Below are 72,089 nucleotides of genomic sequence, written 5' to 3'. Positions count from 1 at the left end.
GCTGTGATGTCAACGTGCTCTCGCAGACGCGGACGTAACGGGACGAGAGTGCAATGCTATGACACGCGTGAGTTTTGCGCACTCTGAGTGCATGTTTTTGGTGTCTGTGCGTGCGTACGAGTTGGTGTGTACGTTTGTATGAGTTTGCACACTGTTGAGTTTTGTGCCTGCGGTGTGTGTAATGAGCATGTATGAGTATGTGTCTGGGATTGTGCATTCGATGAGTGCAAGTATGAGTTTGCACACTGTGAGTGTGTATATCTGTGCCGGTGATCGTGAGTATGAGTTTGTGAGTGCATCTGTGGTGTACCTGTGAGTGTGTACGTGTGAGTTTGTGTCGGTGAGTATGTATCTCTGTGCGCGTATTCGTTTGTTGTATGCGTGAGTTTTCGTGGTGCTAGCCACCCACCCCATCGTGTGTCGTGACGGCCTTCATAGGTGCTCGCTAACCGCACTTGCCCAAAAAAAAGTCTGGTCCAGGCTATATGGCGGATATTTGTCTTTGTATGGGATTGCACCTGGGGAGACAAAAGCGGCCGGGCGTGGTGTTGGCTACCCACCCCCTCGTGTGCCGTGCCTGCCTTCATAGGTGTGTGTGTGTATGTACCGCATTGGGTTAGGGCACTCCGCTATGAACCCGGCTACAGCTGAGTTCGAATCCGGGCTACGGCTCACGTCGAGCATCTAACCCTGCTGCTGGTCCTCCCCTAGGTCGACTCGGCCTTAAATGAGTACCTGGCGCGGTGTGCACGCATCAGCACTGGGGAAACAGCGGCGACCGGGCGTGTTGCTGGTCACACCACCCGCCTTATGCGCCGTGCAGAATTGATAGGTGCTCGCGAACTGCACTTGTCCCAACAACCTGTGGAGGCTACACGGGGGGGGAGTCTTTGCCTTTGCATATGTCCGAGTATCTGAGGTTGCATATACGAACGTGTGTATATGAGTGAGTTTATGTTATATATATACGCACACGTGTGTGTGTCAGTTAAATAGCTGCACGTGTGTTTGGTACAGGCCGCGGGGCTGCTATGGTTTCATTGTTGAAGCGCTGTTAGGAATTCCTGTACATGGCGTTCGTTTGTTCGTGATGGCTAGGGAGAAATGTTTAAATCTTCGTGCTGGGTGAACGCTCAGAGGGTTCGGGCTTTGCTAAACGTTTTAGATCAGCATGGAACGTTCTTCCACGAGATATCAGGGATATCTGAGTCTGTGGATATAAAATGCGTTTTTAAAACCTATTTATACGTTAAAACTTTAAGTTAATTTAGTAAATGTATTTTTTATGTATTTATAATTTTATTATTTTCATGCTGAGTGTCTGTTGCTGCTGTGTCCTGTTAAGCGCTTTGAGATCCTTGATGAAAGGCGCTATATGAATGGAATTATTATATTATTGTGATGCCCAACGTGCAATGTGTCTGTCTATATAGTCGATCGTGTATATACAATGTGGAGAGCGGTAGTGTAGTAGTGTTTTGGTTAGCGCGATGCGCTACGAACGATTCCTGATCACGGCCAACACCAGTGACGAATTATCTGAACCGATCCGTGGTCGCCTCAGCCTCAAATGAGTGTCTGGTGCGATGTGTAAATATGAGCACTGGGGAGACAAAGGTGGCCGGGCGTGGTGTGGGCCCTCTTGTGCCGCGTCGAATTTCGTTGGTGCTCGCTAACAGCACTTTCCGCAGCAGTCTGTTAATTGGCTATACGGGGGATCTTTGTCTGTATATACAGGGTGTTTCAAAAAGATGGACCCAATTTCAGAGATAAAGCGATTTCAAATCGGGTCCATTAGTTTGAAATACCCTGATATACATATAAATAATCGTGCCTGACGGAGATTCCCAGGCGCTAGCTGGATTATGAACATCGCAGGATCGCTTGGGGAGGCCTTGATCCAGCAGTGGATTGACCGTGGCCGGCTGACTGATGTACAATTTTGTTGAAACAAAAACATTACACATCAATGTGAAATGTGTTCATTGTGCATCAACGTCAGACGGCCCACACACGATATGTATTCGTCACTGCAAGGATGTTAGCCGCACTAAATGGACACGGGAGGGGGACAGATGTTGAGCCTTAATTACATTTTGCGGTGTATTATTACAGAATGCTAAGGCGTGCGTTAATCTACGTGTTCCCCGATTTTAAAAGGTTGTTCACCCCTGATTTCGAGTACAGTATACATATATGTTCGAGTTAGACCGTTTGAGTGATTGGTTTACTGTAAGGCTTGGGAGTTAATCTAAGAGGCTCGCACTGAGGTCAGACAGAGAGGGCTCTGCACAATCAGGAAAAGACTGTGAGTCCAAAATCGCGCCAGCCCATCATCATCATCACCCCTTCAACCAGGGTGGGAAAGTTAAATACTACTTTGTGGAAGTCAACTCTGCACAATCAGGAGGAGACTGTGAGTCCAAAATCGCGCCAGCCCATCATCATCACCCCTCCAACCAGGGTGGGGAAAGTTATATACTACTTTGTGGAAGTCAACTGTGCACAATCAGGAGTAGACTGTGAGTCCAAAATCGCGCCAGCCCATCATTATCATCACCCCTCCACCAGGGTGGGGAAAGTTAAATACTACTTTGTGGAAGTCAACGGTATGTACGGTGTTAATATACTGGCCCCGTCATGGGAATCAGGAATTTTCACCATCTGGTTCAAGGGCTTGAAATTAACTGTAGCGATGTCGGTTAAACGCTGGGATCAGTGTAATGAGTTAGACCCAATGACTCCAGTGTAAATACACAGCCGCTTTTTCAATCCACTGCTGGTTGAGGGCTCGTGGGAGGGGGTTGACTATACTTCACCATCCTTGGCCAGTGCGGGTTGGTGAAGGTAGGGGATCACAGAAGTGCGGTACAACAATTGATTGAGCTGCACTGCCCTCTGCTGCCCCGCACGTGGCAGCCGATTGATTAGTGATCACCCATCAAAGCACTGCTCAGGCTCAAATCCTGCTTAGCTTCCGAGATTTGGCGAGATCGGGGGCGCATTGCGGGCGATTTCGCCACAAACCTTTGTTGCCGTGGTTGTCAGTCATGAGTTTAAGGTTGGCATCAGAATGAATTACAGTACACCGATTAACGTAATCTCCAGATTATAAGACGCACTTTCCGCTCCCACTGCACTTTTAAGAGAACGTTCGGGGCAGGTTGCGCGTTATAATCCGGTCGCTGTGAGAGAGAGAGACGAGAGTTGATCAGACCAGAGTTGTCTAACTTTATTTGCCACCGGGGCACACGTTTTGGGTGCGTCTTACTTTCGGGAGCGCTCTTATAATCCAGAGAATACGGTCGTCGTTATGCGTTGGTGTCAGTTCTGTGGTTATAGTTTAGACTGTTTTGGCATTGAAGAGTTGAGGTTAGGCTACATGAAAATTTGGGACATCTTGCAGCCATTAACCAATTCAACGCAACTCTGGGTTTCATTAACAGAACTGCTGTAAATTAAAATATACAACTGCAGGTCATATTACTGTAATTGAATTCATGTTTACATTCTTAATACAAGTACTGCACATGTCGATTCATTACGCATGGCTCCTGAAACTATTCATCAAACCCCATTCTTACCGTTGATGAACTCCGGTATTCAATTCATTGATATAACCACCGATTCTATTCGTGCATTCTCCAGATTATAAGACGCTCCGGAAAGTAAGACGAACCCTAAATGTTCTTGGATCTTCCGGTAAAGTCACGTAGAAGGGAAAAAATATAATAATAAAAATAAAACATAATAAAATTCTCACGACGTTTCGGCCACAACACAAATCAGCCGTCCTCCGACAGCTATGTTCTTCACCTGAGGACGCCTGCTTGTGTTGTGGCCGAAACGTCGTGATAATTGTATTATGTTTTATTTTTATTATTTTATTATTTCCCTTCTACGTGACTTTACGGAAAGATCCAAGAATATGAATCCCTGCAGTCACGAAAGCTTTAAATCGGAACCCTAAATTATTGTGCTCGGTGTCAATAAAGTAATATATTCATACACAGATACATACACACCTATCGGATTATAAGACGCCGCGGTGGTGAGATGTTAACTCCCTCGCCTGATATGGAGGAGGTCGTGGGTTCGATCACGACCCTGACGCCTGCTGCAGTACATTTGGAGTTTGCACGTTTCTCTCTCCCTGTTGTCACGTGGAATTTTCTCCTGGTCCTCCGGTTTTTCCCTCCACATTTATAATGATCAACGCGCGTTTAGAGCAATGGGCCATTTTCACGTGAGCTATCATTTGTGATAAGTCGCTTCTGAAAAAGAGCGATATAGCTCATTGGGCCTTACCTGGTAAACATTATAAACTAGTTTATAGTGATAATAGTTGAGTTATACTTTTAATTTTAAATACTGTACGAGAAAAAAATGCATCATGTCATACGGAGAACATGGTGCACAGCAATCATACCAACTCAAATCTCCTTTGGTAGAAACTCATTGAATAACAATCGGAGTTCTACTGACTCGATTGGCTCATTAAGCAATTCAGACCACCTCTTAATGCAACCCAAGCAAGTCAGATCTCGGAAGCTAAGCCTGGATAGTGTGTTGGATGACACCGTGCGTGCATCGACAGGTGCTGTAGGTTGTTCTTGCTGCTGTGGGGCTGCGTGCTTGGGCAGTAGAGGGCCGGCCGTGCAGCAAAAAGCCATATTGCTCTCCCCATGGTTGCCAACCGTCCCGGATTGGCCGGGAGTCTACTGGAATTGGTATTGATCGGTTACGATGGAAAGCAATCCGGGAGATGTTAATTGTGAGATGTTTAAAAAAAAAGTTAATAAAATCATTAATAGTTGGAAATCCTAATTCTCCCCATCGACCTAGTACACGACGTTGGGGAAGGGAGGCCCTTATCCAGCAGTGGAATTGATGGACAACTGGATGTATACATGTATGCCTGCGAGCACTTGTGTCAGTGGATGTTCAACAAACAGCACGTGAACAGTTGTATGTATATACAGTATCTACACATACCAAGTAAATAATGAAAAAAACCTTAAAACACCGAGGAATTTAACCCTAATTTCAACCAGGTGCTCGGCGTTTGTCCTCCAGCAGCTGGGAAGCTCGGTTGCAGGGGCGTGAGAATGATTTAGACTTATTTTTTGGGGGGGGGGGCAAGTAGCCGGGGATAAGGGGGGGGGGGGGGCTATGTCATATCGAGTCTTCACGGGAGGGGGGGGGGCTATAATGGATATTATCTGTGGGGGTGGGGGGGGGCACAGCATATGGCTTGCTTGCTTTGCTCCTCTCCCGTACAAAATTTGCGGAGGAGCCGTTCCTCTCTCATGCCATGCGCAGGTTGAGCTGTGCACACGCGGCGTGTGTACGGGCACGTGGCTGTTGTCGCGCGAATAGGACGTATAAGCCAGTAGGGTGCATATGTGTGTGTGTATGCTCTGACGATTATCCGAACCAGTCCCGGGCCTCCCCTAGGTCGACTCAGCCTCAAATGGGTACCTGGTGCGGTGTGTAAACATCACCGCTAGGGAGACAAAGGCGGCCGGGCGTGGTCCTGGCCACCTACGCCATCGTAAGCCCTGCCGGCCTTGATTGGCGCTCATCAACAACACGTCTGTTAAGGCTAAACGGGCGGTCTTTGTCTTTTGTGCTGAGTGAGAGTTGTATACCTGGAACACGTTTGGAGTGCGTCTTATTTTCCGGATAGTCGTATACTCCGGAGAATACGGTGGTTGGTGTTTGCGTCATCGCTGGCAGAGGCGATAGCAAGGAATGAGCGACTCACGGGTGTCTGGCTAACCCATGCAGCTGTCATGTCGATAACAACTTTGGACAATTTATAAGCCATTAAAATAAAACTCCAACCAGGCCATACACACCTATTCCCATACCTTATGGTTCTGTTGTCAATGACTTATTAGGGACACCCTGACCCCTCCCTCCATAGGCACATGTGCCTGTTTGGCATTTCTTCACTCGTGATTTCATCTCCGCCCCCACGGGACCCTCTATGAAAATTCCCATCAGTGCCTTTCAGCCTCCTCCTGCAAATTGAACCACTGAAAAACTCCAGATCTTCCCACTTTAGAACATGAGGCACGAGGAGTAATTGAACATTGTGGGAGTCTCTCTCACACGGGGTTCGCTGGATGCCATGAGGATGGTGTGGGTCCGACTTGCTAATTCGTCGTTGGCTTGATCATCTTACCCCCTCAAGTCACTCCCGATATTTAATGTTCCCATTCTCTCTTTCACTATTTCTCCCTCTTCCTCTCTCTTTCCTCTGCACCTCTTCTCTGCTCTAAATCACAGCCAGGGTTTGGAAATGAATCCGTCTTAAACTGATGTGGCGACCCCTTGTATCCTGGTTCCGTGTTCATGCTCGTTTTGTTCAGAATCAGAATATGTATTTATACTGGAGGAATCCGATGAGCTATCAGGCTCTTTTCACATATTTTTTCACAGATGTAGAAAATGTAATTATAATAAAATAAGAGTAAAATTATACCTTCCCACAAGGCAATTTTTTCCTATGTGCGTTTATAATGCAGTAAATGAAGTTAATATTTTATGGAAATCCAGTGCATTTGACAACGTATTGACACAAAAGGACATTGGTCACCAGATTTGCCAGATGGGAGAAACAAATCCCAACTGAAGATTAGGAGGTGTTTACCGTAGTAAGTTTGAAAAATAAGAATAGGTTTTACACTTTCTGGCAATAGAACAGGTGTTAAGATGTTCAAACACCAAATAGGTACCTTTTGCAAGGCATCAAGTCTGCATTAACCACACACAGTACGTATGGTGAACATGCAAACAAACATGCTCTGGTAATATATACATTGTCTTTGAAACTGATTGGCCTACACCAGAGACAGCCTTCTTTATGGCCTAGTCTCACCCAGTGTCAGACCATAGAATGGCAAAAGACGAACAGTACACCGACAATGCACGTATCAGATCATTTCTAGCTGGGGTGAGCAGCGATAACATGGGACTTTTTTGCCAGTATCAAAGTACAGGGTATTTAAAAAGGATAGACCCGATTTGAAATCGCTATATCTCTGCAACCACGAACCGCCCATGAATGAAACACTTACCACTAGAAAGGGCGGGGCATAGAGAAGGCGGGGCATGGAGAGGGCGGGGCATGGAGAGGGCGGGGCATAGAGAGGGCGGGGCATAGAGTTTCAAATGATTACCGGTAGATGCCTCTCCCAGCGCACAAACAGCCCCTAGCCTCAGTTATTCGCAAGACGGTGACCCCACAACACACAAGGGGCGTTTTGCGTTCTGCAGTTCAGCAAGACTAAATCCGTAATTGCGGTGCAGCGTGCATTTCAACGGCGTTTTGGCATTGATCCGCCAATGTCAAAGAGCATTCGTCGTTGGTACCGACAATTTGAGGAATCAGGCTGTTTATGTAAGGGGAAGAGCACAGGGCGACCACGCACCCCAGAGGAAAACGTGAGAAGAGAGGCGTTTGGGATAAATTCAACTATCGTCTCGATGTTGTCCGTACAGCAGGTGGAGGGCACATAGAGCATTTATAAAATGGTTAGTAAAACTTGATAACTCATTAAACCATTTGTAACTTTTTGTGTAATTTTAACATGTTGCCATACTGCTTTGAAAGTGGGTCCACCTTTTAAAAACACCCTGGTATGAAACATAAAACGTAGGTTTTACCCTTACTGGCAATAAAACAGGTGTTAAGATGTTCAAACACAAAATAGATATATGTTGCAAGGAATTAAGTCTGCATTAACCACACACAGCATTTGTGTGAAAATATGCAAACATACTCTGATAATACATATATTTGGTGTTTGAACATCTGAACGCCTGTTTGATTGCCAGACAGGGTAAAACCCACACTTACTTTTGTTAAACTTTGATACCGTCAAAAATATCCCATACGCTTTAATTGCTTTAGTGTTTACCAAACTTTCCCCCCATTTGATCCCACTTATTGCAATCGGTGTCATGCCATGAAGACGAAGTTACCATTCGGATTTTTCACACAGCAGTGCCATCCTTCGTGTTAGAGAATGGCCCGCAGAAGCGGATGCCACAGAGCTACCTCTGAGATCCAATCAAGCTCTGTTCCACGCAGCAGGAGGCAACACATTCTCCACCTGCTCTCGTATCACTGCCAAGCTGATCGTGTAATTCTTCGAGCTGGAATTTTTGCCAAATGAAATGAAGGAGAAAATGTAAATTTATAAGATTTTTTTGCGTGCAGTCATCGGTGATTGAGCTAAGCCTATCAACTCTGCTATACTTGAGAAGATCCACTTTAAAATAACTCTCTTCGGTTATTTCAAACATCCACTTAATTTTCTGAAAGAAAACAAAACCCGTCCACGCGTCAAAGGAATGATCAAACCAAGCAAACAACGACGGACGCAAAACCCAACCGGTCAGCAAAACAAGAAATCGGCCGCAGCAGTTCCCTCCAGATGGTTTTTAAAAAATAAATCAGAACCCCCCCCTCCCCTCTCCACCCCTCCCCATATAGAACTAATTCCAAGAACACAATCTCTAGGTATAGGGGTAAAACCTCCCATCTGGCAATGCTGCTAGCCATGCACGTGGGGCACGATGGGGAGTGGGAGGAGAGGAGCTCTAAGCTGCTCTCCCCTCTCTCTCGTCGTGACAAGGGACGGGTCCAGCGATGAGCTTCAGTCCCTGTCACACGTGCTTGTCAGCTCCACGTGAAGGCCAGAGAGGCTGCCATGGAACGATCACTTTCAGTTGTAACAACAGTTCTATTTATCACGTTGCTCGGAAGTCTACGACGTAGACATCGTAATGGCTATGTCATAATAGCTGTAATAATATATTGTTGTATTGTATTACTATGACTGTCTGTATTAACCACGCTCATAACCCAAGTGTGTCCTTAATGTATATTTATTTAAATGGTGCGTCTCCTTGGAGATGCGGTGATGACCGTGGGTCACCATGCGGATAATCATTGATGGTCTATCTCCATGGAGACGTGCGTCTCCATAGAGACACATCACTGAATATGCTGCTATGGGGACAAGACAAGTGTGTTTCCATGGAGATACGTTACTGAGTATGTTTCTATGGAGACAGGCTACTTTGTCTCCGTGGTGATGCAGCACTAACCTGTGCGTGTCTGGTTTGTGCACGTGGTTGCAGGTACTGGGTGGACACACGCTCATCCGCAAGCCCACGTGCCTCTCCCCGGCCAGAAAATTCGCGCGTGATACTACACCCGCGTGAACACACGACAATACTAACAGAACAGTCATCGTCGTCATCATCCTCAGCCTCCCCCTCCTCACCCTGAGCCTCCTCGTCATCATCCTTAGCCACCTGGGCCCTCCCCATTCTCATCCTTCGTGCCTTCATCACCTGAAGTCTTTATCCTGCTCCTCATTCTACATTAATATCTTAGTTCTTCTCCTACTCCTGTGTTTTTTTTGCCCTCCTAATATTTATCCCACTTTTATTTCGACTGTCCTCCTCGTATTTGACCGACTTCCTCCACGCCCTCCTTGCCCTACATTATACACCCGCGACGATGGCCATACCTCGGCTCTGAATGGAACGGGCAAGTGGCCCGAGTTTGACTGCGACTCCGTTGGGACTTCGTGTGACCGCGTGACGCTCACGCCAAGTCGCCACGTGCAGCTTGGATTTCTGATCGCTGCGGCCCAACAAAACTTTGATCGACGAAAGCCCCCCGGGCCACGGCACCCTCCACTTGTCTCTCATTGGACTAGAAGGCAGTGTGCCCGGCAGGCGTTATGATCGATCATTAATCTCAGCCAAGATCATCATCCTCCATTCTCTGGTGTCGGACTCGTTTTCATCGTCAATGTACATTGGCTTCTATAGCCTGAAACGTCTACAACATTTACATCTGCTATATCACAATTAGTGCTGGGCATTTGGGGTCATAGCCTTTCAGGCCTGTACTCGGCAAACCTTTGAAAAGTGTCCCGAGTGCTTTAAAACCCGAGTTTGTCCATCTCAATCCAAGGCCTCCAGCAACTCTTGGACGGTGTCTTACTCCCAACCATCATAACATTTCGTCCCAGACGTAGAACGACCAGATCTTGCAGATTCTTCCAAACGTCTTCTCTACCAAGCCATCTCTTCTATTAAATTGAAACACGTTTTTCCTATATTTCATAAACTAACTTAACGTCAGTATAAATTTGAGACCTGCAGCAGGCCTTAGCTGGACTGCACACGGCCAGCAGCGTCTGTACGAGGGCAGAATTGACGCCCAATAAAATAATATTGACTCAGCCCTGAAGGGAAACTAAAAGGGTTACAGCTAACTCAGACTTCTGAGGATACAAGTTGGCGGGACACAGCGTGGATGCGCCTCAAACAATATTGTTCACAGCAAATTAAAAGTGAGAACATTTAAAAGCGTTGGATACAACGGGGACTTTTATTTCTTGGTTTAAAGTTCATTCGTGAATTCAAAAAGAATCCGCAAACACTCAATTCATTGTCAAGAATAAAGTTTGATGCGTGTTGGTTGGGCATTAAAATTGGAAATCTTCAAATAAAGTTAATTCCATGTTTAATGACCTGATTGTGAATCACACGCAGTTCCAGCAAATCCATACAATTTTCTACCCATATCCGAACCCAACAGAATCAAACGAAATCCAAACAGAATCTGCTCCTTCAACCACCACTTAAGAATCCAGTGACAGCTACTCACGAATATTCTGGTTTTCATTAACAAACAAGACAACTTCCAACACAAGTGGATTTCTTCAGATGAGAACAATTTGTTCATCGGCAAGCAGTCAAGTTTCACCCGCCAACCTTCGTGCGAACAAGACATCTGCATCGCCGGCGTCATTTTGTCCTAAACACAAAACCTCGTCGCTCACCTCTGCATGTTCACAACAATGCCGGCCATCGCAGAGATAACCTCAGCCCTGCAAGCCCTCGCGGCCGCCACCAACGGAATCCCGGCCAACGTAATGACATCTCTACCCAGCGAGCCACTGGGCGCACTCTTACAAAGCATGCAGGGCAACCACCATCAACATCCAGTGAGCCACCACCACCACCAGAGCGCCGGTCTCCACCACAGCGCCGGCCTCCAGCAGCAGAGCGGCCACCTCGCCGACGTGATGTCCCTGAGCGAGCACATGGGCCGCGGCGGAGCGGATGGGGGCGGCGGCGGCGTCGTTGGCGGCGCTGGCGCCGGAATGGGCATCTTGGGAGCAGCCGGAGGAGGGGGCCTGCTCCACATGAAGGGCGTCATGCGGCGCCGGCAGCTCTACTGCCGCACGGGATTCCACGTCACCCTGCTGCCCAACGGCACGGTGCACGGCACGCGCCGGGACCACAGCCGATTCGGTAAATGGTTACCGGAGGCAAATCGTTTTTTTTGCGAGCGGTCAGCATTTGGTGACCGCACTCGACTGACGAGCCCCAATAGTGATGATGACACCACCGTGTCTCCAGTTGGCTCGTGTCTTTCTCGCTGCTGCCTGTCAGTTGGTAGGTCAACATTTTTGCTCCAATTTATTTTCATGGTGACAATACACAAAGGCTCTGAAACGCTTTTTGTACACCCTTCTGTATGCGTTTTGAAACGGGGAGAAGGGTTGCCGGGCAGTGGACAGGGGAGCAGCCACTGTGGGGGTCGTGCGTGCGAGCGGCACCAGAGCCTCAGAGGCTGCGTGCCTGCAGGCAAGGGAGTCCAATGATCCTTAACATCCACGGTTAACAAAAATCCCCGAAGCGTGCCTTCTCATTTTCAATTGAACACGAAACGGCACGTTCACAGCACTCTCCTGTGGTAATCTTGGGACAATATGAGCATTGGAGAATAAGAGGTCAGGTATTCTGCCCGCTACTCTGCCTGCGAACTCCGTAGTGTGCGTTAAAGCAGAGAAAACGATGGGTATCATCTTCCTTGACTGCTAAAACCCTCATGCATTACAGGTGTTTTACAGGGGAATTTTTTTTTCGTTTTAAAAACTTTGTTGCGTTGTTATATATTTTTTTGAGTCCATGCCTGGTGGATTTTTTTTCCCCTTCAAGTTTTATTAGACTGTGCCAGACGTGGTTAAGAAACACTCAGAAAATCTTGGATAAAGCTCACGGTAATTTTGGAAGCCTGCTTTTTTCTCCGTTCACTTAAAGCTTCCGATGCCTGACAGTGTTTGTCTTTAATCAGCGATAATAACGGCAGGGCCCATGCGGGGCACACAGGAAGCGGTAACATCTGTAGGCCGCGACGAGACGGACAAGGGCCAGGATGTCGAAGTGGGTCGTTTTAGTGCGCGGCGTATGGGTCTACAAACTTGGGGCAACGCTTTGATCAATTTGACTGGGGTTTTTTTTTTAATGGCAACGCAACCTTAAACTGGCGTTTCGTTCATACCGGATCATCTTTACGAGAGTTATCGTGCCCCCTTCTCCGTTTCAGACAGATGGACAAAGCTGATGCATTGACGCTGTCAACTCAAGTTGGAAAGAGTTAAAAAGAATAGATTCTTAAATTTATTGAATCGCTGCGAGGGTTTAGGCCGTAGTGGGCGGGGGGGGGTGTATTGCCGCATGCTTCGTCTAGGACCTCTCGTTGCTGCTGCTGCTACCGCCACTGTATAAAACGTTGCAAAGATGACAGTGCTGGGTGAAGGAGTATATGATGATGATCTGTGGGATCACAAGGACCATATCAAGATAACTGTGAACCTCACATTGAACCTCTTTGGATCAGGGAGGGAGGGAGGGGGTTCAAGCCCCGGGTTGGGTTTTTTACATCGCTCGGGGGCGTTTGTAATGGCCATGATGTGACACCGAGCCAAATTCTTTGAGTTCCTCAGCTCGTGCCCTGGGGTTGGGTGTCCCTCGCGGGGGCTAGTGCCCATGCCAGGAGACTCTGCAGACTTTGAATTTAAGTGCTGCGGGTAAAAAAAAAAATGTTTCCCAATAACTGTGATATAGGTGAAACCATGTGCTCGACGTCGTCTGGGTCTAGAGTGATCGTGCACGCGACTGAACGTGTTGTTCCATGTCATATTTTTAAATCCTTTATATTAAGTTCGCGTGCTTGCTTGCTTGCGTGCTTGCTTGCTTAGGACCGTGCAAATCCTTTGGTCGTTTTTTAACCCACTTCCCGTGATCCAATCGAGCTGACATTTTCCACACAGACTCGTTGTGCCAGACAATTATTGTTCGTGAAAAAAAATTCCCAAAATTTTACACTTTTTAGGCAAAAAAAAAATATTTTACATATCAAATAGAACGCATTCATGGCTTTGGCTGAACGTCAGAGTGTAAGAGCCCAGAGCGTAACCCCTCTACAGGCCGTGGTGGAGTAGCGCAGTTGGTAGCGCCCTCGCTTCCCATGCCAAAGGTCGCGGGATCGATCCCCGCGTCCTCCACAGGCGAATATATTTTTAAATCCTTTATATTAAGTTCGCTGCCACGCATATAAAGGATTTATAGTGGAAAACTTTGTTTTTACGGGTTATACTTATTGGAATTCCGGTCAACGAATACATGACAATCGTCACCTCATCACGATAACTTATTTTGTGTGTATATTTCTACTGGGAACTACAATTTCCAAATGAGTCTTTTCTCATCACGATGTCATGTATTAGTTTTGAAAAATCAGAATTCATATCTTGGAAGAGGTGCGAGGCGGCAAAATAAAACAGGTGTCATAGGCTGATGCTGCATTGTGGTCAGCAGAGAGCAGTGCAGTAAAATCAATTGTTGCATTAAACTATGGCTCCATGTCGATGCTCATTTCCCGTCACCAACACGCACTGACGAGCGTAGTGAAGTACGGCCGAGTAACCTGCACAACGACCCACGCGGAATCAGGAGGCCCTCGTCCAGCAGTTGATTGGCAAAAGGGATGTGTGTGCACGTGCATCATGGGTACACCAGTGCCACCTTGGGACTGTGAACTGCTGTGCCCTGCTCATGATAACAAACCTACTGCCAGCCAATTGCTGTTTCCACCGACCACTGTGCACTCGCTGAAGTGACCGTTGCTCACAGATGTGGCCCCGTCTCTGCTGCAGGGATCCTCGAGTTCATCAGCGTGGCCGTGGGGCTGGTGAGCATCCGCGGGGCGCACACGGGCATGTACCTCGCCATGAACCAGCGCGGAGAGCTGTATGCAACAGTGAGTCCACGCACGCACAAACGCAAACGCAAACAAAATGGCTCCCCAATTAACCTACCTCTCACAGACTTTTGGAGCAAGTGCTGTTAGCCAAGCACCCATTGATACATTTCATATCCAAACAGGGCACGATGGCAAGGTGTGGTCTGCACCACACCTCGCAGTGTGAACTCGCAACTTTCTGATTGTGAGATGCTCACTCTGCCATTGATCCTACACACCGGCTACTGTACCACGTTGTGGTGCAGTCAACAGTGGTCGCCCTATGAATAGACTTACCGTATACTCACTATAGGATTGTGGATTTTATGCCACTGGCTCCCCAGTAAACATGGAATTTTGGGCTAAACGTTGGTCCAGCATTTCCAACGATAATGTCCACGTTGGGCCGACATTGACATATTTACTGTTTACTGGATGAAGCTGGGGAGGGGGGGGCTGGCTGTAAACGGTAGATGAGCATCGCCCCAGCGCTCAACATTGAGCGGAAGACGACTTCGACTCGACGGACCTTTCATTTTGTGGTCGTGGTGTGTCTCGCATACGTGGCCCCAGGCCGCAATGTCGTCGGACACCATCTTCCGCGAGCAGTTCGAGGAGAACTGGTACAACACGTACGCCAGCGCAGCCCACCGCCACGCGCTCTCCTCCCGCCGCCTGTACGTGGCGCTCAACCGCGACGGCTCACCCCGCGACGGCACGCGGACTCGCCGGCACCATAAGAACGCGCACTTCTTGCCGCGTCCTGTCAGCGACGGCGGGCCGGGCGGCCGGCTGGGGGAGACCGAAGCCTCGGAGCGCGAGCAGGCGGCGCTCGTGCGGTCGCTCGGCAAGCAGCGCAGCTGATGGCACAAAACGAACGTTTAGTAACATTTTCCAGGTCAAGGGTCGGCAACCGTCGCGCCAGTTGTTGGCGATTGACTTCAACACCTTAAAGTGCACGCGTTCGTTTTCCAGATTGTTGTTATTATTTGTTAGCCCAAATCATTATTTATTCAGTGTGTATTAGGTTGATCAGAATTCAGTGTTGTTGCTGTTTAAGTTAAGTGAACCTCGCATTGATGGCGGAAAGGAAATAGTTAATTTAAGGTGGCTGGGTGGCTCTTGGGCGCTCGTCATCCTGAGGCAGGACTGAGAAGAAGCTGGGTGTGATCTGCGTCAACTCCTGTTGCCCCACCTGGTCCTTCCTTCTGTTCAGTGCAAGTTCGATCCGTTCAGCAGCAAAGTCGCCGACGAAGCACAAAATAAAACCTCACCACTGGTTTTGCACTTCATTCGGTGGAGACCAGGCCGGAGGCTGAGCCAGAAGGGTGCATTGTGTGAACAATTAATTCACCTTCACGACTAAGTAAAAAATGTCGAGTAGTTAGAGCACTTTCTGCGAGATAGACTTCTGCGGAAGCCTGGTATGTCACTTCTCAGTTGTTGCTAGATGATGCGTCTCATCGGTGTGAAGAAGTGCATACGAATTTCGAATATTCACATTGGGGAGGTGGGGGGTGGAAAGCGTAAAAACATGAAAAACATGACACTAAAATATTTAAAAAAAACCCTAAACTAAAAATATTCTTGGACCAAAAACAGTTCGACATGCTAACTGATGTTACACGATAATTTTAACACGAGTCAATTTCTCTGGCTGTGTCGACTGACCCTGGGATCTGTTGGTTCCTAGCTCCTGTGGTTCCTTGCCTCGCAAGCTATGTGCTGTCTCGCAAATCACACCATCACACCGGTCAATCACATCAATGGACATCACACATTTGGTGCCGGGCGACATATACCGGCATCTACCCAGTAAACATGCAACATTGGGCCATCATTGGCATGTGGTTGGAACCGGTGGACCGACGTTGGCCCAATATCGGCCCGACATTCTACTGGGCAGTATGTATGTCCTGTATTTGAACTTCTTTCGCACCGTACGTAGCCAACCATGCTAATCGAGGACAACAAATTCAACACAAAAAGCAGTTCTAAACATATTAGTTTTCAATCTAGATTTAACAGTACATAAGCTCCAGTGGCTTCCTAATATTGGAAGGAAGAGCATTCCAGATGGCCGCAGAATCGCATCTGAAAACGCGCGATGCAGTGACCATCTTTGTTCGATGGTTCGCCAAAAGCCACTGCGAGGATGACCGCAGTTTGTGTGATGGTCTATGCCCCTTTGCGAGATCAGCAAGGTATTGTGGTTTATTTGTGGCGAGCACTTTGTGTGTAAGAGGTCGTATATATAGAGTGAATGTGAAGGTGCGATGACCTCATCCGATTCTGACCACTGCCTCGGGACAAAGAGCGGCCCTGGCGTCGTATGAGTGGGTAGTTGAGGTTAGGGTCGTTTCTGCAGGTTGTGCAAGGTGATATCAACGTTTAAAATTACCTTGGCCCATATCACCCAGGTCGGGTGAAAGTGCACGGTGGAATAAATGTAATTAAAATAAAAATTCAGATAAAACAGAAACAATGAAAATACCACTAAATATAAAACTTTATTTAAACTTAAATACCACAGATGTAATTTATAGGACTGTGGCCTTTGACCACCCAGCAACAATGGGCACTGTCCTGCCCTAAATGTTGTGGCAGAGCCAAGACATCTGCTTCAAGAAGAATTACCATCGAATAATCACCGAGATAGCGTGTACTATTGTTCTCTTCATACGCGTAACTGAATTAGCGTAGTTCTAACTCTGACTTCTGCTGGCGCCCAATCCTCCCAGGACAGCGATCCTCAAAAGGCGTTCTGCACTCGGACGAGGCTCTGATCCCAACTAGGCCGCAACAATCTAAAACGCTATAATCTCCGTTATTTATTACCGCATTGATATTTTAGAAGGCATAATTTAAGCAATATTAACATATTATCATCACTATGCCGTTCCTGTATGTTTGATAACTGCCTTAAATGATCGGTTCTGTCGTCAGTGTAATCAATAACCGGTATTTAATGTAATCTCAATATCACTAGCTTTCTGATGCAGATATGGCTGTAACCAATCACACATAATTACTTAGTTTGAAATTACAGATATCTATGCATATTTAAGGTACGTTGTAGTATACGTAACGTATTATTAATATATACAGAGAGATTACTATACTGTAATTAAGGTTTTATACATGACTAATAATAAAGTGGCTCTGCTGGACTAGAATTAGCGAACGCAATAGCCTGAGAGGTTATTAAAGCTGGGTTCTAACTCAGAATGTGGTTCTGATCCCTTTGGTATGGGCTTGGGGGATGCCTCACCATTGCGGGATTGGATTCAAACTCAAGGTTAACGTGCCACTCATGTCGGGATGATCATGAGAGTGGCACGAGCATGTGAATCGCGTGTGTGTGTTTTTGGGTTCCGTTTATTCCAGCATTGGATCCAGACTCGGAGCAGTGTGGCATTTGGACCCGGGCAGCGGTGCACACTGTGTGCACATCAGTCATGCACACTGTGTGCACATCAGCGGTGCACACTGTGTGCACATCAGCGGTGCACACTGTGTGCACATGAGCGGTGCACACTGTGTGCACATCAGCGGTGCACACTGTGTGCACATCAGCGGTGCACACTGTGTGCACATCAGCGGTGCACACTGTGTGCACATCACACACTGTGTACACCGCTGATGTTACCAGCAGTGCAGAAGCGCCCTATTTGCCCGACGTGATGACAACCGTGTACCGGTGTCACCTTTATTATTATCTTCAGTGCAGAGTGGCTCTGCTGCTTGATTTGAGGGCTGTATTATTACTGGTTTTATCGTTTTTAAGTAGCATAAACATTTCCGTGTATGTCCCATACCGTTCTTTTCAAATGCGTAACCCTTTTCAGTCTTCGATGTGACACGTGAGCAGTAGAGCCCTGCTGCCCGACACAACAAGTGTGTTAAGTGGTTTCAGCCCTATTAGGGATCATCGGTGGTGTGTCCCCCAACAACGATGCTGCCACACGCCTTGAAATAACACCGCGTGGGGCAACTAAACTCATCCTCGCCCCTGTACACCTGGCAGTGTGAATAGGTACAAACCGACGGTCGATCGACAGGATGCAGTACGGTGGGGTAAAGTGTGGGCACCTCCACCTCTTCCAAGACGTTAAAGCCAGTGTGGAAATGTAGGCAAAATTGGGGGGGGGGGGGGGGCTGTCGAGAGGTCCTTTAAGTGGAGGCCCTTCTGCCAGCGAGTGGCCTGGGCAAGTAATTGCAGGGCTACGCCTTTACCATTAACCACCTTTGTGTGCCATTCGGGGAGGCACTCGGGTTACTACAATAATGTCGACGGGGATTTTGAACACTGATTAGATGAACAGAGTTAGATCCATTCCCAAATTCTGTGAATGTACAGTAGTCCTGCAACTAATTTACAAAAAGCTATTTACAAACCCTGCAACTAATTTACAAACTTCAGGCCAGAATTTTTAAGCACAGTTGTTTTGTTTTTCGCTTTGTTTTACCTGAAGTGCCAATGGTAAAAGAAGCAAGTGGTAGTTAGCCGACAGAATGGGTTTCATTAGAAAGATTTTGACGATATGGGGATTTGACCAATTAAGTCGATTTCATGTTTTAAACAACACAGCATCTTCCTCCTCCAGCAAATTGCCAACCACAAACGTTTGCAAATGAATGCAAAAGCTAAAACACGCGTTCTTATTATTTTTAATGCAAAGAACTTTATCGACACTGAAAGTAAAAAGACCTTTTAGCGGTTTTAAAATAGACCGTAATAAAATTGGAATGTTAAGTAAACTCACCCGGGGTTTTATTTTTTTATTAAAGTTTTAAGTGACTGCAGAAACATGCCTAATTAGCAAAAAAAACACATGTAAAATGCGTTTAAGGTTCTATATTACGTTACGTTTAAAAGCTTGCTTAATTTAATCAGATAATTTAATAATTATTATATTTATTTAATGTTTGATTACTGTTATAATGAGTGCACTGAGCAACAGCGACAAGGTCACGCAGGGCCTCGCAGACCCTTCCCCCTTGCCTGAATCAACTGAAGCAGATATAGAACATCGGAGACGCGATGCCACTCTTTACACTGCTTTCACAACTGAAGAATTGTACATAAAACAAAAAAGGTTCCTTACCTGGCAGAGTACCAATTGAGGATCGAGCCACCCCTTTCAGTCGGGTCCAAGTTTAACTTGTTTGGCCAATTCACAATTGAGCATTTTGGAATGTGGGAGGCATCCGGAGCATTGTATGCACTGTAATGGGATTATTCTCAAATATCCACACAGGTCAACGATCTACATGCTATGCCATGTTCCGCATACCATCTTCCAGTGAACATGTCACGTAGGACCAGGATTGGCCCAGTATCAACCAATGGTGGTTCAACGTTGCATCTTACCGGGCTCCTCTTCTTCCCAATGGGTATCTCACGCAACAATTTTGCGGGGATGACCCATAAACCTATTACAGGTGTCCTCAGCCAGGCTTGGCCTATGCTTTCGGACAGTGGCCCATCTTTGGAGCAGAGAGAGACAGAGGGGAAGCGTGTCGAAAGTTGCGAATCATAGCCGAAGATGTCATTTCACATTGCGATTATTTGAAACCCTTTAAACATCGCACAATGAATTGGCGTACGAACAGTTTGCACGAGTAAATACCGAGTACCGAAAAACTCACTCTCGATGATGCGGCCGTAAGGGTTTAATTTTAGGCACATGAAGCAAATAAAATGTGCAATGTGGCATTGGGGCAAACAAATCGTGAGGATGGACGATTGACCAACGTGCGTACATTCGGGGGGGGGGCCCAAAATTATCTTTATTGTCACGACGTCTGCCAGTTTCTTGTGGCTAAATCACGTCCAGCATCAGTTGCAAATGTCACGCAGTTTTACTCCCCCCGATTCTTTCCATTGTAAACTGTTGCATGATGACAGGTTGTAATAACTGCTGCACGAGTACCGATTGATCAATCGATAGCATGGGCGAGATTAACTCTGGTCCGAGACGCCTGGAGTGTTTATGGCCCGGGGTGAATTTGTAAAAGCCAAGTTTTATCTCCCCGGATGCCCTTTAAAAAACAAATTGTGTTGTCTAGTGGATAAGCGCCCTTTAAGACCGTATTGGGGGTAATGCTGTACTATCACGCATAAGCTTTGGAGGTTGATTCGCCATGCAATTACTGCCTAAGGCTTCGTAGGAGAAACCCGCACCATCTGCTGGTGTGAATGTGCACAGCAGCCCGATTGTCAGCCACCAGGATTAAATAAAACACTTAATCTAATGTTCTAAAAGTTAATGCCAGGAAAGGGCAGTACGGGGACTGTTTATTACGTTCATTTTTATTCGTCATCAGTGCGTAACAAGCGCGTACTGGTTTAATTCGTGTAGACCTATTTGCCCTACGTTATGATAGCTGTGTACTGGTTTCACCTTTATTATCATCAGTGCAGTGTGGCTCTTCTGCTTGACTTGAGCGCTGTATTATTGCTGGTTTTACCGTTATTAAGTACCATCAGCATTGCCGTGTATGTCCCATACCGTAAATTTGAAATGCGTACCCGTTTCACTCTTTGATGCGACACATGAGCAGCACGGGCCCTGCTGCCCGACATAACAAGTGTCTTCCGTGGTTTCACCCCTGTTAAGGCTCATCAGTGGTGTGTCCCCCAACTACGATGCTGCCACACACATTTGACAAACAGGGTTACTGGGGAAGGGGCGGGGTGGTGTGCGGGCCGGTGATATTTATTGAATACGTTTCTACAATGATCGCAAAATTGTGCCAATAATGAAATAAATCGTATCTGATGTTTTAAAAAAAAAAACGCGCGTGCACTCTTTTGTTCGCTGTGTTATTAGCAAGAGGGCAGGTGTGTTCCCTCTCCGCAGCACGGACTTAATTAAAGCAATATGACTGCAAAGGTCCTGCAATATTTGTCTTGAACACTGTGCGTGCGTAGTATGTGTACACACCACACTGGATATGGATCCTCTGAAAGAATACAACGTAACCTTAAGGCTAACAACACCTTAAAGGTCAACGTTTTCCAAGAACAAGCTACAGTTGTACACACAGTTTCCGTTGTAACAACCATGCCTGGGAGATATAGAAAAGAAGACAACACAAGCCCCTTTGGGGTCAACTTTGAACCCGAACATGTCTTTGTTGCGTCTGAGAAATGGTATAAAAAATTGATTGATTATAGCCTTTAATGTGTGTTATCGTAATTTTTGGCTTCTTTCGGAGGTGGTAGAAGCAAATATTCAGAGCAGGTGCTGATATCTATCCATGGGGGTTTTTGTAATTGTGTTGAATGGTAACGCCAAAACAATTGATATCGCATCATACCGCGAATAATTATATCGCAGCAAACCCGCATGCTAAGTACAGCACGCATCTTTCTTATCCCATCAGCAATCCATTTGACAACGGAATTTAATATTCCCATAACGAGCAAATCAACCGTTTTCAGTAAAAAAAATATCTACGGTTTACTCCACGGTGCAATATACGGACAGAAACTGCACGCGTAAAAATATTTGCACGTATTATCTAATCAGTGGCCACTGCCCAAAAATAAGGTATGGATTATAGGGGAGCGGCGATAAAAAAAATGAAAATCGTGAAGAATGTGCGTTTGGGCCGAAAATAAAATATTAAAAATAAAATAAGTCTTAAAACGTGGAGATTAAAGAGAGCGCGTGCCGCGCGCCCCTGGGATTCAGGTATTTCCGCTGCTGGACGCCTGGATCTTATTAGACACAGCCTGGGATCCCATAACACAGAGCCTGGGATCCCATAGGACACAGCCCAGAATCCCATAGGACACGGGTAAACAATCCCAAAGGACATAACCCAGGCTCTCTCTAAGACACGGTTCCACGTTTGCATTTCACAATATGTGAGGCTCTCAAGCAAGGCTTCCATACAACAAAACCCAGGTTCCATCACTGGTTTACGTTTTAGGCTCTCCCAGAAGACTCGCTGAATAGTCCCCTAGCCCAGACTCGCAGCCCAACCTTCTTGAGCAGGTGCCCATTAGACTCAGCCCAGACGCCCATCAAAGGCTCCCTAACCAGATATGTCTGGTGTGTGTTTATTATGTGTTTACGATGTGTATGAGGTATGTTTATGCTGCATGGTATGAATGGTGTATCACTATGTTATGTGTAGCATCTGCCACAGTATGTGCTTGTTGCAAATATGTATAGCATGCATTGTGGTGTCACTGGTGTATGTACGGTATATTAGCGTGTATATTATGACAGGTTTGTTTATGGAGTGTATATAAAATGCATAGTCGTGCTTTATTCTATGGTCATGGCAGGGAGATTCCTGCAGGTATCGTATCAGATTCCTACGGTTCCTCCCTGGATGATTCCGGAAAGAATCAGAGGTTTTCTATGGGTGATTCCCACGTAAAAAATCTCCATGAACGTGAATGGGATTCAAGCAGGCCCTTGTACAATATAATGGCATTCTGTGATTATATTTGCGAATTCTTCTTCGCCAAGCTGTGAGTTATAATGAGCTAAGCTAAGCCAATTCCAGCCGGCCAGAATAGAAATTCAAGCTTATTCTAGGCAGCCATAATCACAATCGAAACGAATGGCTGGTGCCGAGTGCTCTATGTGTCCAAGTGGAGCGGTGGCATATCAGTTAGCGCGACGCTGCGCTACAAACCTGGCGACCTGGATTCGATTCCCGCTCGTGTCCAACACCAGGTGCCAAATATCTGAACCGGTCCTGGGCCTCCCCTAGGTTGACTCAGCCTCAAACGAGTACGATGTGCGGTGTGTAAACATCGCCACTAGGGAGACAAACGCGGCCAGGTGTGGTGCTGGCCACCTACTGCGTTGTGTGCCTTGCCGGTCTTCATAGGTGCTCGCTAGCAGTACTTGCTCCTAAAGTCTGTTAAGCTCAGAGGTAGATATCGCAGCAAGTAATGGGTTCTCATTTACTTTGCCAGCACTTAATCTAAAAGGTGTAAATTCCACATTCGTATGGCACTGATACATTTTTCCAAAGCAGAAACATTGTTGACTTCCCACGATATGTCTGTCATTTATTTATATACACCATAGATCTGATATTGATGATAATTATATGATTATGATTTTGACCTGTGCCATTGCAATACAAAACTGGGTAAGCAAGGTCAGCCCCCCCCCCCCGCATCCCCCCTCCCCACCTATCCACCCCCTGCCCGTTTCACTTCCCCGCCAATGTTACCGTATTATGCGAACTATGGCGAAATGTTAACTACCTTGCCTGGTATACAGGAGGTCGTGGATTCCATCCCGGGTCCTCCGGGTTTTTCCCCTCCACATTTAGAAACACGCGTTTCCAGTGTTTGGCTGCTATACATTTCCACGTGATAAGTCCGTTCGTTGAGCTAACTTTTGTGGCCAGATCGCTTCTGAAAAAGAGATACAAAGCCTTACTTGGTAAAATAAAAAAAAATAGTTTAAAATAAACAGGACGCACTTTCGGCCCCTGTATCTGAAAGCAAACGTTGGGGATGGTTTCTTACACAGTAATCCGGTTAGGTCTACAAGTGCACGAGGCCAGATCTGTTTAACTTGATCGACACCGGGCACACGTTTTTGTTTGGGTGCGTCTTACTTTCCGGAGCGTGCGTCTTATAATCCAGCAGAGCAGGGCAACAAACAGTTCAACAGGCGTGCACTTATAAACTTGTGTCGCTGTGGTAACGGCCATTCACATTTCGTAGAACAGACGGGGCCGCTGCAACCTTCGAAAATGGCAGCATACATCAGCGGCGACCAAATTGCACGAGGTCGTCTTGGGTGAACCCCCCTTAAGATTGTCCTTCAAGGCAATTCGGTTTGTTTGAAGTGCTTTTAATTGCAACACAAATTGTATGCAACGCTGGCGTTCATGCGTACGTGATGACTTCACGGACACTTGTAATGAGATCATATGTCCTGTCCTCTTGACCGAAATACTGCAATGATTTACCCCAATTATGTATAATGGTTTCTCGAATGTAATTTTACTATGGATGGTTCAAAGAGTTTTTTGTCCAAGTCATCGTATGTTACAGAAGATTGTGTTGATTCAATACTGATATATGGACTGCACAGTATTGCATCATTGTACAATGCGGTAGTTTTGTTCTGATTTCGCTTTATTTACCTGAATGTGTGTTTTTTTGTTTGACATTTTTTTAGTAATTTTAATAACCCAGGTTATTCTGGCAAATGAGGATTCTCTGGTCTCTTTTGCATTTGTCTGACGTGGTTAAATTAAATTAACTATTAATTATACGAAGCGATGTTATTGCCTCATTTAATGCTGACAATTCAAATAATTGTGGGAGTTAGGTGGAACAACCTTCCTCGTAAAACACCTTGATTTCCTTATGCTGCTTCAAATATATAGCCTCATATAGTTTATTTTGTGTATTCTGTGAATTGCTATGATCCAGAGTCTTAACTGTATTTTTTACATTTTATATAGTGCATGCTGTATCTAGTTCCAACAGCCCATCCCCACTTCTTTGATGATGCCCACAAATATTCATTTTTGTCCAAGAGCGTTCCCCTTTTAATACTTTCCAAGTCAAGTAAATTTTATTTTTGCTTACACATATGGCGCTTTTCTGGCACACATCTGCCACCCAAAGCACCATCTCAACTCAGGTTGAAAGCAGTTATGCATTAGCTCTGACCTGTCTAAAACGGTGGGGGTGGACAGTTAATCTTATAGCGACGATCCAATATAACGTTTCTTGGACAAAGGTTTGCCAAAAACTTGGGAAATAAAAAACAGCGCTAAAATTATTTGCCTGCGCGTTAGTGTTGTCATATGGAGGAAATCGCCCCAGCCACATGAATGTGGAATTTCCACCATTGTCTCAGGATTTTAAACAGGAAATGAAAACCACCCTCAATGCTCTTTTGAGCAGGAAATCACCGAAGTAATATATTTAAAACATTTTAAAATAATCAATTTAACCACTGAACGTGCTCCATATATTTTATTTGGGGTAGGCCACGTAATCATTTTACGCCAAAATTATTGTCATTAATCGCACACGCGACTTTTGAGTTCATTATCTCATGACGCTCAGGGAAGTTTCAGCGAAATCTTCGTATGTTCATACTGAATGCGATCTTTGCAAGGTTTTAACCCAGTAAACATGGAATGTTGGGCCAATATTAATTCAACGGTTCTAACCACATGCCAACGTTGGCCCAACGTCTGGTATGTTTACTGGGAAGCCACGGGTGAGGAACTTTATTGGTCGGAATTCGATCAATACATAAGCCAGGTTTTTGGGGTTAAATCGTGTAAATATATAAATGTGTCGTTAAACCCGACACCACCCCACACAGCCATTTAGGAATGATTGTCGCGTAAACAGAATATTCCAATTCATTACTAGTACAGCACACTGATGTGTTGGACAGCAAAGCCACATTTCCAATCTGAGTATGATGTTGCGCGCCAGTAATTACAACTAGCTTCATCAGGAAACAGCCAGATTTGTGGAGGAATCCTCCTGCTTCGTTCGTTAAATAGAGGGAGAGATGTGATGTCACTTGTGTGCCCTTCGAGCGCGAAGTAATCAATACAAATCACCTATTTGTAAACGTGACAATATTGTCGGGCGGTGGAGGGTTTATGACAACTGCGGCATAAAACGACCACCTTGTGGCCTAACCCAAAAACAAATATGGATCATTGTAGCTCAATCAACTCTCCAGGAGTGTGCGACTGTGATCATCCATAACAGACGGTACAACATGTAACAACGCAATGCCCCGATCCATAAATATAAAGGAGACAGCACCTCAATGTGAAATTGTAGTTGTTGCTCTGAATCTACATCAGTAGCCATACGAAAGAAGCTAAAGCCTCCCATAAATCTCATGACTTTTGTATGGCCATCCCCACTCTGAATCCCTCCCGTCTCCCCGCCCCTTGTGAAAACAGACGCTGCTCCATGTAGCAGCAGAGGCCCTGCAATAGCCTCTTCCTCCCTATGCCTCATCTTTCCTGACTCTTTGTTCCCGTTTTCCGTTCCCTTTTCATCCTTCTCTAAATTAACAATCATCAATTCGACTTGTAACCCGCGCAATTATCAAGAGAGACCGCTACTCAACAGGAGCGAGGAACCGCAGACCAGCGGTAAAGGCCACCACGTGATGAGCCTGCGCCAAATCACCCTCCAAGCTCTGTAGTCCTCGATATATTAAATTATCACACAATTAAGAAGTGTATACACGTGGGAGACAATCCACGCGAACTATGGGGCAACATTCTATCCAAGAACTAAAGCGATATTTTGTTCGTCAACATTTGCCGTATTGTCTTCTCCTGGTAAGCCAGGCCGCCACGGTAGGAGGACACCTCCTCGAAGCGCCCACAGGAGTTTCACAACATTCGCGTGATCCACCAACCTTCACCTCCACAGTTCTGGATGACAGGCCACGTGCGTAGCCACCACCGCCCATTCTTTCTCTTCTCTCGTCCCTTTTCCTTTTTCCCCATTATATTATATCATCGACTCTACTGCTGCCCTATACCGTTGTGTGTGCCACGGGTAAAAACGAAATATATAAAATTGCTAGTTGGCAATCAAACACCACCTTATGTTGTAATCCATGAGAATGTGGAATTTCCAGCACCCTATCTTGTCGTATGTGCCACGTGTAAAAAAAAATTGCTAGCTGGCAATCAAAACACCACCCCACGCTTTAAGCCATAAGAACGTGGAATTTCCAGCATCATATCCCGTCGTGCGTGCCACGGGTAAAAAAAGAATAATTTCTAGCTGCCAATCAAAACACCACCCCGCGCTGTAAGCCATAAGAACGTGGAATTTCCACCACCGGCATCGGGTCGACAACGAGTTTCGGACACGTGCCACGGTTCGACAAGCTTGCCAGGGCGACCCGCGTGCACGTGACGTCACGCCACGTGCGCGCGCGGCGTCGCTTCCGGCGCGGCGGTCGCCACGGCAACGCAAATCACGTCCACGCCGGCACTCGACGAGTTGACGAGGCGGCTGGCGGCTGTCTGAAGAAGCCACTCTGAGTCGGTCCGCCGTGAAATCGATACGCGGCAAAGTGGGACGCCCTGCGGCAGTGACAGCAAGGGAAACGTCGAGCGGCGGCAGCTGGATGCTGTTAGTGCCCCCCCTGTTCGATCAGGAACAGCGGTGACAGCGACGATATAGCGAAAGCGGACGGCAAAGTGTCCGCTGTTGACAAGGCCAGCGGCGAGCGCGAAAAGAGACTTGGATGCAGCAGTAACAGCAGCAGTGTTGAGATATCTGTAGCTGCGCCAGCCGTAGTGAGAGACTGTAGTAGCTGCATCAGCAGCAGCTGTATCTGCAGCAGCAGCTGTATCAGCCGCAGCTGTATCAGCAGCAGCAGCAGCAATAGCTGCATCAGCGAGATTAATGGGCAGCGGTCACTGTGCCACAAAGCACTGAGACCCCAGTAATTGTGACAGCAGAGAGAGACGTCAGGAGGTGTATTAATAGCAGCAGCATTATCTGTATCAGCAGCAACATCATTATCTGTATCAGCATTAGCAGGAGGATCCAGTAGAGGCGGCTTGAGCTGTGCCAGTGAAACAGCAGTCGCAAGAGGCGATATTATCACTTGCAGCAGGAGCTCTACCAGCAGCGTTAAGCTGTAGCAGCAGTGGAATACAGCCGCAGCATTTGCATCAACAGCAGCCGTAGCGGTAGACGCAGCAGCTGTAGCAAGCAATCACAGACAACAACAACATCAACAGCAGCATCAGCAGCACCAAGGCAGCAGTAGAGGAGACAGCAGGGAGGCAGCAGTAGCAAGCAATCACAGACAACAACAACAGCAGAAGCACCAAGGCAGCAGTAGAGAAGACAGCAGGGAGGCAGCAGCTGCAAGCAATCACAGACAACAACAACAGCAGCATCAGCAGCACCAAGGCAGCAGTAGAGAAGACAGCAGGGAGGCAGCAGCTGCAAGCAATCACAGACAACAACAACATCAACAACATCAGCAGCAGCTGCAAGCAATCACAGACAACAACAACATCATCAGCAGCAGCTGCATCGCTATGGAGAGCGACAGCAGCCTGCGTGGGGACGTGGATCACGCGTTCTTCAGCAGCGACTCGGAGGCGGGGGGCAGGGGGCCTGGGACCAAGGAGCCGGAGACTCCAAGGGACCAACCAGGGACTGGGACCCCGAGGGCTGAGAACCACGTTGGAGGCCACACGCCTGTGCCGGTGAGTTGCCCCCGCACGGTTCGACGTCGTCGGTGCGTGTCCAGCTGTGTGGTTGTCTGTGTGTGCCAACGCCAGTGACGATGATCTGAACCGGACCTCCTCTAGGTTGACTCAGCCTCAAATGATTACTTGGTGCGGTGTGTAAACATTAGTGCATGGGGAGACAAAGGCGACCGGGCGTGGTGCTGGTCACCCCCCCCCCTCTCCGCCCCTGTGTGTGTGTGTGTTACACATGTTATAATTGCTGAGGTCAAAAGTGGGCGTCTCATTGTATTTGTGTAAATTACGATGCAAATTGTCTGTGAAGCAAATCACCCCGAATGTGCACCGATCTCGTCAGATCTTGGAAGCTAAGCAGGTTTGAGCCCGGATAATGCGAGGATGATTAAAGGAGACCAAACATGCACCAACAGATTTTTGACTTCAAACTTTCGTGACTTCAGGATTTCATATTCTTTGGTTCTTTCGGTAAAGCCACGTAGATATAAAAAAATAAAAGTTAATAAAAAATTACGACGTTTCGAAACGTCGTTATTTTTTTTAATTTACTTTTATTCGAAAAATTACGACGTTTCTAAACGTCATTTTTTTATTTACTTTGATTTTTTTCTATCTACGTGACTTTACCAAAAGAACCAAAGAATATGCACCAACAGGTTGTTTGTTCGGAGGCTGCTGCTTGGCTTCAGGGTGGTCAGCAGAGGGCAGTGTAGCCAAATACGTTTTCTGTACTGGGCGTCTTTCGTCTGGAGATGTTTCTCACCTTCATCAAAGCCAGCCAGCACTGGCCAGCTTAGTGAAGTACCTGCGTTCCTAAGTCGAGGACCTGCTTGATATCTATTGTAAAAGCCCGGCGTTCCGTTTGTCCGTCAAATAAATAAAAATAACATTTCAGAAGGCCTGAATCAAAAAGTTATAGAAATTGGGGGGGTCCACAAAAATTGTCGACCCCCCTTCCAATTTTTTCACTCCCCCCTCCAAAATAAATGCCTACACACCCTACATACAATAGAGTCAGTAGAATTTACACACATTGGGCGGGGGGGGGGGGTGAGAAAAGCCCTCCGCAAGAGTTAAAATAAGGCGGTCATAGGCCGCCGAAATTATCGTAGTCAAAATAACCACGACCCGCAACAAAGTGTGGTTGAGTCCCTCATCCAGCAGTGGATTGACATCGTTGTTCATCTGTGTACACATACGATCTGAACTCTTTGCACGGAGGGCCAGACTGCTTCGCACGTTATAATATCCACGAACTATACACGTAGACAATTGTTGGCTTGTTTGACTGGGTCAAGAGTCCATTGAGACAGGAGGTATCTTCCATGGTTGCATAGAGACGACGTGGCATCAAGCTATGCATTATACGCTGCAGTGTTATTCACCCTCTCTCTGTGTGCCGTTGCGGTTGAGACAGCGTGTATGTGGCTGTGTTGTTTTTCTGCTGCTGTTTATTTAACATATTTCTGTCGGGCATTTTTTAAATTCTTATTTTTGGCTGTATATGCTGTTTGGGTTCATATGTTGCCATCTCTGGTATCCTCAGATAATTTTTCGTAGTGTTGAGACACTATAGATATTCAAGTAACCACCTTTAAGATTCATCATTGGGGTTTATAACCAAAGGCATGCCTTACTGTTCATATGGATCTGTGGCAGTGTTAATCGTCAAGACTTGGAGAGCCAGACTGATTTATAAAGGATTATTAGGATGTATTATTAATACCTAAGGCCCTGTTTCATGTTTGGTAAATTTGATAAATAATTTTGCATTTAGGGGCCGTCCATAAATGACGTCACGCACCTGGGGGGGGGGGGGGTTCAGACATTGTGACAATGTGTGACGGGGGGGGGGGTGAGAAATGTGACGTCACATCAAAATGCGCAACTTTAAATAAATATAGACAACACGTTCTACTTAATTAAATATACTTTTAAATACATGTTTTCTCCTACAACATCAGAGTGCAGCGCCACATTAAATACGCACTACAATGACAATAGTTTAAAGCGATTTGAAGCATGTTTTATTTTTTTGGGGGGGGCAGAGCTTTGTGACGTCATATTTGAAGGGGGGTCTGACTTTTTGTGACGCCGTGTGACAAAGGAGGGGGGGGTCAAAAATCGTCCAAAATCACGTTACGTCATTTATGGATGGCCCCTTATCCATCTACACATAACTGGCCTTGTATAGTATTTAGTGTTATTTGATTATTTCAGGATGAAAGTCCGCATTTATGATTCTAAAATTCACCAATAATCAAATTCAGTAATCACTACATCACTACTGTAGTTGTGAATTAAGCTCAGGGGAATTTATCCAGACCAGACATATGTCTCATGGCTCCATACCTATGGCCCCTGGTTACGATTCTGTTATGATGGGTTTCATCATCATTTACAGATTTGACCCGGATAAAGCCAACATCTGTAAATGCAGTGTAGAGACTGAGAGGCAGCTTAATTAACTGGACACTCATTACCTCCCTCCAGGTGAGACAAGTGACTTTTGGCGACAAGAGTGACAGCGATAGCGTGAATGAGGATGCGGAAGGTGGGGCGTCCCCAAGGGTACGGGCTGGGGAGCCAGCAAAGGATGCGAAACTCGATACTGCTAGTGGAGAGGACACCTCGGCAACCAGGGGCCACAAGGAGGAGGGTGACGACATTGAGACGACTCCACGCGCGGAAGCGGAGAGCCACGAGAGCAACAGGAGCAGAGGAAGCAGCACGAGCAGCAGCAGCAGCAGTGACGAGGACAGTTCCACGGATGACAGAAAATCGATAGATGGCAGAACGGCTCAAAATAGTGCCAAAATTGAAGATGATGTGAAATCAGAAAAGAAAATGGAAGATGACGCCAAGTCGGAAAGCGATGGAAAATTGGAAGATGAAACCAAATCAGAACGTGGAGCTCAATCGCCGTTTCGTACGCAGTCAGCGGACCACGGGAAGCCTCCGGATCATGCGAATTCACCAAATGGCGCAAGGTCAAGGGGGCGTAGCAGTTCCCAGGGCAGTGCCAGATCCTACAGAGATTCGTCAAGCGACACCGTCAAGTCCAGAAGCAGCACCGCGTCCAAGAAGAGCATCGCGTCACGGACCAGCGCGAAATCCAAAAAGAGCACAGGGTCTAGAGCTCGAAGCCAGGCCTCGCAGAGTCGTGAAGAGCATGGAACCAGGGCTGGTGCCAGCGTCAAGAACGACAGTTCTAGCTCCGACGAGGAGGACCACACGGTGCCACCGGCGAAGGCACAGGGTCTCAGGAAGCCGAGCCCAGTCATGAAGTCGACATCCGACAGCCTAGATGGTGGCCCACGATCGCCGCGGCAGGCGAAGGCGTCAAAGAAACAAGACAGGAAGGCAGACATTTGGCAGGCTCCTGCAATCTGCTCTACGGTAAAAAAAAAACACCACACTCTTCGCTGCCCCTCCGACCATCCAGACACATGACACGGTGCGGTGTTCATCTCTGTAGGGTGTCGTCAGGGATTGGTTGGTTAAGCATTACCCTTTGGCAGAAAAAAATCTAGGGCTTGTTTTAAAATTCATGTTCGGATAATTAATGAGTAAGCATAAGTTCAGAGCCCCGTGACTGATAAAATAGTGCACGCTGTTGTAAAAAAAATTCTCGGCTGCCCAGAATTATGTATGTATGTTGAAATTATTTGGCGCCGTACATAGCCAACCGTGCTAATCGGAGGCGCAAATATTATGGGAGAGACCCATAATGACTTTCAAGCCTAGCAGAGGTATTTATGTATAATATGTGCGTCACAGCTCCTTTCTTCAGCACCAGACTTAAAAAGCTGAAAATGTTGCCTTTGCAGAGACATTGCGGTAGTAAAGGAAGTAGGCAATTAGTTTAACTCTCATAATGTAGCACATTGTAGTACAGCTGTGCTACCATACATTACATCCATATTACAGTTTTACCCTTATTTTGGATGATCAATGTTGTGGCCTGGCCAACATACTTGTCAACTGTGTAACAGTTTCGCTTTCAGCAGAAATAGCCAGTAAATGAGGTGAGTACAATATATTTCTGCTACACTGTCAGGAAAATGTTTAAATAGGTCTACTGGCGATGTCCATGCCGTTGTCACTGAATGAATGTCAAAGCAGCATTCGTGTTAACCGGAGCAACTGATGGGTATGCCTACAGGCAAAACCGGTGAAAACGACAAAGCAGTCATCCTCTTCGGCCATCTCCTCCTCGTCCACTCTGTCACCTCTCTCATCCGGTGTGGAGGTGAGCATTGGTACTACCTGATTAAGAGTACGTGGGATTTGAAAGAAGCGCGATCGATATCACGTGACGTCGACCTGATCGGCAGATTTGATTCTATTTTTACGATCTCACCTTGTTGGATTTTTTTTTAATGGCTGCAGGAGTCACCATTTTATTATTTTTCTATTGTTTCGTAATCAGATCAATAGCACCTGCACGAGTCAAGATTGGATTCACAAATCCATTAATGCTTTTATTTACTCGTAGAAGAGAGGCTTAAGTAGTCACAATTAGATGCATGAATGGAATCTTTCACGGTATGATGGAGCCATGACACACGTCTGTAATTCAGCAGTTCAGAGGAAAGTCCTGGTGGATCATATAGGCTTTGTGTTTATGTTTAACTTATTTTGCACCCTACGTAGCCAACCGCGCTAATCGTAGGGTGCAAGACTCCCGAATGCACTCAACAGTATGGTGGCCATCAGAATTCAGTATGCAGGTGGGTTCATAAACCCATTTGTAAGAAACGTGTATGTTTGTATGTATGTAACTCCTTGTATGTGTAAAATTTAAAAGCTCACCTCGGGTCCCGCTGATTGGTTCTCGCCAGCAAAAGGGGGCAGGGCTAGGAGAACGCACGCCTATTGGTTGGTTTCACCCCGGCTGATCACTGGCGGGAAAAATTAATCATGCGGGTGATATCCGCTGTAGGGTGACGACGGTTTGAAGGGAAGAAGGCGACATAAAAGGGTTTAAGCGATTGGTGACTCCAGAGACAGATGCTGTATATGTTTGATATGCTTAATAGACAGCCCTTCATAACTTTATATGTGTTGGAACTTTTTACATATGTGTGGGGTTTTCTGGGTAATCTGGTATCCTACACAAAGCAAAACATGTAATGGAATTGGCCAAATATCTTAATGTCGGACACCCCTGAAAAAAACATGAGGATTCAGCCAGTATTTTTTGATTAACGTTGTGTTACTTCAAAAAAGACGTGGATTTTCTGTAGTTATATCATTTAAGCCTAAAAGTATTGCACAGTACATTGTTTTGCAATACATTAAAACCAAATCACAATTGATCAGGATAAGTTCAAATGCCCAACCAGGATTGGATCTGTGGAAACCCAGAGGAGATTGGTTTGGAGTCACATTATGGTACCGATCTAAATCACGTGAGTGGGTGTAATCAGAGCCGATTCAAAATTGCTCATTTGGCAAGTGCAATACGATCTGTCGTAGTAAGTCGAACAGGAAATCAGTCATTATAAAGGGTTTATTTATCCAGTACGGTATGTTGGTGTACACTCTGAAATTTTATCCAATGAAAATCAAATGACCTGGAAACAGAATAATGAGGGGCTTTTCGGAGCCAGTATAGATCATGTTTCAGACCTATCCGTAGTGAGTTTTGAGTGTGTGTATGGGTTTGTCGAGGGACACGTGTTTTCTCCCATAAGCACCACATTACTCACCATAGGAGTAATTCATCTTGTGGCAATCGACTAATTGAGGAGTGGTGGACTAATTGCGTGATGTTTGACTAATTATTTACCAAGGGTCAGTCGGGTGGTGGGTACCGCAGCTCGCGCGTGCTCAGCGAGGCTGAGGATCTCAACCACCTGCTCAAGGCTGTAGTTGCTATGGAGACACGGCCCAAGACTCGGCGGGCACCTGGAGAGGGCAGCTCGGCCACCAGCCGAGGTGAGTGGAGCTCACCTTGCCTCACCGTGCCTCACCACCCCTCACCTCGTCACACCTCACCATACTTCACAGTGTCTCACCACACCTCACCATGCATCACCACTCCTCAACGTACCTCACCTTGCCTCATCGTGCCTCATCACCCCTCACCTCGTCACACCTCACCATACTTCACAGTGTCTCACCACACCTAACCTCACCACCCCTCGCCGTGCTTTGCCACACCTCACCGTGCCTCACCTTGCCTCACCACACCTCACCTTGTCACACCACACCTCACCACACTTCAGTATCTCACCACACCTCACCGTGCCTCACCACACCTCACCGTGCCTCACCACATCTCACTTTGTCACACCACACCTCACCACACTTCAGTGTCTCACCACACCTCACCGTGCCTCTCCACACCTCACCGTGCCTCACCACACCTCACCTTGCCACACCACGCCTCACCACACTTCACCGTGCCTCACCACACCTCACCGTGCCTCACCACATCTCACCTTGTCACACCACGCCTCACCACACTTCACCGTGCCTCACCACACCTCACCGTGCCTCACCACATCTCACCTTGTCACACCACATCTCACCACACTTCAGTGTCTCACCACACCTCACCGTGCCTCGCCACACCTCACCTTGCCACACCACATCTCACCACACTTCACCGTTCTTCACCACACTTCACTACACATCACCATCATCATAATGTTTGCAATTTAAACATACTGACGATAATGATGATGACACGTAAGGTCACAAAGTGCGACACAACCGAAACGTAATTAAAGTAGTGACAATGAAACGGCTTCAAAACGAAATCAAACTGCGATTAATGTGGCAAAAACAATGAACAACAAACATGGTTCGAAGCATCAAAGGAAATCACGCAGCTAAGATGCACACGTGTAAACTCAACGATGTGAGTGAACATCAGTGACCAGGAGCAATACACCACAATTGCCAATGATGCGCTTTATTTGGCCTCATTCAGTTTCACCAAATCTCACCAAACCCCTCTGCACCACTCAGCGCAGCAACTCACCAAACTTGATCATCACTCAGCTCACCACGTCATAGTGCGCCAAGACTCGCCTCCCCTCATCACACGTCTTCTTTACCACACCTAAACGTCCCTTCTACATCACGTTGTGCCCCTACGACTGTTGACGATGCCCCTGTATTTCCAACATTCCCCATTGTGTTCCCCTTTACGTCACCCCTTTACCTCCCTTAACCCTCCATTGTCCCCTGTTTGCCAATGACATCTGTGGTTCCTCAATGCCCCCCTGTGCCTCTCCCATGTCTCCTCGTGCCGCCCCTCCTCCCCGCTCACCGGGGCTCGCTGTGTCCCCGCGTCGCCAGTCCTGCGGGCGAGTGCCTACGGCAACGTGCGCCGTCCACTGCGCTCCAACTACTCGTTCAGCGAGGAGCAGGTGCGCAGAATCGACCGCGACAACCAGCGACTGCTTGAGCGCCTATGCCACCTGTCCCTGCCACCACTGCCCCCGCCCGTCCGCCGTGCAGGTATGGAGGCTGTGCAGGTGCATCCCAACGCAGGCACGAGGCCATAAGTAAAGCACCTCATGACCCCCATGTGAGAGTTCTACTTTCTTATCCAAGGCCCCCATCTGGATATTGAACCATTCAAGTAAAAGGACACTCAGGTGTGGGTCTGCTCAAGCACGGGGCTATTCCATTCAGCGTCAACCTTTAAGCAGCAGCTCAAGGCTCACCTGTTCAGGCTGGTGGCGTGTCAGGGACTTTGAGCTCTCGCTCTGCGCCTCCGAGTTCTCAATCAAACATTGTGACCGATTCGCAAAATTGTATTTATCATTACGGTATTATTGCGAAACCACGCAGCTACAAGGCCACGCATGTAAGGGGTATATCAGTATTGTACGGCTCCAAACGATATAACTATCAATCAGGAGAGTGACGTAAACTGTGAAGCTACTTCATAAGGTTGGCATAAAGAGGAAGTGTGATTTATTTTTTATCAATGTCGGATCTCGTTCGCCCTCTGCTGCGGGTTCTCCCAGAAGGGTCATCACTGGGTTTTGTCTGACATCCTTCACCACCAGTAGATTGCATGATTAACGAGATGTGTTACTGTAGGCACACAATCCAAAGATATCAGTCTGTTGACTTTTTGAAGTACAATTCAACTGACAACAACATTTACAAATTGTAGGTCTAAGTTACACCACCACACATGCACTATTATGGGAAGGCCCCACAGTCCATTCAAAACCCCAGAGGAGGACTCGGATATTCATATGTGATCCCGAAATTATGCTTGACCCTCCTTTATTTTTCCATTTGTATAGTCCAGCAGGAAAATGTACCTTGTGTGTGTGTGTGGGCTGTACCACTAGGAAGTGGGAGTGTCGTTATGGTTCCCAGCAGACCGTACCACACAGCTGTGACACGGGAGAGGGCACTTCGCAGAATTCAGGAGGAGAACATGGTGAGAACTGATGAAACATAACCATACACACCATCATACCCATCACCATCAACACCACCAACAGCACTACAACATAAAGGCAAACATCATCATGATTAATATCATCACCATCTATCTCCGCATCAACATCATTAACATAATTTCCAATATCCGAGTACTCAGATTTTACAATCTTTATTGGCTGTGTAGGGTGCTGGCAGGTTTAACGACACATATTTACGCGACCTAACCCAAAAAAAAAACCTGTTTTATGGATAAGAGACCGTGCCCACTAACATGCCCAACAAGATGCCCACCAACATGCCCACTGACATGCCCACCAACATGCCCACCGACATGCCCACCAACATGCCCACTAACATGCCCACCAAGATGCCCACCAACATGCGCACCAACATGCCCACCAACATGCCCACTGACATGCCCACCAACATGCCCACTAACATGCCCACCAAGATGCCCACTAACATGCCCACCAACATGCCCACCAACATGCCCACTAACATGTCCACCAACATGCCCACTAACATGCCCACCAACATGCCCACTAACATGCCCACCAACATGCCCACTAACATGCCCACCAAGATGCCCACCAACATGCCCACCAACATGCCCACCAACATGCCCACTGACATGCCCACCAACATGCCCACTAACATGCCCACCAAGATGCCCACTAACATGCCCACCAACATGCCCACCAACATGCACACTAACATGCCCACCAACATGCCCACTAACATGCCCACCAACATGCCCACTAACATGCCCACCAAGATGCCCACCAACATGCCCACCAACATGCCCACCAACATGCCCACCGACATGCCCACAGACATGCCCACCTGGTAGACCGGACCGTGAAACAGCAATGCAAGCGGTCATATGGAGAACCCAGAGAAAATCCTCAAATATGATGGGATAGCTGTGAAAGCACCATACAGATCATTTTAACGAATACTGTATATTGTGATACACCTTGCTGCCCAGGCCTACAACACTCAGCGCTAAGCAGGCTGAACCCCTTCGTTTTCCAAGAACTGGCAGACAGATTCTGAGTGATTCGTCATTATAGAAATACGCAACCCATAAAGACTATCACCACCGATACCAACACCATGGACGAGACGACTCTGCTCATGAATGCAGCCATCAATATAGTTACTGGAGCCACACAAGTGTTACATTCACCCAAACGCCACTGACAGATGTACAACCAACACCATCATCATCATCACCGTTACATTCACCACCACCACAACCGTCAGCATTGCCACCAACGTATACAATTATCGCCACATGGTGGCGCCACACGTACATGTACCGGACGTGGATATTCCGTTCATCCACTGCTGGTAGAGGACTTCATTGCGGATCGTGGGGGTTACTTGACCGTACTTCACCATGCTGGTCAGTGCGGGTTATTGAAGGCAGGGGGAATAGGGCGTGCTCTCTGCTCGCCACTATGTAACACAGCCCCGCGTTGCCAAAGTGAGCCTAGCATGCAGTAGCCACCTATTGAAGCACTACCCAGGCTCAAGTCTGCTTAGCTTCTGAAATATGAAGAGACAGGGCACATTCCGGGTGATTTGGTCATTGGCATACACACAAATACTGGGCCTATATTTGTATGCAAGAAACATAATTATCCACACGATTATTAACGCCACCATCATAAGCACTGTTTAAACCAATTCGTTTGAGTAAGCCAAATGTCCAATTCCACTTTCACGGACATCATCATCAATACAAAAGAAAACGTATCTACTTATTAAATATGATTTTTTTCGTGATGCTGCGTTAACAGAGGTGCACAGGTACAAAAACAATGAAACTCAACGGATTCATCAATAACACTGCCTTAAAATTGAATTAATACGTGCAGCAGTTGGCGATGTTTTGGGCAATGGCTCTTCGTCATAGCACGTGTTATGTGATGTGCTATGAAGAGAAATATGTTGAGTTTTATTGCTTATAATACATGGAGCAATCAGGCAATTAATGGTCGAGGAAATGTTTGTGGTGATGGTGATTGTGCTGCTATAAATCGTAGTGTTGATACTGACTTGCAGGTGATGTCAAAGTTCACAATGTTTATGGTGGCGGTGTTGTTGATAGTGGTGACTGGTGCTATTGACATTATGGTTCCATTGATAGTGGGGTTGATATTGTAAATGGTGGTGATGATAGTAACGGTGGTTATGGTACTCGTGATAATTGTGTGTTGATGTTGGTTATGTTGGTTGTGGATTTGTCAGTGTTTTTGCCGCCTCTATTCATGACCGTGGCGCTGTGGTTCAATATGACCTCAGTGCCTTGAGTTTGATTCCTGACTACAGCTAATATCAGTTGCCAGTGATATCTGGCCTGGTTATCTTCTCCCCGCTTCACCAATCCACACTGACCAGCATGGTGAAGTAGAGTAAAATTATCTCCATGGCTTATTCTTTCATATGGCCTATGAGGAGCAACTTAGCGTGAGAAGGTCTTTATCCACCAGTGGATTGACAATAGGCTTACGTTATTATTTTATTAAATATTAAATGTAACTTAAAGCTTCTAGGTGTTGCAAAAGTGGTGATTTTCATGCTCAGCCTCAGTTACAGTACAATAATTTTAATTTACATGCAGCTTCTAATACAACCGGATCTCAAGAAGCTCTACATAACACTGGGGACAGCTATTGTATAGAGAGGACACAGTGGTGCACAATTCACAGTGACGTTGATGTCCTCGTTCATGTTGTGTACAGCTCATACTGCGCCGCCTGGAAGCTGTGCGACCGACTCCGGGTCTGTCCAGAGCAGAGCTGCTCCTCCAGTACTCGCGCCAAGCGGCATACATGGGCGGCCCCTCCTGGGCCCCAAGCTCCTCACCCCGCAGGGCCCGTCGCCTGGGGGTCCACAGCTCCGTCTAGAGCCCCCCCCCCCACTGTCCTACACCCCACCACCAACTGAGGGTCTTCGTTACAACTCTGGATACCCTAACCAATTGAAGGCAGGTGTACCTCAAGAAATGGATGGCACTTATCTTGCAGGTCTGAACCTAGGTTGTGTGCCATCTGACACGAGTTTAAAGTTTTATTATTGAAAATAAAATAAAAAATATAACATCACCGTCGGGCGCTCGGCGGTGATGCTACAATGACGTCGCTACATTGGAGCGTGGAACTGCTGTGAAGTGACGTCACGTTGACTTCACACGAGTGCCATAGTGACACACTTGACCATCATTTCTAGATGTATTCTCTCTTAATAATGGCGCATCGAACTCGTATCGAATATCTTGTAATACACAGCCTGGGTATGTATCTACAACGTACAAGCTGCTTATCTTTTTTTGGGGGTTGTATCTTCCTTGAAGAGCCTCCTACCCTAATGGGAATTTTGCTGGTTATTTTCAGGCAAATTTTCCAATAGAGACGACCTTTCATCCAGCACAAATGACTCACCTCCACCAGAGGGGTATCCCCTCCACGGGGGTCTTATTGCTCATCCTAAGAGACTCCTCTTCACCTAAATCAGGGGTCGGCAACCAAAATAACAAGAAGATAATTTCTTTTCGAATTCAGTAAAAAAAAATCTCAATATCTCAAGAGCCACAATGCATGTGATTTTGAGAACGGTGGTCCTTTATAAATAACGTCACAAAGCAGTCCTTAAAGAGCCGCATTCGGCTTCGGAACCGCAAATTGCCGACCACTGACCGAGATGATTTTTCCTTCACCAAGGAAACCTATTCTCTGCCAAAATAATTCTCTCTCTTAACTGGAGGCCTTCTCCTCTACCTCGGAGATCTCTAATACATTGAGACCACTCGACCACCAAGGGGCCTCCTCTCCCTCCCCCTCTCTCCTCCAACGAAGGGACCCCTCCACTCTACCCCACAGAAACTCTCATTCCCTTTCATGGCTCTTCATCTCGGGACCCTCGCACAAGGCCACTGAGCAGCAGTCCTGTCTGCAGCTGCCCACTGTTATCGTTTTATGGGTGTTATATTTGTTGTGAGTGGAGGAGCCTTGTAAATGTGAAAGGGTGGGAATGCTACTGCGTGTGTCGCTCCTAGCAGACGCGCACACGCACGTCCATACGCAGTGGTCTGTTCACTCACATGTGTACAGTACACACCTACGGGTACACATACAGCTGTGCACGTACACCCATACTTTGTTCCACGTAATCATGCGTACACAACACACATGATCAAGATTCTATGTGAAGCCATAATGTCCGCTATTAATATCCCAGATATTTAGGCATTGGCTTAATTTGGGAAGCAACACAACTTATCAAAATGACCTGCCTATATTTGACAAAAAAAGAGATTTCGATTATGTGTTTAATGAATGAAATGGCTACAGCAAAGAATTGTATTGAGATTCATACAATTGGCTTTAATCGGCCCCGTTGGAATTTGACAAAACACTACCTGCTAGTAAGACTATGGAATTTAACAAAAGATGTCAACAGGCATGTTCCTGCTCCATATATTATTGCAGGTAATTACACTGATTACAATTTCCTTATTTAGGCACATTGCTATGTTGATTTTCATTATAAAGTTCAGTTCCAATAGCGCTCCCTACCTGCTGTTTGCCTGCCTGTTTATTTCATAGCTTTAATCCCGGTTTACCTTCAATAGCTTCCCTAGGTATGTGTATATATATATACTCTTACGTGCTTTCCATTTGTGTCTCTCCTTGACATTTATGATTTGTTTATCGAAATTGTTGTGCATGATGTTTTTGCTTATTTTTATCTTCGGCCAAATATTATTTAGCGGCCTTCTTAAGTTATCCAACAATGTCCTTGTAGCTTCTTTCGTATGGCGTTTAACATTTTCACCAGAACTAATGGCATGGCCCTTTACAAAGAACATTGAATAACAGCTCAAAGGGGCACATATGAAGCAAGTAGATGTGCACGTTTGGAATTATGAGAGACAAAAATGAGAAACACTTCGATAAGAGAACAGCAAAGGCAAGTTATAGGCATCGTTTGACCATTTATCAAGAGTCGGCTTGGTGAAGAAACACCGCTTAGAAAAGATGAGATAGCCAGTGGTCGAGGCTAACGACAGAGTGGCAACAAAAGGAGGGAACATGCCCGAGAAAACGTTCGCAGAGATGGAGCAGAGGTTCAACTCTTGTTCCGGAGCCAGATGGATTCGTGCATCGCGAGCGAGTGAGAAACGGCAACAATTTTGGGAGGGCTTCATCCAGCAGAGGATAGATCATCGCTGACGATGGTGATCTTCACGTGCATTATTCGTTTTGTTCAACGAGGCAGAGCTACTCGCTAATCCATCTACTCTGGGCTTTGTTGACTCCCTGATCCAAACTCAATTATTCCCAATCACTACCACCATTATTGACCAATACTTTTCTAACTGTATTTAACAGGCCTACTGGTGAAAATCTGAAACTGAATCGTATTCTCAGCATTGCCAGACGTAATATATAACTCTATATGTTTACTGTTGATGCTATTCTTATAACTCAAACAGTTTCTACATCATGGGACCTCCTTTGCCAGTACCAAAATATGAGAATAGGTTTAACCCTTTTTTCTGGCAACAAAACAGGTGTTAAGATGTTAAAACACCAAACTGAAACCTTTTTCAAGGAATCGTGTCTGCATTAACCACAATGCTTGTGGTCAGAATGCAAACAAAAAACGTACTCTGATAATATATGCATGGACTTTGAAACTGATTGGTCCACACCAGAGACAGCAACACAACGTTTTGAGACGAGACTCTAAAGAAAGCTATCTTTTATGATAGAATATAGTATTGTCATCAGTATGACATAAGTATACCAAGTTTGCAGTCAATACCACATTGGGAAGTGGGTTAAAATTGAGTTACAAGATTTGAGGATACAACGACAACAATAACAGACAGTTAATAGAAAGCGTGTAATAAATAGAGCTATAAAGCTCAATGTTCTTTACCTGGTAAAATAAACATAGTATAGTCGTATAACACAAATCTACATGTAAAAAAATATATCAGTCAGAATATTTCACAATTTTGTCATACAGAGTCTCTTTGTGACCGAAAAAGCCAGGGGTGTTCATTATGGAGTGTAGAATATGGCCTGTGTAGGACCTATATAGGTCTCTGGCCTCGGTTAAAAGAAAAATTCGTGTCCGAATAATAAGAGCAATAAGTGCTGCGCCACCTGGCGGACAAAAGAGGACATTGCATGCTTGTATAACGCCGGCTATACATTGAGCATACGGAGGGAATGGCTGACAGGGAGGGGGGCAGGCAGCGGCTGATGTGGGAAGAATCACCCCGTTTCCTAGGATGGGCTGCTCTCCAGTTTCGATTTCTGAAAATAATTAACTTTAATATTTTGATGAAGTTACATGTTTTCCACACCAAGCATGAAACAGCTGCCCCCATGGTCACTAAAGCTACAGTGTCCATGTGGGCCATAGTTTTATAATGAGGGCAAATCTCGCAACTTCACAATCACATTAACAAATCCCAAGCGACTAAATCACATCGTATCGTAATATGCGGTTGCTGCTTCAATTACCTTGCTAAGCCATATTTTGTTGCTTCTGTTCCTGGAAGGAAAATACGATTTAAAATAAATGGCTGTTCAGGTTTAGATTAACCACATTCCATTATTTTCATCACGCACGGGTATCTTAAATTTCGTGGGCCGTTAGTATTTGCGTGTTATCTGTACGTTGATCTCTGAAATGTCTGAATTCCGAATAAAGTATGAATTAACAATTTATCTCACAATGGTCAGTTTTACTTTTAGTAATCGTGACGACGTTTATCCCACAGTGTGTTCCCAGATTAGTGAGTAAAAGCGACGCTCAGTGGCCTCATCACTCATTGAGCTGTGAAGGCGAGGGTTGGTGGATTACAACATGTTGTGAAACTCCCTCTGATGACGGAGGCTTGTGTTGCTTCCGAAACGTCGTGATTTGATTAACTTTATTTTTTTTACCTACGTGACTTTACCGAAAGAACCAAAGAGTATGGATCATTGCAGTCACGAAAACTTCAAATCTAGAACAAAGCCTATCTTGCCAGGTGAATGCGGTACAGTAAAGTGTGGTGTAATCATCTATCCTTCTGAATGAAATAGAATGTTGCCTTCCACATGTATATACACTCATAAAATGGCGAGAAAACATCTTCATATATGAAGGACTGCAGAGCTTTCACAATTGCGTCGGCTCACTGCCTGGTTGCCTTAGATTTTCTTAAATGACATTTTATTCACGAATTTGTTGAATTTTCATGCATGAAAGCGACATTTGTAAATGTCAGGTTACTGGACAGGTGACGTGGCGGGAAGGTCCGTTCCCCGGTGTGATGATCCCTGTTACCTGCGTCGCTTTGCGAGAAGGGGCGTTTGTTTGTACCGTTGTGTGACGTGGAAATTGTCGTGAAGGGATCAAAGGATTCTGCATTTTTGAGTAAGCGCTGGGATGGTTGCGAAACAGCAGAGGTATTCAGGTGACATTTCAATACTGCGACTTTGATGACAACAAAATGCAAATGTGTTCATATATACACTCATATCTTTTATAGGCACAAACAAAGTTATACAAAAACTTATGGTGATTGTTTTTGTGTCTTTATATTTATTACGAGTGACAATGTATGTCAATTTATTATCAAATGCACATTTTTTCTCTTCATGATATTTAGTCACAGATGTTTTTTTCCCCTGAAAAGTAATGGTGATTTTTTAAACCCATCCAGCAATGTGACGATCTCACATTGCTGATGTGTGTGTAATTACTGCATGGGGACACACAGGGAGACGCAGAGACACGGAGACACATTACTGATACAGTGAGGGAAAAAGTATTTGATACCCTGCTGATTTTGTACGTTTGCCTACTGACAAAGAAATGATCAGTCTATAATTTTAATGGTAGGTTTATTTGAACAGTGAGAGACATAATAACAACAAAATCCAGAAAAACGCATGTCAAAAATGTTATGAATTGATTTGCATTTTAATGAGGGAAATACGTATTTGACCCCCTCTCAATCAGAAAAATGCATGGCTCCCAGGTGTCTTTCATACAAGTAACGAGCTGAGATTAGGAGCACCCTCTTAAAGGGAGTGCTTCTAATCTCAGCTTGTTACCTGTATAAAAGACACCTGTTCACAGAAGCAATCAATCAATCAGATTCCAAACTCTCCAGCATTGCCAAGACCAAAGAGCTCTCTAAGGATGTCAGGGACAAGATTGTAGACCTACACAAGGCTGTAATGGACTACAAGACTATCGCCAAGCAGCTTGGTGAGAAGGTGACAACAGTTGGTGCGATTATTCACAAATGGAAGAAACACAAAAGAACTGTCAATCTCCCTCGGCCTGGGGCTCCATGCAAAATCTCACCTCGTGGAGTTGCAATGATCATGAGAACGGTGAGGAGTCAGCCCAGAACTACACGGGAGGATCTTGTCAATGATCTCAAGGCAGCTGGGAACATAGTCACCAAGAAAACAGTTGGTAACACACTACGCCGTGAAGGACTGAAATCCTGCAGCGCCCGCAAGGTCCCCCTGCTCAAGAAAGCACATATACATGCCCGTCTGAAGTTAGCCAATGAACCATCTGAATGATTCAGAGGACAACTGGGTGAAAGTGTTGTGGTCAGATGAGACCAAAATGGACCTCTTTGGCATCAACTCAACTCGCCGTGTTTGGAGGAGGAGGAATGCTGCCTATGACCCCAAGAACACCATCCCCGCCGTCAAACATGGAGGTGGAAACATTATGCTTTGGGGGTGTTTTTCTGCTAAGGGGACAGGACAACTTCACTGCATCAAAGGGACGATGGACGGGGCCATGTACCGTCAAATCTTGGGTGAGAACCTCCTTCCCTCAGCCAGGGCATTGAAAATGGGTCGTGGATGGGTATTCCAGCATGACAATGACCCAAACACACGGCCAAGGCAACAAAGGAGTGGCTCAAGAAGAAGCACATTAAGGTCGTGGAGTGGCCTAGCCAGTCTCCAGACCTTAATCCCATAGAAAATCTGTGGAGGGAGCTGAAGGTTCGAGTTGCCAAACGTCAGCCTCGAAACCTTAATGACTTGGAGAAGATCTGCAAAGAGGAGTGGGACAAAATCCCTCCTGAAATGTGTGCAAACCTGGTGGCCAACTACAAGAAACGTCTGACCTCTGTGATTGCCAACAAGTACTAAGTCATGTTTTTCAGAGGGGTCAAATACTTATTTCCCTCATTAAAATGCAAATCAATTTATAACATTTTTGACATGCGTTTTTCTGGATTTTGTTGTTGTTATTCTGTCTCTCACTGTTCAAATAAACCTACCATTAAAATTATAGACTGATAATTTTTTTGTCAGTGGGCAAACGTACAAAATCAGCAGGAGAACAAATACTTTTTTCCCTCACTGTAGGTGTTTCTACTGCTAGCAAAGCCAATAAAAGTATTGTGCAGGCGTTTGTTTAACAGAGTCAATAAAGGCTATCTGTCGCCTAAAATTATAGCAGAATTCAAGAATAACACGAACACAAACACAGTGTACGCTTATGTTAAATTAAATCGTTTACGTATAAATTTCGATTTAAAGCTTTCGTGACTGCAGGGATTCATCTTCTTGGTTCTTTCGGTAAAGTCACGTAGAAGGGAAATAATAAAATAATAAAAATAAAACATAATAAAATACAATTCTCACGACGTTTCGGCCACAACGCAAGCAGCCGCCCTCAGGTAAAGAACAGGTATGTCGGAAAGACAGCGAAGCTGTAACGTCGTGAGAATTGTAATTTATTATGTTTTATTTTTACTATTTTATTATTTCCCTTCTACGTGACTTTACCGAAAGAACCAAGAAGATATTTACGTATACTTTGTCATCTCACATCGAGTATATAAATCAACAGCAAAAAATATATTTGTGCTTAGCTAGTAAACATGCCAACGTTTTATAATTTATTGAATATACGACTTTCTACGTGGGCCAGCACCAACTGCAATCTGACGCCCACGGACAATACAATACAGAGCAGTAACTAATTACAGTCACGACACGCATCTGTTAGACAGGTTCACAAAACACGTTAAACCTGCTCTTCCATTTCCCCCTGCCATAGAGCCGACGAAGTTTGACAAGTAAAACCAGCTTCCCTGGACGCTGTGGCTTGGCCAATGTTGTGGCTTGCCTCTGCAACCCACCGGTGTGCTGTACTAGTGACGAATTGGTATGTTATGTTTACGTAACAACCCTTACTAGTTGGCTGTGTCGGGTGGTGGCGGCGGCGGCTTTACCGACACATTTATATATTTACGGGATCTAACCCAAAAAAAACCTCATATTGTTTAGTTTGTTGGCCTTCCCCCGCACCTCCGATTAGCACGGTGCGAAATAAGTTCCACATAAGGTACAGAAAATGTAGCCCGTGGTCACATCCAGGAGCGGCGCCTGTTCGCCCGTGTCACAGTGCAGCACAGCGATTCCCCGGTTTACGTCGGGGATGCGTTCCGGAAATGTGCGACGACGAATATCAAAACGACGTCAGTCAAAGCGATGTACAGGGTAGGTGGTGGAGGCGAAGGCTGAGAGGCGACGGAAACGAGAAAAGACGGACGATGCTTGTCGGAGACGTCCGCGTGGGGTTGAGGCGACGCGAATCGGACAGCGGCGTTGATGAAGTGCCGACGTAGGTGTGGAACGACGTTAAAGGGGGGAGACGTAAGTCGGGGTGTTTATACTGCCACTGCAGGCTGTCTCTGAACGCTCACTCTACTCGATATGAAGCAGCAGATGCGCATCCGATCACCCACTTCACTAAAGCAACCAATAAAAAAAGATTTAACATTGTATCGAGATTGTGTTGGATGAATCGGAGGGAAACGCATAAGGGAAAGGAATGCGGTGGGTTGCCACTGGTAATTCGTCATTGCCCGTGGGAATAACTTTATTCGCCTGGCTCCAAAGACAATCATCACTCGTAGAGCTTTAACAGACTGCTGGGGCAAGTGCCTGTGAGCGAGCAGCACCTGACGAAGGCCGGGCACGGCACGCGAAGCGGTGGGTGGCCAGCGCCACACCGGGTCACCTTCGTCCCCCGGCTGACTCCACTTACACACTCGCACCAGGTACTCATTTGAGGCTGAGTCGACCCAGGGGGAGGCTCGGCATTAGGTTCAGATAACCGTCGGTGGCCGTGAGCGGCAAATCGGAACACCGGACCCGCCAGGGTTCGTAGCGCGGCGCGCGCTAACCGCTGCGCCACCGCTCCCCCGTATTAGGGCACCCCCCCCAGCTCCCTCCCCCCCCCCAGGCCGCTCCCCCCCAGCCCAGTCCACCCAGCCCAACCCAGCCCGCCCGCCCGCCCGTCCACTGACTTCGCCTGCACCCCACAAGAGACGGCTGAGCTCACGCAGTCGCCGACCTCCGAACCGTGGCGGTGGGGAGCGGACAGACGCGTGTCCCGCGCGATAGGTTTGCATGAAGCTGTCACACCCCATGCGGTCTGTTCCCCGCGTGTTCTTCTGTCTTGGACAGGGAAATTGAGTTTCGAGGTCCGTGCGTCGTATAGTTATTTCAATACGGGCAACTAAAACTGTCTGTTTGTGTTTCTACCCTTTGGTGTGGGACTTTGTAGGACGAACGTTGAGATTTACAAGGGGCACGGGGTGATCAACACGGTCTGAATCGGTCTGCAACAAGGTCGGCAGCACTGATAAGGGGTCGACAGGTGTGGCTATGTTCGTACGCGCTGCGCGCTGAACTTCTTTCGCACACCGCGCGCTGAACTTCTTTCGCACACCGCACGCGTGGCCAGCCGTGCGAATCGGAGGTGCCGGTGGAGAAGGACACGAACTAAGCAAGCACACACACACAGCGCGTCTCACACACACACAGCGCGTCTCACACACACAGCGCGTCTCACACACACAGCGCGTCTCACACACACACAGCGCGTCTCACACACACACAGCGCGTCTCACACACACAGCGCGTCTCACACACACACACAGCGCCTCTCACACACACACAGCGTCACACACACAGCGCATCTATCACACACACACACAGCGTCTCACACACACACACATCGTCTCACACACACACACAGCGTCTCACACACACACACAGCGCCTCTCACACACACACAGCGTCTCAGACACACACACAGCGACTCTCACACACACACAGCGCGTCTCACACACACAGCGTCTCACACACACACAGCGTCTCACACACACACACAGCGCGTCTCACACACACACAGCGTCTCACACACACAGCGACTCTCACACACACACAGCGCGTCTCACACACACACAGCGTCTCACACACACAGCGCCTCTCACACACACACACAGCGCCTCTCACACACACACACAGCGTCTCGCACACACACACAGTGTCTCGCACACACACACAGCGTCTCACACACACACACAGCGCCTCTCACACACACACAGCGTCTCACACACACACACACAGCGTCTTACACACACACACAGAGCGTCACACACACACACAGCGTCTCACACACACACAGCGTCTCACACACACACAGCGTCTCACACACACACACAGCGCCTCTCTCACACACACACACAGCGCCTCTCACACACACACACAGCGCGTCTCACACACACACACAGCGCGTCTCACACACACACACAGCGCCTCTCACACACACACACAGGCGTCTCACACACACACAGCGCCTCTCGCACACACACAGCGTCTCACACACACACACAGCGCGTCTCACACACACACACAGGGCGTCTCTCACACACACACACAGCGCCTCACGCACACATACACCGTTTCACACACGCACACACTCAGCGCCTCTCACACACACACACAGCGTCTCACACACACACACACAGCGTCTCACACACACACACACGGCCTCTCACACACACACACAGCGTCTCACACACACACACAGCGTCTCGCACGCACACACAGCGTCTCACACACACACAGCGCCTCTCACACTCACACAGCGCCTCTCACACACACACACAGCGTCACACACACACACACACAGCGCGTCTCACACACACACACAGCGTCACACACACACACAGCGCGTCTCACACACACACACACAGCGTCTCACACAAACACACAGCGCCTCTCACACACACACACAGCGCCTCTCACACACACACACAGCGCCTCTCACACACACACACACAGCGCGTCTCACACACACACACACACAGCGTCACACACACACACAGCGCGTCTCACACACACACACAGCGTCTCACACACACACACAAAGCGCCTCACACACACACACACACAGCGCCTCTCACACACACACACACAGCGCGTCTCACACACACACACAGCGTCACACACACACACAGCGCGTCTCACACACACACACACAGCGTCTCACACAAACACACAGCGTCTCACACACACACACAGCGCCTCTCACACACACACAGCGCCTCTCACACACACACACAGCGCCTCTCACACACACACACACAGCGCGTCTCACACACACACACACAGCGTCTCACACACACACAGCGCCTCTCTCACACACACAGCGCCTCTCACACACACACAGCGCCTCTCACACACACACTCAGCGCCTCTCACACACACACACACAGCGTCTCACACACACACACAGCGTCTCACACACACACACACACGGCCTCTCACACACACACAGCGTCTCGCACGCACACACAGCGTCTCACACACACACACAGCGTCTCACACACACACACAGCGCGTCTCACACACACACATACAGCGTCTCACACAAACACACAGCGCCTCTCACACACACACACACAGCGTCTCACACACACACACACAGCGCCTCTCACACACACACACAGCGCCTCTCACACACACACACAGCGCCTCTCACACACACAGCGCGTCTCACACACACACACACAGCGTCTCATACACACACACAGCGCCTCTCACACACACACACACAGCGTCTCACACACACACACAGCGCCTCTCACACACACACAGCGCCTCTCACACACACACAGCGCCTCTCACACACACACAGCGCCTCTCACACACACACAGGGCGTCTCACACACACACACAGCGCCTCTCACACACACACACACACAGCGCCTCTCACACACACACAGGGCGTCTCACACACACACACACAGCGTCTCACACACACACACACAGCGCCTCTCTCACACACACAGCGCCTCTCACACAGACACAGGGCGTCTCACACACACACAGCGTCTCACACACACACACACACGGCCTCTCACACACACACAGCGTCTCGCACGCACACACAGCGTCTCACACACACACACAGCGTCTCACACACACACACAGCGCGTCTCACACACACACACACAGCGTCTCACACAAACACACAGCGCCTCTCACACACACACACACAGCGTCTCACACACACACACACAGCGCCTCTCACACACACACACAGCGCCTCTCACACACACACACAGCGCCTCTCACACACACAGCACGTCTCACACACACACACAGCGTCTCACACACACACACAGCGCCTCTCACACACACACACACAGCGTCTCACACACACACACAGCGCCTCTCACACACACACAGCGCCTCTCACACACACACACACACAGCGCCTCTCTCACACACACAGCGCCTCTCACACACACACAGGGCGTCTCACACACACACACAGCGCCTCTCACACACACACAGCGCCTCTCACACACACACAGGGCGTCTCACACACACACACACACAGCGTCTCACACACACACACAGCGCCTCTCACACACACACACACAGCGTCTCACACACACACACAGCGTCTCACACACACACACAGCGCCTCTCTCACACACACAGCGCCTCTCACACACCCACAGCGCCTCTCACACACACACAGCGCGTCTAACACACACACACACAGCGCCTCTCTCACACACACAGCGCCTCTCACACACACACAGCGCCTCTCACACACACACAGGGCGTCACACACACACACAGCGTCTCACACACACACACAGCGCCTCTCACACACACACACAGCGTCTCTCACACACACATACACAGCGCGTCTCACACACACACACAGCGTCTCTCACACACACACACAGCGCCTCTCACACACACACAGCGCCTCTCACACACACACACAGCGCCTCTCACACACACACAGCGTCTCACACACACACAGCGTCTCTCACACACACATACACAGCGCGTCTCACACACACACACACAGCGTCTCTCACACACACACACAGCGCGTCTCACACACACACACAGCGCCTCTCACACACACACAGCGCCTCTCACACACACAGGGCGTCTCACACACACACACACAGCGCGTCTCACACACACACACAGCGTCTCACACACACACACAGCGCCTCTCACACACACACACAGCGTCTCTCACACACACATACACAGCGCGTCTCACACACACACACAGCGTCTCTCACACACACACACAGCGCGTCTCACACACACACAGCACCTCTCACACACACAGCGTCTCACACACACAGCGTCTCACACACAGACAGCGTCTCACACACACACACAGTGCCTCTCACACACACACACAGCGTCTCACACACACACAGCGTCTCACACACACACACAGCGCCTCTCACACACACACACAGCGTCTCACACACACAGCGCGTCTCACACACACAAACAGCGTCTCACACACACACAGCGCCTCTCACACACACACACACAGTCAGCGCGTCTCTCACACACACAGCGTCTCACACACACACACACACAGCCTCTCACACACACACAGCGTCTCACACACACACAGCGCGTCTCACACACACACAGCGCGTCTCACACACACACATGGCCTCTCACACACACACATACAGCGTCTCGCACACACACACAGCGTCTCACACACACACACAGCGTCTCACACACACACACACAGCGTCTTACACACACACACACACAGCCTCTCACACACACACAGCGTCTCACACACACACACACACAGCGCGTCTCACACACACACACAGCCTCTCACACACACACAGCGTCTCACACACACACACACAGCGCGTCTCACACACACACAGCGCGTCTCACACACACACATGGCCTCTCACACACACACACACAGCGTCTCTCACACACACATACACAGCGCGTCTCACACACACACACAGCGTCTCTCACACACACACACAGCGCGTCTCACACACACACATGGCGTCTCACACACACACACAGCGCGTCTCACACACACACACACACAGCGTCTCACACACACACACAGCGCCTCTCACACACACACACAGCGTCTCTCACACACACATACACAGCGCATCTCACACACACACACAGCGTCTCTCACACACACACACACAGCGCGTCTCACACACACACAGTGCCTCTCACACACACAAACAGCGTCTCACACACACAGCGTCTCACACACACACAGCGTCTCACACACACACACAGCGCCTCTCACACACACACACAGCGTCTCACACACACACAGCGTCTCACACACACACACAGCGCCTCTCACACACACACACACAGCGTCTCACACACACACACAGCCTCTCTCTCACACACACACAGCGTCTCACACACACACACAGCGCCTCTCACACACACACACACAGTGCCTCTCACACACACAGCGTCTCACACACACACACTGTGCCTCTCACACACACAGCGACTCTCACACACACACAGCGTCTCACACACACACAGCGTCTCACACACACACACAGCGCCTCTCACACACACACAGCGCCTCTCTCACACACACACAGGGCGTCTCACACACACACAACAACCGCCATTCGCCACTAAGTGGCGGTGACGTCACCACGACGCTTGTGCCAGGCCATGTGCACCCTGAGGCCACGTGAAGTGTCGAACGCCCGCTGGCAGGAGGTCACGGGGCAGACCCAGGTGCCACGGGTCGACTGACCGAGATGACCGAGATGACTGGCTGATGCACCACCTGTGCCCCCTACTGTGCCAACTTGCTGTGCTTTAGCCACCCGGCGCTCCGCTCGTTGTTGTGAGCGTCGCTCCTCCGCCCTCCGTTGTTGTTGGAGGGCGACTGCCTCCAACTGCCCAGTAGCGTCCTTCACGAGCCTCCTCCACTGAGGCCGATCTTGACACCGCTGGTACCAGTCATCGGCAAGTCCACTCAGCTCCACGTCCTCCTGTACCACATCACTCCATCTCTTCTCTAGCCCGTGCTGCGCCCGTTTAGCCCCCTCGATCCGGCCGAACAAAAGCTGTTTAGGCATGCGGTGGCTGGGCATGCGGGCTACATGACCCAGCCAACGCAGCCTTGCCTGCCGGAGGAGCTCACTGATGGGACTTTGCCCAGATCTTTCAAGGACTTGTGAGCTCCTCACACAATCCAGCCTGGTTAAACCCAGGATGGATCGTAGGCAGGCCAGCCTAAATGTTTCCAACCGGCGAAGATGCTCCACTAGGGGGGTCCACGTTTCGCAAGCGTAGAGAAGGGAGGGAATGACCGTGGCCGAGAAGACCTGAAGCTTCGTGCGGAGCGACAGACCAGGTAGCTTCCACACAGCGTTACGCAACCGATGAAAAGATATTGCCGCTCGACTGATTCGGAGTGAGACCTCTGCTGATAAACTGGAGCCGGTCATAAGCACACTGCCCAGGTATGGGAAACTCTCCACTCTCTCCACAACTGCCCCATCACCGATTGGGAGTTGTGGGGGTGGAGTGCCCGATGGTACAAAATACCCAGGCAGGTGCTTAGTTTTGGTGGGGCTGATGGTAAGGCCCCACCTCTTAGTGGCACGCTCCAGTCTCAGCAGCAGCGTCTCCAACTCCTCTTCTGAATGAGCAGCTATTACCAAATCATCGGCATACATAACGTGGTTGACCAATAGGGAGCCATCCCTTGATCGCACCCGGGCGTCGATCAGCCTTCCATTATATCTGTACCAAATGGTAATTCCCCCGGTACAGCTATTAAGGCTTCACGAACTATGCAGTCGAAATAGATGTTAAATAATGTGGGAGCCAGAGGACATCCCTGTCGCACCCCAAGGTGTACAGGGAAAGGCTCCGACTCCCGGCCACGTAGTTTTACCCGGGCCCGCTCACCATCATGAAGGTCCTTAATGATCGTGAGCAGAGGGTCAGGGACTCCGAAAGCACGAAGAACAACCCAGAGCCCAGTCCTACTGATGGTATCATAGGCTTGACCAGGTCAATAAAGCAGAGATGTAGGTCTTTTTGGAATTCCCTACACCTCTGCTGTAGCAGACGGACAGAAAATATGGCATCTGTGCAGGACCGCCCTTTCCTGAAACCGCATTGGGGCTCCGCAAGCCTCTCCTCAGCGTGCCTAGCAAGGCGATGTTGAATAATCCTTGCCAGGACCTTACCCGGCACACTGAGGAGTGAGATGCCCCTGTAGTTGTTACAGTCGGTACAGTCCCCCTTCTTAAAGAGGGGGACCACCAGGGCATCCTTCCAGTCCTGCGGAACCCGTCCAGTGGTCCAGACTGTTGTTATGATGTCATATAGGGCAGTCTGTGCACAAACGCCACCCTCCCTCAGCATTTCACTTGGGAGATCATCTCTGCCCGGTGCCTTCCCTGGTCTCAGACTCCGGATCGCCCTCAGTACTTCCTCAACAGCTGGTACCTCAGCCAGCCACTCACAGGGGGTGACCTCTTCCAATATTTGAGGCACCGCAGCCTCAGCAGGGTCATCCTCACTTTGTGCCATGATGTTTTCCTGGCTGAGGGATTTCCCCTCCCCCAGGACCTCACAGAAATGCTCAGCAAATCTGCAAACCTGTTCCTGGGGGTCGTAGATTGGATCACCGTTTTTTCCTCTAATGATGGTAATAGGTGTGGCGCTGCAGGTTACTTTTTTGATGGAGTTAAATAGTGATTTGTGATCGCGGGCCACTGAGGCAGACTCCATCTCCTCAGCAATCCGCGACCACCACCCATCCTTACAGCGCCTTACGGCTCTCCGAACCTCCGAGCGAAGGCTGCGGTAAACCTCCTCATTCTCTGACGTTGGATGCTGTAGGCGATGAGAGTGGGCCTGTCGCTTTTTCTCAATTAACCTGAACACCTCCTCCGTCAGCCAGGGTTTCTGGGGAGGTCTGGACCGCGTACCCAAAGCAGCCATTGCAGCTGCATGAGTCACAGTCTTAAACCTCGCCCATTTACCCTCGACATCAGGTGGAGTGGGGGACGATGCCAACCCCAGCTGCAAGCAATGATGAAATTCTCGCTTGCAACTTTCATCAGCTAGCTGAGACCAGGCCACTTTTGGTTGGAATGGGGTCCTGGGTGTACACCCACCACCGGAGTGGAAGAATGGCAGGCGCATCTTACAGATGACTAGTCGATGGTCAGAGGTCAGATCAGCTCCACGGTAGGTCCTGGTGTCAAGGACATGGGCTCGCATCCGCTGGTCCATCACTATGTAGTCCAGCAGATGTTCTTGCTTGGACCCGGCATGTATCCATGATGTTGTGTGGATGCGCCGATGCCGGAAGAGCGTGTTGGTAATTACAAGCCCATGGGCTGCACAAAAATCTAGCAGCCTCCTACCGTTATTATTGAGCTGATCTGGCCCATGCCTTCCAATCACTCCAGACCAGGTGCCAGCATCATGACCAACTCGGGCATTGAAGTCACCCAACAAGATGACTCTGTCCCGAGTGGCCACTTTAGCCAGCACCTGTGACAGGAGGTCATAGAAAGCGTCTGACTCATCGGCTTTGCCTGCATCCCTCCACGGATGTTCGTCTTCGGTGGGGGCATAAGTAACCACGACCACCACTCCTCGCCTCTGGTTGATGGGAAGGCGAGCCCAAAGTATCCTGGGGCTTACAGCTTCCCACACCTCACCGCCACGCTCCCACGCCCCCTTCATTCTTTTGTTCAGAAGAAGAGCCACACCCTGTTGTTTGGCAGTCTCCTGCCCCGAGTAGAGGACTGTCCACCCCTCATGGTGGTAGGAGCCAGAACCGGTCCACCGGACCTCCTGAATGCCACAGAGATCCAGGCGGTACCGGTCCAGCTCCCGACAGAGGAGTGGCAGCCTCTCCTCCGCAGTGAGCGTTCGAACATTCCACGTGGCCATCCGCAATGGTTTTTCGTTGTTTCTGGAGGAGCCCCGAGGGTGAAAATTCAATCTCCTGGCTCCGCCAAATGGGGTTTGGCCAGGAGACGCCATGAAAGCCTGACCCCCTGGGGCCTCCGGCACAAGCTTATTAATTACAGGTTTATGTTTAATTCGTAGTTTAGTGGTGGTTAATTGAAGGTGGAGGGGTTACCAGCCCCTCGCACCCGTCCAGAGCCCCCGTTTAGCCACTGTGGTAGTCACAGACGCCATGAGGGGAGAGGCCAATGGGCATTGGCCCTCCCCCCACAGCACTGCCCACGACAGTGTTGCCCGTCCGGCACCGCGAGGAGGTAGGAGGTTGTTTTGCCGCACTCACGCACACACACACAGCGTGTCACACACACACAGCGTCTCACACACACAGAGCGTCTCACACACACACACAGCGCCTCTCACACACACACAGCGCCTCTCTCACACACACACAGGGCGTCTCACACACACACAACAACAACAACCGCCATTCGCCACTAAGTGGCGGTGACGTCACCACGACGCTTGTGCCAGGCCATGTGCACCCTGAGGCCACGTGAAGTGTCGAACGCCCGCTGGCAGGAGGTCACGGGGCAGACCCAGGTGCCACGGGTCGACTGACCGAGATGACCGAGATGACTGGCTGATGCACCACCTGTGCCCCCTACTGTGCCAACTTGCTGTGCTTTAGCCACCCGGCGCTCCGCTCGTTGTTGTGAGCGTCGCTCCTCCGCCCTCCGTTGTTGTTGGAGGGCGACTGCCTCCAACTGCCCAGTAGCGTCCTTCACGAGCCTCCTCCACTGAGGCCGATCTTGACACCGCTGGTACCAGTCATCGGCAAGTCCACTCAGCTCCACGTCCTCCTGTACCACATCACTCCATCTCTTCTCTAGCCCGTGCTGCGCCCGTTTAGCCCCCTCGATCCGGCCGAACAAAAGCTGTTTAGGCATGCGGTGGCTGGGCATGCGGGCTACATGACCCAGCCAACGCAGCCTTGCCTGCCGGAGGAGCTCACTGATGGGACTTTGCCCAGATCTTTCAAGGACTTGTGAGCTCCTCACACAATCCAGCCTGGTTAAACCCAGGATGGATCGTAGGCAGGCCAGCCTAAATGTTTCCAACCGGCGAAGATGCTCCACTAGGGGGGTCCACGTTTCGCAAGCGTAGAGAAGGGAGGGAATGACCGTGGCCGAGAAGACCTGAAGCTTCGTGCGGAGCGACAGACCAGGTAGCTTCCACACAGCGTTACGCAACCGATGAAAAGATATTGCCGCTCGACTGATTCGGAGTGAGACCTCTGCTGATAAACTGGAGCCGGTCATAAGCACACTGCCCAGGTATGGGAAACTCTCCACTCTCTCCACAACTGCCCCATCACCGATTGGGAGTTGTGGGGGTGGAGTGCCCGATGGTACAAAATACCCAGGCAGGTGCTTAGTTTTGGTGGGGCTGATGGTAAGGCCCCACCTCTTAGTGGCACGCTCCAGTCTCAGCAGCAGCGTCTCCAACTCCTCTTCTGAATGAGCAGCTATTACCAAATCATCGGCATACATAACGTGGTTGACCAATAGGGAGCCATCCCTTGATCGCACCCGGGCGTCGATCAGCCTTCCATTATATCTGTACCAAATGGTAATTCCCCCGGTACAGCTATTAAGGCTTCACGAACTATGCAGTCGAAATAGATGTTAAATAATGTGGGAGCCAGAGGACATCCCTGTCGCACCCCAAGGTGTACAGGGAAAGGCTCCGACTCCCGGCCACGTAGTTTTACCCGGGCCCGCTCACCATCATGAAGGTCCTTAATGATCGTGAGCAGAGGGTCAGGGACTCCGAAAGCACGAAGAACAACCCAGAGCCCAGTCCTACTGATGGTATCATAGGCTTGACCAGGTCAATAAAGCAGAGATGTAGGTCTTTTTGGAATTCCCTACACCTCTGCTGTAGCAGACGGACAGAAAATATGGCATCTGTGCAGGACCGCCCTTTCCTGAAACCGCATTGGGGCTCCGCAAGCCTCTCCTCAGCGTGCCTAGCAAGGCGATGTTGAATAATCCTTGCCAGGACCTTACCCGGCACACTGAGGAGTGAGATGCCCCTGTAGTTGTTACAGTCGGTACAGTCCCCCTTCTTAAAGAGGGGGACCACCAGGGCATCCTTCCAGTCCTGCGGAACCCGTCCAGTGGTCCAGACTGTTGTTATGATGTCATATAGGGCAGTCTGTGCACAAACGCCACCCTCCCTCAGCATTTCACTTGGGAGATCATCTCTGCCCGGTGCCTTCCCTGGTCTCAGACTCCGGATCGCCCTCAGTACTTCCTCAACAGCTGGTACCTCAGCCAGCCACTCACAGGGGGTGACCTCTTCCAATATTTGAGGCACCGCAGCCTCAGCAGGGTCATCCTCACTTTGTGCCATGATGTTTTCCTGGCTGAGGGATTTCCCCTCCCCCAGGACCTCACAGAAATGCTCAGCAAATCTGCAAACCTGTTCCTGGGGGTCGTAGATTGGATCACCGTTTTTTCCTCTAATGATGGTAATAGGTGTGGCGCTGCAGGTTACTTTTTTGATGGAGTTAAATAGTGATTTGTGATCGCGGGCCACTGAGGCAGACTCCATCTCCTCAGCAATCCGCGACCACCACCCATCCTTACAGCGCCTTACGGCTCTCCGAACCTCCGAGCGAAGGCTGCGGTAAACCTCCTCATTCTCTGACGTTGGATGCTGTAGGCGATGAGAGTGGGCCTGTCGCTTTTTCTCAATTAACCTGAACACCTCCTCCGTCAGCCAGGGTTTCTGGGGAGGTCTGGACCGCGTACCCAAAGCAGCCATTGCAGCTGCATGAGTCACAGTCTTAAACCTCGCCCATTTACCCTCGACATCAGGTGGAGTGGGGGACGATGCCAACCCCAGCTGCAAGCAATGATGAAATTCTCGCTTGCAACTTTCATCAGCTAGCTGAGACCAGGCCACTTTTGGTTGGAATGGGGTCCTGGGTGTACACCCACCACCGGAGTGGAAGAATGGCAGGCGCATCTTACAGATGACTAGTCGATGGTCAGAGGTCAGATCAGCTCCACGGTAGGTCCTGGTGTCAAGGACATGGGCTCGCATCCGCTGGTCCATCACTATGTAGTCCAGCAGATGTTCTTGCTTGGACCCGGCATGTATCCATGATGTTGTGTGGATGCGCCGATGCCGGAAGAGCGTGTTGGTAATTACAAGCCCATGGGCTGCACAAAAATCTAGCAGCCTCCTACCGTTATTATTGAGCTGATCTGGCCCATGCCTTCCAATCACTCCAGACCAGGTGCCAGCATCATGACCAACTCGGGCATTGAAGTCACCCAACAAGATGACTCTGTCCCGAGTGGCCACTTTAGCCAGCACCTGTGACAGGAGGTCATAGAAAGCGTCTGACTCATCGGCTTTGCCTGCATCCCTCCACGGATGTTCGTCTTCGGTGGGGGCATAAGTAACCACGACCACCACTCCTCGCCTCTGGTTGATGGGAAGGCGAGCCCAAAGTATCCTGGGGCTTACAGCTTCCCACACCTCACCGCCACGCTCCCACGCCCCCTTCATTCTTTTGTTCAGAAGAAGAGCCACACCCTGTTGTTTGGCAGTCTCCTGCCCCGAGTAGAGGACTGTCCACCCCTCATGGTGGTAGGAGCCAGAACCGGTCCACCGGACCTCCTGAATGCCACAGAGATCCAGGCGGTACCGGTCCAGCTCCCGACAGAGGAGTGGCAGCCTCTCCTCCGCAGTGAGCGTTCGAACATTCCACGTGGCCATCCGCAATGGTTTTTCGTTGTTTCTGGAGGAGCCCCGAGGGTGAAAATTCAATCTCCTGGCTCCGCCAAATGGGGTTTGGCCAGGAGACGCCATGAAAGCCTGACCCCCTGGGGCCTCCGGCACAAGCTTATTAATTACAGGTTTATGTTTAATTCGTAGTTTAGTGGTGGTTAATTGAAGGTGGAGGGGTTACCAGCCCCTCGCACCCGTCCAGAGCCCCCGTTTAGCCACTGTGGTAGTCACAGACGCCATGAGGGGAGAGGCCAATGGGCATTGGCCCTCCCCCCACAGCACTGCCCACGACAGTGTTGCCCGTCCGGCACCGCGAGGAGGTAGGAGGTTGTTTTGCCGCACTCACGCACACACACACAGCGTGTCACACACACACAGCGTCTCACACACACAGAGCGTCTCACACACACACACAGCGCCTCTCACACACACACAGCGCCTCTCTCACACACACACAGGGCGTCTCACACACACACAACAACAACAACCGCCATTCGCCACTAAGTGGCGGTGACGTCACCACGACGCTTGTGCCAGGCCATGTGCACCCTGAGGCCACGTGAAGTGTCGAACGCCCGCTGGCAGGAGGTCACGGGGCAGACCCAGGTGCCACGGGTCGACTGACCGAGATGACCGAGATGACTGGCTGATGCACCACCTGTGCCCCCTACTGTGCCAACTTGCTGTGCTTTAGCCACCCGGCGCTCCGCTCGTTGTTGTGAGCGTCGCTCCTCCGCCCTCCGTTGTTGTTGGAGGGCGACTGCCTCCAACTGCCCAGTAGCGTCCTTCACGAGCCTCCTCCACTGAGGCCGATCTTGACACCGCTGGTACCAGTCATCGGCAAGTCCACTCAGCTCCACGTCCTCCTGTACCACATCACTCCATCTCTTCTCTAGCCCGTGCTGCGCCCATTTAGCCCCCTCGATCCGGCCGAACAAAAGCTGTTTAGGCATGCGGTGGCTGGGCATGCGGGCTACATGACCCAGCCAACGCAGCCTTGCCTGCCGGAGGAGCTCACTGATGGGACTTTGCCCAGATCTTTCAAGGACTTGTGAGCTCCTCACACAATCCAGCCTGGTTAAACCCAGGATGGATCGTAGGCAGGCCAGCCTAAATGTTTCCAACCGGCGAAGATGCTCCACTAGGGGGGTCCACGTTTCGCAAGCGTAGAGAAGGGAGGGAATGACCGTGGCCGAGAAGACCTGAAGCTTCGTGCGGAGCGACAGACCAGGTAGCTTCCACACAGCGTTACGCAACCGATGAAAAGATATTGCCGCTCGACTGATTCGGAGTGAGACCTCTGCTGATAAACTGGAGCCGGTCATAAGCACACTGCCCAGGTATGGGAAACTCTCCACTCTCTCCACAACTGCCCCATCACCGATTGGGAGTTGTGGGGGTGGAGTGCCCGATGGTACAAAATACCCAGGCAGGTGCTTAGTTTTGGTGGGGCTGATGGTAAGGCCCCACCTCTTAGTGGCACGCTCCAGTCTCAGCAGCAGCGTCTCCAACTCCTCTTCTGAATGAGCAGCTATTACCAAATCATCGGCATACATAACGTGGTTGACCAATAGGGAGCCATCCCTTGATCGCACCCGGGCGTCGATCAGCCTTCCATTATATCTGTACCAAATGGTAATTCCCCCGGTACAGCTATTAAGGCTTCACGAACTATGCAGTCGAAATAGATGTTAAATAATGTGGGAGCCAGAGGACATCCCTGTCGCACCCCAAGGTGTACAGGGAAAGGCTCCGACTCCCGGCCACGTAGTTTTACCCGGGCCCGCTCACCATCATGAAGGTCCTTAATGATCGTGAGCAGAGGGTCAGGGACTCCGAAAGCACGAAGAACAACCCAGAGCCCAGTCCTACTGATGGTATCATAGGCCTTGACCAGGTCAATAAAGCAGAGATGTAGGTCTTTTTGGAATTCCCTACACCTCTGCTGTAGCAGACGGACAGAAAATATAGCATCTGTGCAGGACCGCCCTTTCCTGAAACCGCATTGGGGCTCCGCAAGCCTCTCCTCAGCGTACCTAGCAAGGCGATGTTGAATAATCCTTGCCAGGACCTTACCCGGCACACTGAGGAGTGAGATGCCCCTGTAGTTGTTACAGTCGGTACAGTCCCCCTTCTTAAAGAGGGGGACCACCAGGGCATCCTTCCAGTCCTGCGGAACCCGTCCAGTGGTCCAGACTGTTGTTATGATGTCATATAGGGCAGTCTGTGCACAAACGCCACCCTCCCTCAGCATTTCACTTGGGAGATCATCTCTGCCCGGTGCCTTCCCTGGTCTCAGACTCCGGATCGCCCTCAGTACTTCCTCAACAGCTGGTACCTCAGCCAGCTACTCACAGGGGGTGACCTCTTCCAATATTTGAGGCACCGCAGCCTCAGCAGGGTCATCCTCACTTTGTGCCATGATGTTTTCCTGGCTGAGGGATTTCCCCTCCCCCAGGACCTCACAGAAATGCTCAGCAAATCTGCAAACCTGTTCCTGGGGGTCGTAGATTGGATCACCGTTTTTTCCTCTAATGATGGTAATAGGTGTGGCGCTGCAGGTTACTTTTTTGATGGAGTTAAATAGTGATTTGTGATCGCGGGCCACTGAGGCAGACTCCATCTCCTCAGCAATCCGCGACCACCACCCATCCTTACAGCGCCTTACGGCTCTCCGAACCTCCGAGCGAAGGCTGCGGTAAACCTCCTCATTCTCTGACGTTGGATGCTGTAGGCGATGAGAGTGGGCCTGTCGCTTTTTCTCAATTAACCTGAACACCTCCTCCGTCAGCCAGGGTTTCTGGGGAGGTCTGGACCGCGTACCCAAAGCAGCCATTGCAGCTGCATGAGTCACAGTCTTAAACCTCGCCCATTTACCCTCGACATCAGGTGGAGTGGGGGACGATGCCAACCCCAGCTGCAAGCAATGATGAAATTCTCGCTTGCAACTTTCATCAGCTAGCTGAGACCAGGCCACTTTTGGTTGGAATGGGGTCCTGGGTGTACACCCACCACCGGAGTGGAAGAATGGCAGGCGCATCTTACAGATGACTAGTCGATGGTCAGAGGTCAGATCAGCTCCACGGTAGGTCCTGGTGTCAAGGACATGGGCTCGCATCCGCTGGTCCATCACTATGTAGTCCAGCAGATGTTCTTGCTTGGACCCGGCATGTATCCATGATGTTGTGTGGATGCGCCGATGCCGGAAGAGCGTGTTGGTAATTACAAGCCCATGGGCTGCACAAAAATCTAGCAGCCTCCTACCGTTATTATTGAGCTGATCTGGCCCATGCCTTCCAATCACTCCAGACCAGGTGCCAGCATCATGACCAACTCGGGCATTGAAGTCACCCAACAAGATGACTCTGTCCCGAGTGGCCACTTTAGCCAGCACCTGTGACAGGAGGTCATAGAAAGCGTCTGACTCATCGGCTTTGCCTGCATCCCTCCACGGATGTTCGTCTTCGGTGGGGGCATAAGTAACCACGACCACCACTCCTCGCCTCTGGTTGATGGGAAGGCGAGCCCAAAGTATCCTGGGGCTTACAGCTTCCCACACCTCACCGCCACGCTCCCACGCCCCCTTCATTCTTTTGTTCAGAAGAAGAGCCACACCCTGTTGTTTGGCAGTCTCCTGCCCCGAGTAGAGGACTGTCCACCCCTCATGGTGGTAGGAGCCAGAACCGGTCCACCGGACCTCCTGAATGCCACAGAGATCCAGGCGGTACCGGTCCAGCTCCCGACAGAGGAGTGGCAGCCTCTCCTCCGCAGTGAGCGTTCGAACATTCCACGTGGCCATCCGCAATGGTTTTTCGTTGTTTCTGGAGGAGCCCCGAGGGTGAAAATTCAATCTCCTGGCTCCGCCAAATGGGGTTTGGCCAGGAGACGTCATAAAAGCCTGACCCCCTGGGGCCTCCGGCACAAGCTTATTAATTACAGGTTTATGTTTAATTCGTAGTTTAGTGGTGGTTAATTGAAGGTGGAGGGGTTACCAGCCCCTCGCACCCGTCCAGAGCCCCCGTTTAGCCACTGTGGTGGTCACAGACGCCATGAGGGGAGAGGCCAATGGGCATTGGCCCTCCCCCCACAGCACTGCCCACGACAGTGTTGCCCGTCCGGCACCGCGAGGAGGTAGGAGGTTGTTTTGCCGCACTCACGCACACACACACAGCGTGTCACACACACACAGCGTCTCACACACACACAGCGTCTCACACACACACACAGCGACTCTCACACACACAGCGCATCTCAAACACACAGCGTCTTAAACACACACAGCGACTCTCACACACACACAGCGCGTCTCACACACACACACAGGGACTCTCACACACACACAGCGCGTCTCACACACACACAGCGCCTCTCACACACACACACAGTGCCTCACACACACACAGCGTCTCACACACACAGCGCGTCTCACACACACACAGCGCCTCTCACACACACACAGCGTCTCACACACACAGCGTCACACACAAACACACAGGGCGTCTCACACACACACACACAGCGTCTCTCTCACACACACACAGCGTCTCACACACACACACAGCGCCTCTCACACACACACACAGCGTCTCTCTCACACACACAGCGTCTCACACACCCACAGCGTCTCACACACACACACGACCTCCCACACACACACAGCGTCTCACACACACACACAGCGCCTCTCACACACACAGCATCTCACACACACAGCCCCTCTCACACACACACACAGCGTCTCACACACACAGCGTCACACATACACAGCGCATCTCATTCGGAGGTGACGGGGGTCTCACTCAGCAAGCTGCGGGTTAAAGCATCACCTTAGCCGTGTGCGCTGCTTTGCTCATAGAGTGAGCGAGTGGCGCAAATCCGCGTGATGTCGTTAACAGACTCCACGCTTGCTGGAGGACGGTGACAGCAGTCGGCGCTGAGGACACCCAGGACGTGGTGAGGACACCCAGGACGTGGTGAGGAGACCCCGGACGTGGTGAGGAGATCTGGGACGTGGTGAGGAGACCCAGGACGTGGTGAGGAGATCCGGGACGTGGTGAGGACACCCGGGACGTGGTGAGGAGATCCGGGACGTGGTGAGGAGACCCGGGACGTGGTGAGGAGACCCAGGACGTGGTGAGGAGACCCGGGACGTGGTGAGGAGACCCAGGACGTGGTGAGGAGACCCGGGACGTGGCGAGGTGACAGACCCAGTCACACTCCTCTCCTTCCACCTTGGAGCCATCAGGCAACACCGTCTAATGGAGGCAAGTTTCAAGGTCGTCGAGATGTTTTTGGGGTTTTACACGTTGTAGGAGGATTTTGCGACCAATATCCATAATAGTCTTTTGGGGGGTTAGATCGCGTAAATATATAAACGTGTCGTTAAAACCCGCCACCAGCCATTGTTTTGCTGTGTTGGCTATGTATGTGTGTAAAACTATGTTTCTTGCGTCCGTGTTCACTTACTGTATTCGAAAATTAAAAGCGTGCATAGCTGGGAGCGGTGGCGTACGACACGCTTTAAATGCGAGGGCTGGTGGACGACGCGGGTTTTGTCCCACTCCTGGACCTACTGGCCTGCGAGGTAACCAGTAGTTGGGAGTACAGCAAGTGGGTCGACTCCATCTGTGCGGACGTTTGAAATGGCGTTAACCCCTTGTATACCAAACGCTCATTCGTGGACTCGTACAAACATCCTCGTACGTTAACCCTCCTGAACGCGACGGATCTTAAGACGTTGTAAGGCTGTCTTGAATAAACAACGGGATTTTTAGTCGGTGTAGGTTGGTAATGCAGCCATTGTACGGCATTGTTGTGTCCAAATGTCGAAAATTTACTGCTGTACTTCCCATTCCGAAAGAACCAGTTGGACGTTTATTTTGTTTAATCAGGTGGTGCAAACTCAAGAGACCAGTGTCTCAGCCTCGCTGTGCGCTGCGTTGCACCGCTAGCTGAGTAGTTAACCTCGCGTTCAATAAACCCTCGGAGCCAGGATAAACGTCCGACTCCAAACGTCATTTATTGAGTTTAACGAGGAAAAACTGGTGAGAAAACACAGATACAGCATCTGTTATAACCCGGAAACACCAACACAATGAACACCACAGCACCAGAACATTGTCCCAGATAACATGTTTCCCCAGCAATAGACCCTGGATGGACCAGGCACCCACACTACCACTGAACAACTACACAAGAGCACAAGCCACTGCATTGCATAAAGGCACATCATGTATTCATCACACTGCACCCCAAATGTACAGCATTACAAATAACACTAAACTGTGGATGAGATACTTCATCATCTTTGCTCTCAGGATCGCAACATAGCCACCTGGGCACAAGTCTGACTCGACCTACTAAATCACAAGTAACATCCACAATAAGGAAAGTTGCAGGCTTCGTTGCTAACTAGGCTTCGTATTTACCACAACAACTTAACAGCACCATAAAAGCATTTACATTACTATAACGGTCATTCCAACATTACAACAGCATTGCCAATAATATTAGAACATAAACAAACTTACAGACAATGCTTCTCAAAGTCCCACGATGGACAACTGTGGCTGGCTTCACTGGGACGCGATGTGTGCCGCCATCTTGAATTATGTGCGTAATGGCCGACGCCCGCGTGGTTAAGCGGGAATCTTAATTCGCAACTTCCTGGTCACGTGACCAAAACCAGCATCAAAAAGAGGAAATGCCTGTGTACATACGCCCCCCCCCCCATCTGCCGTGAGGCAAAACTCCTGCCGTGAGGCAGAACAACCAGGCTAAAGTCCAATTTGCAAGAGCGCCTTGGGTCACCAAAATGACCGAAGCAAAACAGAAAAAATGAAGTATAACAAATTAAGAAAATAGAAATAGGCGCATTGAACAAAGGTGCAGCACTTTCCACCCGCCCTGCCACTGCGAGGAACGTTTGTCATACAAGTCAAACCGAAGTCTGTAATAATTACCAGAGCTGGAGTTTAGCCAAGTTGGCTGCAAAACCCCACATTTTGTAATGCTCTTTCCGGACATTGGTAACGTCTGAGACCATCAAGTTGCTACGTTTGAGAACTCGGTTTTGGCGCGCAAGCAACCTCCTGGATTCGACCCCAGAAGTTTGTTGGCGCCAGCTCAGCGATCCGACCTCTGAGCCACCTAGTCCTTGATAGTGAATACATTTAATATTATAAGTATTCATCTTAAACCACCTACTCTCCAATAAAATAAAAGAAGAATCACTCAATTGGCTGTTTTAGGTTCCTCAAGTTTTTATTCACGAAACCCCTCCATTGTGGTGGTCGATATCCTGCGTTCGCGCGCAACTTCGGCTGAGAAATCTCCTGCCTGTATTTTGATGAAATTGAATTGGGCGTCGCAGTAGCGAAGAGATTCTATGTCCCCTGACAGATGCTATCTCCCCTGACGAGGCCTGTTTTGAGGTTACATATTCTTTCTCCCCGTGGTCGCGTGGATTATTCTCTGGGTTCCTCCGTTATCCTCCATTTTTTCCCTCCACATTTATAAATGTATATTTAGATCGTTTTACTATGCCTATACATTTCCACGTGTAGCTCCGTGGGCTTTTTATTGGTAAATAAAATAGTTTACAATAATGGGTGTTTTGTTTTTGCAGGTCAACTTGGACTGCCTCAGAACTCTGGATCGATTTGACAAAACTAGTAAAGCTGTCCATGGGCAAATTGAGAAATGCCGCCAACACATGGAGTATTTTATTGCATCCACGTTCATCAGCTCAGAAGGCAGAGTCCAGGAGATCCGAAAAGACCTCCAGACAATCTCCACGAGATACAACGACATAATCACCAGGGCCAGCTTTCTTGTGCAACGTGCAAAATCCAGAAATGAGCACTATTTACAAGTGGCATGTAAGGTTGTGCAGGATAAAATTTCCCCAGAAGAAGCGGCGAAGGAATTCGTAATGGAATTGAATGACCTGGTGACAATGCTCAGAAATGTTATTGGCGAGCACAACGAAGTCATCCAGTTGCTTCGCAGGGCAGTTGATGTGAAAAGTACTGAGGATGAAAGAAAACATGCGAATCTAATGCAATCTTTACAAACTGTGTTGACCACGGCAATAATGTCATTGGTGGTAGGAGTGGTCACGGTGGCAAATATAGAATATGTAAAAGAGTGGGTTGCAGGAGCATTTTTAGCACTAGTGGGATGGGCAACAGGAGGGGAAAGGATAATAACACGAGCAGGAGTGGCATTCTCAGAAGTAGCAGTGGCAGCGATTATGTCGTCAGTGGCGATGATTACATCACGTTCGTTACGTTGCATGGGAGCGCTGGCAGCCGGTGGTGCGCTTGTAATGGCGGCAACAAGGGTAGTGATGAAGGTAATGCCACTGCCAGGGATAGTGGTGTCAGCTGGATTGGTGGGAGTCGTGAGCGTTGCAATAAAAGAAAGTGGGAAACCTAAGGCTGCTTGGAAAGACAATGAGGAGCATTACGCTTGGAAATTGAAGGGTGCAAGGTTTACTAAGGAGTTGGATGAGATCGAGGTATTCATTCGGGAAGTGAATAGAGACCTCGGAGAAGTGGATTCTTTTCTAAAAACTTCTCGCGTACGAGATAGAAACCTCCCCAAGCAATAGGACATTAAAATCCAAAACTAATTTTAAATTTATGATAAAGCAATCTCAGATCATCAGCGATAAATGCAGTGATCATGCTACACCACCGAAATGTTTTTCTTAAAACAAGTCAATTCTACATCTGTACCATCGCAGGATGCCGATGAAATAGAGCCCAACAGTTTAATGGACCCTTTCCGCTGAAATAAGAAAGTAAAATATATCTGTTTATTTCATTAATTGCACAATATGTCTAAGCAAAGTTTGCTGACAGTAACCCACGTGTCACATTTTAAATATCTTTTGTTTGTAATTACGCTATTTGCCAATGTTTTTGGCTATGATTTTTTTTTGCCAAATAAAACTGATGAAATCCTTACAGTTGTCAACGTTATAGTTCTTTCAAAGTGCACATTAAAATATCTTCCAAATATCACATGTGAGGTAAATCTATGTTTTACAGATTGTATTTTTACATGTATAGGATTCAACTGAGTCGCAGACGCACTTCTTGGAGGCAACACATTATTTATACCAACACGTAACACAAAGAAGTAGCTGCCCCTTTACCAAATAACAGCCTATGGTGGTGGACCACCAGGCTAAACTCCACTAACATACTGGTATGTTAGCTACAACGGACCAGACCCCAGCTCAGGTCCAGGTCCACGTGTTGGTGACTCTTCTTGGACGTAGAACGTCGATCTTCAGATGACGGTAGCAACGCTGAACCCCGGTCCCTGTGGGGACACGGTTTACATGCTTCCGGGTCGTGGCTGGCCCCGCCCTAGGCCACGCCCACCTTCGAGAGAATTCTAGTTCTCTCTCGACCCTTCCCATAGGATCTCACCCCACGACACGTAACCACCCCCTCTCCCCCACCTGGGGCTCCATGTCGACTTCACTGGTGACGTGTCTTTCGGGGTCAACGAGAGTGCCATGGCCCACAGTAACCTCGTTCCCGTGGCCTGCACTCGCACACCCTACCCCGTAGGGTCAGCACTACAGGCGGAGCGTGATGCTACTGAGCGCTGTCGCTCGGCGCTCACCGAGCCCCCTCCAGGGCTGGTACTACACCCACATATACGGGGTGTCCACGATGGCAATACATCGCACGCCGTGCCTCACTAGAGTCAAAATTACCCAGCGATATCCACGATGTCGCTACACACGTGATGTCCACGATGTGGTTACATCGCACGCCATGCCCCTCTAGGGCCGGCACCACTCAGTGACTTCCGAGATGTCACTACATGTGTAGTGCCATTGTTAGGCGGTATTATTCTTACCTGCAGTAGCGGACATGTGTCAACAGATGGTGGTAGATAGGATATGTGGGATGAGTCAGGCCATTGGGCCACCAGGGACCCTAGACCCTAGGAGGGGGGCTGGGGGGATGCCGTTATATTCCAGTGCCCCCTAGAGAGTTCGAGAAGGAAGGTGTGGCTCAGGGCAAAGAGACTCTGGAACGGGTATAAAAGCCGGACCCCTAAACGGGTCAAGCAGTCATCGTCCACCTGAAGACCCGAAGCCCTGGAGACCTGAAGAACCACTCTGAAGACCTGAAGACCTGAAGCAAAGAGCCCAAAGGGCAGAACCCGAACCCCTGGCTGGGGTCTGGTTCAGAGCTTACCAGTCTAGGGTTAGCGCTATAACCAGAGTGAGGGCACATTAGTCCGGAGGGGCTACCACGTTAGGGTATCGGGTAGTAAGGGGCCGTGACCCCTTTGTGTATCCCTAGTTGTAATTAAACGTTTTGCCTCTAGCAAGTCTCGCTATCCTTCATATTTGTGGATCGGCCATTGCGTCGCTATATGTTGTATGGTCTGTTCTGGATGACCACAGTCGCACACTGGAGAGTTTTACGTTTTTCATTTGTGCAGCAGGTATCCGCATCTACTGCCATGGTTTGTGCGGATGCGGCGTTGTTTGGCCCTAAAGAGGGCCGTGGGCGTGGCTTGTGTTGTTGTTGCTGCTCTGGAGACTGGGAGATCGATGATCAATATTCGGTCTCCAGAGCAGCAGCGCAAACGGACACGTGGAGATGATGGACACATTTTTTAAATAAGCCCTGGTAAGTGGATGTGGAAGAGCCCTAACAGAGAATCAAAAACTTAAATGGACTTTATTCCTAGGATTTGTAAGGTTTGTCACATAAACAACACATGCCAATTCATTACAAGTTCAGCACACCGGTGTATTGGAGAGTAAACCCACAACATTTACCAATCGAGTACTCGAATGGTGTGCTGAACTAGTAACGAATTGGCAAGTTTTGTTAACGTGACAAACCTTACTAATTGGCCGTGTCGGATGGTGGCGGGTATAACGACACACATTTATATTTCGGCGATATAACCCAAACACCTCGATGATGGATTCGGAAACCAGTTCGCACCTCCGATTAGCACGGTTGGCTACGCACGAAGTTCACCACAGCGTACGTCACAAAAGAAACCAGTTTGCCCCCGACCACGCAAACAGCCCCCATCCCCTGCCTCTTCCGAGAAATGCGAGCGTCTCGTCAGCCGCCCCCCTCCAGATTATTTCCACATCCTTGCTGTTGATATTAAAACCCAACCCACGGGCAAAGTTGACGTGTCCAAACAGCACACGCGCAGGTGCGCGTCGTGCCAAATTTTCAACTCGGAAAGTCAAACGTTGTCACGCGTCACCCATCCGTAACTACAATTGTGAGACTTGGCGACGTGAAGTCGTTCACTCCATGCCGACGACGGAACGCGCTCCTCCT

The 72,089-nt window shown here is 48.9% G+C and overlaps 2 protein-coding genes across 2 annotated transcripts; both read left to right on the top strand.

Moving 5' to 3' along the window:
- The first annotated feature begins 10,895 nt into the window (after nucleotides 1–10,895).
- LOC144932333 (fibroblast growth factor 20-like) lies at nucleotides 10,896–14,992 on the top strand. Its single transcript, XM_078856273.1, has 3 exons — nucleotides 10,896–11,352; nucleotides 14,043–14,146; nucleotides 14,702–14,992. Exons 1-3 carry the CDS (start codon nucleotides 10,896–10,898, stop codon nucleotides 14,990–14,992), a joined length of 852 nt encoding a protein of 283 aa, XP_078712399.1.
- Nucleotides 14,993–27,123: 12,131 nt separating this feature from the next.
- LOC144932671 (uncharacterized) lies at nucleotides 27,124–42,690 on the top strand. The gene is made up of 7 exons (XM_078856986.1): nucleotides 27,124–28,357; nucleotides 30,851–31,756; nucleotides 32,523–32,609; nucleotides 34,156–34,300; nucleotides 35,672–35,833; nucleotides 36,685–36,776; nucleotides 39,532–42,690. Exons 1-7 carry the CDS (start codon nucleotides 28,187–28,189, stop codon nucleotides 39,694–39,696), a joined length of 1,728 nt encoding a protein of 575 aa, XP_078713112.1. The 5' UTR covers nucleotides 27,124–28,186; the 3' UTR covers nucleotides 39,697–42,690.
- Nucleotides 42,691–72,089: the final 29,399 nt, after the last annotated feature.

Source organism: Lampetra fluviatilis, chromosome 5 (assembly GCF_964198595.1).
Source record: "Lampetra fluviatilis chromosome 5, kcLamFluv1.1, whole genome shotgun sequence".
Lineage (NCBI taxonomy): Eukaryota > Metazoa > Chordata > Hyperoartia > Petromyzontiformes > Petromyzontidae > Lampetra > Lampetra fluviatilis.
Note: the sequence above shows the minus strand (reverse complement) of the source record. Positions and strands in the feature narration are given on the sequence as shown.

Excerpts from the sequence above, each read along its gene's own strand:
- LOC144932333 (XM_078856273.1), top strand. The coding sequence starts at position 10,896 with ATGCCGGCCATCGCAGAGATAACCTCAGCCCTGCAAGCCCTCGCGGCC. Across the intron at positions 11,353-14,042 it reads CCGGGACCACAGCCGATTCG|GGATCCTCGAGTTCATCAGC; the intron begins GTAAATGGTTAC and ends TCTCTGCTGCAG. Across the intron at positions 14,147-14,701 it reads GCGGAGAGCTGTATGCAACA|GCCGCAATGTCGTCGGACAC; the intron begins GTGAGTCCACGC and ends ACGTGGCCCCAG.
- LOC144932671 (XM_078856986.1), top strand. The coding sequence starts at position 28,187 with ATGGAGAGCGACAGCAGCCTGCGTGGGGACGTGGATCACGCGTTCTTC. Across the intron at positions 31,757-32,522 it reads CTCCTGCAATCTGCTCTACG|GCAAAACCGGTGAAAACGAC; the intron begins GTAAAAAAAAAA and ends GTATGCCTACAG. Across the intron at positions 35,834-36,684 it reads CCCGCCCGTCCGCCGTGCAG|GAAGTGGGAGTGTCGTTATG; the intron begins GTATGGAGGCTG and ends CTGTACCACTAG.